Source organism: Tympanuchus pallidicinctus, unplaced genomic scaffold (assembly GCF_026119805.1).
Source record: "Tympanuchus pallidicinctus isolate F22 unplaced genomic scaffold, pur_lepc_1.0 scaffold3, whole genome shotgun sequence".
In the NCBI taxonomy this organism is placed as follows: Eukaryota; Metazoa; Chordata; class Aves; order Galliformes; family Phasianidae; genus Tympanuchus; species Tympanuchus pallidicinctus.
The window spans coordinates 17,107,738-17,179,826 of record NW_026294747.1 but is presented as its reverse complement, the minus strand read 5'-3'; the positions used below and the strand labels follow the sequence as shown (position 1 = coordinate 17,179,826).

Sequence of the window (72,089 nt, the reverse complement as noted above, 5' to 3'; positions counted from 1 at the left end):
CAGTTCCATGAGACAGCACGACTCTGACAACTCACCACTAAAGAATGGGGTGGCCCTGCTGCTCTTTACCACTGCAAACTACACACTCTTGCTCTCACCTAATGCTGACTCCAGCACTTGTTCCACTCCAGAAGTGGCTAATTCACTAGTGGTATAAAAAGAAAGAAATACTAACAAGAGTAGCTTTGCACTATTTCTAGAGAATTGTTCTCAGAGAAATGCCCAACAAGCACCAGAGCCACTGCAGCAGGAGCAGGAAGAGTGTGTGGCTGAGAAAGCACCACTTTCTGGTGGCAATGAGCTGTCGAACTGTCTGCAGGAACAAGCACCAAACTCTGCAGATGGACAGGCTTTCCTATACACCCCTAAAATAAAATTGCAACTACTACTCTTCCTGTCAGCCCCAAAATTGCTGGGGACTCCTAACCAGCTATTTTAGTGTAGTACTTGGGGTCTGCTAACAGCACATTGGACACTCAAAAGTTTGAATCTGTGTCACTATAGCACAGGAAAATACTGATTATCAGAATGAACAACCTAATTCTCTTCAGCTTTGTATGTATTTTCAGCCAGAATAAATATACTACACTTACATTTTCCTGATCCAGACTTCTCACTTTAAGATAACGGAAAACCAGGAATTCATGGTTTGTACCCCAACTATTTCACAATGAATAAAGAGAGCATTATAACAGTATTTGCTCACCCAAGAACCACAAATATCCCCTACTTCTTGTTTTAAAGAATACAATTACACAATTTTGCTAAAATCCATTGCTTGTTAAGGGTTACATGCACGGTCCTTATCTGAATATTTTTCCACCAATTCTTCCAGGCAAAGTTTCACACTTAGGCTTTAGAACTGGTAAGCATATCATTAACACCATACTAATTATTACGTTGTTACTGTCACATTGCATGTATAGTCATTAACTAAATGCATAATGTTTTAGAGCTGTTAACTAAGCATTGGATATCCTTTCCTGAACACAGGTCTGTTTCGTGTAACATTTTAAGAATAAAATGGAAGAACATTGCTAGATCATGTAGGAACAGAAGCGCAAGAAAGTGCCTGCACATTACTAGCATCGATCTACAAAGAGAACTATTTAAGACTGTGTGAGAAGTGGCTGCACTATTGAGAAAGTAACAAGTGAAAACGGTGCCTTGTTGAGATTCATGCTTGGCTAGTTTCTCCTTGTAATCAAACCCCACAGCAGATGGGTCCTGCCTTTCTGTCTGTACACCAAATTTCCCTCCGAAACCACTCTTATAGTCTGAAAAAGCCACATGTAATACATTAAAATGAAAGGAGGAAAATAACAAAGTTTAGTCAGAGACACTCAAAGATCACTTTTTGCAATATTTCTCAATTACCAATAATTTCGAATGGTTAAAAAATGGTTAAAAAATTCTCAATGCGCTTTTGTACAAGTAAATTCAGAAGTTTCCACTTGAGACTAGAAAGAGATCAATGCAATTTATCACACACTGGAACAACATTCTGCAGTCACAGAAAAACAGCAATTCTAAACATTTTTCATACATACTGCATAATGCACTTGCATTTGATCAACATTCTGAACACAGACACACACGGTATATTTACCAAAACAAAACAAGATACAAGAGGATTAGCAGTTAAGGATGAAATGAGCTTCCTTCATCACCACGGTTAACACCTGAACGCTACGCATCTGACTGTTTAAAGATGCGTTCAAATAGCGTCCACAGACACTAGCCATCAGATATCCCTGATATCACAGCACTGTTTAAAGGAAGAAGCAATGTTCCTGCTGTTGCAGCAGCTGGAGGAAATTCTCACCCAAGAGCTATGATCATTTTCTACTGCTGCCTTAAAACAGCCATTTTAATGAATGATACAAAACGAGGGCACAAAGCCAGGGATTCGGGTAATAATCCTCTAGCAACAAATCTAGAGCACCCAACAGAATAATATTTTGAGGATCACTTTTAATTTAAGAAATTTTAGCTTAATTAATCTAATTTCTTCAAGTTAAAGACTAGTGACAGGCAGGGAAGCAATGTTTGTTCTGGAACTTTTCATCTGGGTACCAACCTTTCATGGGAATAGGTATCTCACAAACAGCGAGATAAAACAGTGCTAAATATTAGATTTCCGTTGCATGGAAATTGGGGTATAGAGAACCCAAACCAAAAAGGCAGATTATTTGTGAAAGCCCTCATGGAAAGTACAAAGAAATTGTTAATTTGTGGCTTGTGCAAATCGACTAATGAAGTAAACAAAAAAATCCAGGCTACCTGCAGACTTGTTAGGCTTCTCCAGTGAGAACTTAGCTAAGTCCAAATTTTCAGGGACTCAGAAGCAGATGTGTTTAACCTGCTTTGCAGACACCAGTACAACCAATACACAGCAACAGTTCAAACACAGAAAAAGGAGATTTGTGTTAGCACTGTAAGACTGCAGCTAAAGATACCAGGGGAGGAGGATTCACACAGGGAAGAGAAAAGTGGACATCAGGGAAGATGAAAAGAGCGGCTAAGAATCTTGAACTGATATACCTTTCTGGGATTCATGCAGCTGCACTTTCTCCTGGTGATCCCAGCCAAGTGCACATTTGTCTTGTCTGTCTGTCTGCACACCAAACTTGCCTCCAAACCCCTTCACATAATCTGTATGCATGAAGTTTCAGAAAACATTAATACAGCTCATGATTGTAAGCAGTACTTAGAAAAAAATGGCAGATAGATATGTCACTGGGTAAGTTGCCCTACTGATGATGATTTGATTTAATGATGATAATGTTTTCATTATTTTCCCCTGATAAAGCGAATGACACCCATTTGGTAACTCTAGGACTACAGTGCAAGGAGGCACCAAAAATCCAGTGTAGATTACAGCATATAGAGTCAATAATATTCAGAAGCTTAGAGAATTTGATGTACTTTCTATCTAAAACCATAAAATACACACATAGATAAAGCAGATATATATATAAAGAAGGATTTGACACTGCCTCTGAATACCATAGATCTGTATGGTTACACACTTATTTCAATAATATCCATGTGGATATAAGATCCTTTGGAAAAGAGATTGTGAAACTCAGGGACAGTTTCCAATGCCTTCTTCTACATCTAAAGGAAATAGAAATCTACATACACAAAAGGCAAACACACATTTACCATCAACAACAAAAATTATGTCTTCCTAATTTGGAAAGGTTGATTGTTTTGAACCAGTATTTTTAAATAAGATAATAAAAACCTTTCTGGGATTCATGTTTTTCCGTTTTGCCTTGATATTCAAAGCCAACAGCACTTTTGTCCACTTTGTCCTTGTCAACACCATATTTACCACCAAAGCCCTTGGAATAATCTAGAGATAAGAGTGAAGAGTTTTGTTTGTAAGTGTTCAACAACAAAATGTTACCTTGAAAAATTGTGACAATCAGATGAGCTAACATTAAATTACATATTAAAAGAAGTACTGACAGCCCCTGTTAAATTTTGATTCAGGACACTGAAGTCATAAATTTTTCAGAACATGTCCTCTCAGATGGAAAATAAAATGTCACCATTTCAACTACAAGGTGATAGCAGCAGTACTGTTATTGGACTCCTTGACAAAATTCTGAAGACACTTATAGGGAAGTGAACTTCAAGAACCATGTCAACAACAGCCTGTCTACTTTTAAACAAACACCGCCTTCTTCTTCTCAGTATTTCCAGAGTGCAAATATTTCTTTGAGATAAACAAAAAATGGATGGCAAAAATGTCAATTTTTCAATAAAAGACTTGATTTTTGGATCAGGTATGCCTAGAAATGTGATTAGCAACCCAGTATCAATTCCAAACACTGCTGACTTTGATAAATGTTTCATTACACCAATAGCTGATACTTTTAGAAACACTCTGCTGTGATTAAACTGCTCACGCTCCCAGTATATTAACTCATAGCTTTTCAAGTTGCAAAAAACTGTTGACAAACCTATGTGCCCTGCCTCCAATGTAACGTCAGAAGGCTCATCACTTAAGACAAGTTAGAAACTAAGTTTTAGGCTTCTTTATTAGAGGCTGAAGTTTTCAGCAATATAAATTGTATAAAGTACGCTATGAGTAGAACAGATGGAGGAAAACAAATTTACAACACTGCCTGTCATTACTGCCTACCATATCAGAATATGAATCCATGCTCACCTTTTTGTGACTCATGCTTCTCAGTTTTACCCTGGTAATCAAACCCCACTGCACTCTTGTCCACCCTGTCAGCTTGCACTCCATATTTTCCACCAAAACCACTTGAGTAGTCTGCGTTGAGAGGAAAGAACAAGAAAAATGAAACAAAGAAGCTTCCACTGCAAGCATATTCTAGAAATTAATGGGAAGAAAAAAAAAAAAAGCCTGTTATCTTAGTAGTGAAAGTAGTTTCCTATACTCTTTGGTATAGGAAATTAAATTTAAAATTAAGCACAGAAAATAAGGAATGCAGCAGTCCTGTAGTTTACAAGACTTCCTCTTAAACCAGGATTCAATAAAATGAAGAACAATTCCTACTTTAAAATGTTCCAGAACCTTACTTTGACAAGAAAAGTAAGACTTGCAATGACACACTATTTTCTTTAATTAAAATCTCACAAACTCATGAAATTGCCTTAAAACGAATTCTTTCATCTTCTCTTCCCCTCAAATCTCTCAATATTTGATTAATTGACAGTGATATATCGAGGCCTCACTAAACGAGGTCCTTCACCAACAATAAAAGAATGAACACCTATTCAAATAATTTTAAAAACATGTACTACAGAGGCAATCACCTCACCACTTTACCTTTTTGGGAGGCATGCTTCTCAGTTTTCCCCTGGTATTCAAACCCAACAGCTGACTGGAAGAGAAATAAAAATGCACAACAAAATGTTAGACATTTGTAGAAAAACTACTTGCACTTCAGTGGACAAACAGCATGGAAAGCTCCTGTGTCTTTCCAAACTATTCTGACCTTTTGAATTGGGTACACACATTTTAAATATACAGGCCATATTCATTTACACAACAATCCATACACACTTCTGTTTTTGTCATTCATTGCCAAAATAAAATTTTCCTAGCCAAATACTGTTGCCTTGCCAGGTTCACCAATTTAGTACAGCAGAAGTTCCATGTAATAGAAATGCAGCATTTCCACACAAGGGCTGTTATGCTCTCTTGGCAGGACATACCAGGGATCTTGCACAGTAGTTCACATTGCAATGCAAGACAAAGCTTCCCCAAGGCCTTCCATCTCTACAAGTCACACTGATATTACCCTCACCAAAAGAGCACATACCAGCTAAAAGTCATGCAACATCTCTTTTCAACTTTACTCCCATGCTATTTCCCATACTTTTATTTTGCTTTAGACAGAAATTTGTCTTCCTAACAGTCCCTGATAGCTTACTGCTAAACTTCAAACACAACAGGGAGAACAGACATGGCAGTTTTTCAGCTGTGTAGATGAACTGATCAACTCAACTACTGTGAGTAGCTGTAGTACCAGGAGAAACTGCTTACCTGGTCAACTCTGTCAGTTTGTACTCCAAACTTGCCTCCAAATCCTTTCACAGAATCCACTTGTGAGCAGTGCTTAGAAAGCTTTGACTGGTACTCGTGTCCAACAGCTGACTAAAAGAAAGTGAAAAGTTCAGAAACACGCAGCAGTTCTGTACAGTTCTGTATGTAGGAGAAAATGTGGCACCAGGTGATCTGAGGTGACAAACATGCACCTCTTCCTGCTGAAATCACCATCCTTGTAAATCATCTGGTCACTGAGGAGCCTTTAGGAGACTTTCACCATGCTACCTAAACAGCACAATCAAGGGAAGTTCCAAGAGTTTGACAGCAATGACTGTATTTTATGGACGCTGTTTTACACTCCGCATTTTTACCTCAAACCACAGGCACGAAAAAAAAAGAAAGATACAGGCAAAATCTTGATGGTGTCATCCAAAATTTAAACTAGGGATTAGTTGCAGACAAAATACCAATGTTTCAGCCCCACAGCCTCCATCTTTGACTAGAAAGCAAGCTGAACACAGCAAATGCGGGAGCAGTCATGTTATGCTGCCACTGGTTTCAGGTAGGGCAGGAGGATATGTAATTACACACCTGAAAGTGCATCCTCCCCTGCTCACAGATAACACTTTCTAGTGTTACCTTAACCTAGAGCTTGGGTGCTCTCCTAGCTCCTGGAATCAGTGCTAAAGCCATGCACCTTGGGGGTGCTACATCCCACAGCAAGGTGCTCTCTTCCAGGTCCAGTGCCAAAGCTGAGCATCAGCCAGAGCAACCTGCAATTTCCCACTTAAATCTGACACCTGAGGCTGCTGCTAACATGTGTACAACCACCATGTCTAATGGGGGGAGGGAGAGAGAAAGAGGATTTTACACTGTTTGACAAATTGAGGTAGGTAAGGTTAACAATGTTTTCTTTACATGACACCAGAAAAGAGAGTTCCTTACAGCACTTCATTAAATATACAGCATCATAACATATACCTTTATAAAAAAATAAATAGAAAAAAAATTTTATTCAAAATTTGTATTTCAGAGTAAATTGCACTCTTAATTCCCCAGTACTCTGCTATCTTTTAAATCAGTGATGGAAGCCTGGCATATGGAGTTATATAGCTTTGCATTTTAGGACTGTGTCATGGTTTTGTACACCAACAGAAAGCCTTCCCTCGATGGGAACATCTCAGTGATGAAGTTTTATAACTACAGATGCAAGTAAGAAAGCATTCATTAAAATCTAAATTACAAATGCCTCCCACCAATACCACTTATATGGACACAACCATCAGGTTTTTCCTGATGGTTAATTCTGGCATATGGGAAACAGTGTTGCTTTAGTTTCTTTTTTTTTTTTTTCTTTTTTTTTTTTTTTCTTTTTCTCCCATCAACATGGGAGAAGGATAAACTGCTGACACAAGATTGCTATGCAGTTGCAGAATAGGCCTCAGGATTGAATCTAGGATCAGTTCCTTTCCCACATTCACTGGTTAGGTTACCTATTTCAAAGGCAAAGGCCCACTGAGAATTATACAGCAATTTACTCAGAAATATGGCAAGAATTTAAGGCTGCCTAATTACTAGAAACACAAAAAACAAATTAAGTAGGAAAATAAAATCATTCACATTCAGGAAATAGTTTGGTTCTTATTTTAACCAAGTGTGCGAAAGAAACTAGCCAGGATTCTGTGACTGTCTAAGTATCACACAGCTAATAGAATTACCTTAAAAATTACCATAACTTTTGTTAATAGAGTGCAGCTTAGCCATCATATCCTTATGTAAAACACTGCCATCTGACTGAAGTACAATGATTCTTTAAATACCTGTATTACTTGTCAGTGTTCACACATTATCACTGTTTCAGAGAGCTACCCTCTAATTTAAAAGAAGCAGCACACTCTTTTCTTCATTCTCGGGCAACCTCAACATGCCTAGAGGAGCAGGCACGCCACTGAAATTAAAATAATGCTAGATTTATTCATGCATGAAGTACTTTCTTAATTTAGAAATACACATTTAGAAACTTGAATCTTGACTCCAAAAAATCCACACAGGATATAAGAACGCAGACTTGCTCTAATGGCAGGATTGGTATTGCTCACACGTGTGGATCTACCTACATCCTAGAACTCCCCCCTCGTCATTCACAGATTCCTAATTTGCTACTGAAATTGGTGTTCCTGGTACTTCAAATGCTTCAGTTCACCTTTTTCTTGACTAAAGTAGAAAAGACCAGATGTTCTGCCAGACTTGAGTGGTAGTGGTCACATGCAGCCTTGTCACAGCTCCACAAAGGTGATGTCCTCAAAATGAGCCACTGCTGTTTATAGCTTATACCACCATCTGAGCTTCTATATCAATGATTCTGGCAAAGCAGGAACAACAGCCTTTGCCTTCAACTCATGTACGTGGCTGTGCTGACCACTGGCAAGGCGAGGCAAGGCTTATATCATCATCCAGGTGACCACGCAGACTTACTTTATCCATGCGATCTTGTTCAACGCCAAATTTCCCTCCATAGCCATGGGAAGCTTTTGGTCCCGTTTCAAGCTCCTTCTCTTTGATGGTCTGGTGTTCTTGGAATACATTCTCTCTCAGTTGATGAATACTTTAAAGACAGACAATTAAGCAGCAAGATTTACGAAGAAAGGTTCAGAAGATAATTTCAAAAAGATGCAAAATAATAAGCAGGTAGTTTAGAAGCCAGGCAATTTACATTTTTGGAGCCCTACCCATTTTTCAATTCACAGAGCACCTCATATTCTGAGAATCAGAATTTATTTCAGTGTAGAACACTGAAAAGAAGTGTTGGTTTTAACACTGTCACGTAGGACAGTATTTTGCTATTTGAAAAATCTTTCAATCCATTGCCATGAATTCATAAGTGCCTCAAATACATCTTCTTCTTACATCCTAATTTAAATTCTTCCTAACACTTTTTACTTACATGGCAACTTTTCAGAATAGGGAACATCTCTTACACAGTCCCTATGGTAACAGTACTCTGATTCCAAACAAGCATTTTGGACACAATTGTAATACCAAATAAGGATGCAAGGAGACATTCACCTTCCCCAGGTGTTCTCTTGCAATGCAGGAACTGAAACTGTGGTAGCACAGACTATGTACAGGAAGGACAAATCCAGATGGCAATCTGTACCATAAAGCACTTTCCACCTGAGACTGAAGTGTCCCCAGCACAACTCAGCCAGCAGGTGTCAGCGCTGCTCTGCACAGAAGGCAGAGCACAGCTGATCCCAAAAGCAAGGGATCACCACACTAACCACATTCATTCTCAGCTTAAAAACACGGGGCTGGATACCCAAGAAGCAGAAAAGCAAAACAGAATCGAGGACCGTAATCATGTATTTCCTAAATCTCAGATATCCTAAAATTGCTCTTAAGTCTTAGGCACTTTTCATAATGAGTACGAGATTCAGAAGAGGGACTGTTTGTTTCATATTGCTTTTGTGATGCATTCATTTTTTGAGTTTGTCACATGAGTCCATTTGTTAATTTGCCACAATTTTTTCAAATTGACTGCAGATTTCTAAACAAAGCCTGAGAACCAAGAGACTAAATCTACTCTTATGTGTCAAACGCAGCTGCTCAGATCACCCAATACAAATCCCTGGCAGTATTGGCTCTCTCACCCAAAAATAACAAAGAAACTTCCCAGACACAAAGAAGCAGGCAAAACAACACTGCCAGTTAAAAAGCAAGATTTAAGAGTTCTTACTTCATAGCTCTGATCTTAATTTCAGATTTGAAGGTGCTGACGTAGATGAAAAATTAGCAATGTGACAAATAATCAGTCTTCTACAGACAGTCTTGTTTTAATTATGAGGAGAACATGAAATGATTAGGAGTTGCCTGGGATTGTGGCTATTAATAGATTTGAAAAAGAGCTGCTTTACTTGATGTGCTCTTGATGGCCGGATCCTTTCACAGTTTTAGCCCCCCAGCGCTGCTCTTTCTCACTCACATCATTCTGTGAAGGACACACAAAAAGCGTTAACAACCCAAAGATGTTACCAGTTATTCACAGCAAAACCTGCCAGAAGTCGGCAAGATCCAAGAATCAGAAAACCAACTACTTCTGCTTTCGCTTCTGCAAGCACTGGGCATTTCCCATTGCAGAAAGCACTTTGTATCCCAAAAAGCTGCTGCTTCAAATCACACAAGTGATTGATTTAAATCACTTCCCTGCAGACTTCCCTGCAGCATCCAAGCAAAACAAGATAGCTTTGTTCATCCCACACAGAAAATCCTAATTCTCTGCTCTTCCAGGAAGATGCTCCTACCAGTTTGTCTTGCTTAGATATACCCAGCCCCCCCCCCCCGCTGCAGAATTTCAGCACGTTACACCACACAGTCGCAGTGAATAGATGAGATCTGAAAGCCGTACCACAAAGTCGGGATCTGTCTCCCAGTCATCTGCTCCATCATCCTGGCTGATGGCAATGGCGTGGCCTGCGGTAGCCTTCCACATCTGCAACACCACCAGAAGCAGCACCGTCACGCTCCCGTTACACAGAAACTCACTTTACCTTATGTGTATGCTGACAGAAGCACAACCCAAAATTCCAAGCAAAGGACACAAACATCAGCTATCTCTGCAGTCGTTGGCTCTCAGACTGTTTGGACCACCATATCCTTAGTTTTTGCTACTGGCACTGCAGAAAGATTAGCAGCAATCAAAGATGAAATTTTATAGAGACCAAGGAAGCCTCTCCTTGCCCAAATTAACACGTGGCTTTTCTTCACTTAGTGGTAGCACCCTTTGTACCTCTTCACTAAAGTCTTCTGTTCAGGCAGCTTTCCTGTTCCATGTCTACTCCTGAGGAGTGCTGCTAATTCCGGACCCTGTGCACATGCTTAGGGCTTAGCAATAGCTGTTTTCCACCAGTGCTCCACGTGCTGCCTCAGACATGCAATGGGTTTCAAGAAATCCAAACAACTACAAGAATTTGCACACAATCTAGACACTGATCCACTTGCCTGCAACAACAGGGTATGCAAGTTGCTGCATTTCTCAGATAATCCCCCGTGAAATGTGCAAAAGTCAGCGCCCCGGCAGACTTGCGGGAGGAGTAGAGGGCAAATGCTGGTGCGATGATAACAGGAAGCAAAAGGCAAGCAATAACATCCCCAAAAAAATGTTCAGAGCATGTTAGGTATCACCCTTTCTGGAAATACTATACCCAGTAGAGTATCAGGTTGGGCACTTTAATTAACACTTCTGAACATGACTAGGGAGCACAGTGTGTCACCTGCTTGGTGCCAGTGGCTGTATTTTACAAAGCTTATTCAAGAAAAATTATATTTCTTATATATACATATATTATATATATTTCTGAAGAGCCAACCAAAGACAACAACAAAACGCTCTCTGTTCTGCCAGCTTTTTCATGTTCATGAGTCAGAGGAAGGACTTTTCTTCATACTTGTGCCACTAGAGTACAGTTCTTGAACATTCCATCATCCTATTTACCTTCACTTTTTAAATTAGGAATAGTTTATGAAGGTTACTAACGTGGACTATTTCTTTTGCACAAATGTAACTCAGACAGTAGAATGGAAATTCCATTTTAAATGTGTAACTAGTAATTTGCAGTGAAGTTTATACTACAGCAATAAAACCCTGCTTGCTCTGCAATCTAACAGAATGAACCAGCAGATCAGCACGTCAGAAATGCCAGGATTTGGAATAAGAATGATCGAGAAATAATCAAACCTACAACAGCAAAGCACAGACTGCTCCTGGAGGGGCATAAGAAGAGAGCAGAGCACACCCTGACAAAGCAGCAGTATGTTTGCTATCCCTTTTGTTCAGGTCTCTCACCTCCAAATTCCTATGTCAACTGAGAAGTACCATTTGATGAACCACTTAATATCTAAAAACCTTGTAAGACCAAGTAATTATAATAAAAACCTCCATGGCAGCTTCCTTCCCCAGGTGCATAGTTCAAGGCGCTTGCTTGACTTTTTGTCTTTTGCAATTCAGTTACGTTTGGCAGCAGGAGGGCTAGATCTTCAGATCAGGATTTCTCTTCCTCTTCCTCTCCAGATGCTCACAGATGATAGCCGAGGAGGAGAGGACTTCAAACACACACACACCCTCACCGAGCCCAGCACCACCAGGTTTAGCCCTGCACAGAGGCACAAACGCCTGCCCCGGCCCAGCCCCGCACAATGCACGGCCAGCTACGAGCCGGTGGGATCAGGCTCGGCTTGCACAGCAGCCCATTGCTCCAGCATCTCTTCCAAGGCAGGATGTGGACGAACATGATCTGCCTGTGAGTCAGCGACTCACATGGGCAAATTACTGAAGGAAAACCAGAATATTATATTTCCGGCGTATCGAGGCTAGAAATAAGTTCGGAACCCATCTGGCCAGCTCCGTCCTTCGTCCTGCCGTGACCAATGGAAGCCGCCGGACCCCCCAGCACCGTCCGAGCAGCGGCCATCGGCAGGGCCGCGCCGGCACCGGGACAGCAGGGCGGGCAGAGCCCACCGCCGCGCCCGTCCGCGGGCACCCAGGGCCCGCACCGCCCCTCGGGGCCTTTCAGAGGATGCCCGGGCCGGCAGCCCCGTCCCGCCCCATCGGCAGCCCACCCCCCGCCCCGCCGGGCCGCACGTCGCGCCGCCGAGCCCGCACCCAGCGCTCCCTGTGCAGCCGAGGGCCCCGGGCTCCCCCGCCGCACAGTCCGGCGCCCCCCGCCCCGCGCTTACCCTGCTGGCCGCCGGCTGCCGCGGCCGTGGCTCCCGCGGTGCTTCCCGGGCGGACGGCGGCGGCGATTTCCGCTTCTCCCGAGCTCCCACTTCCTCTTTCCGCACGGCGGGGCGGCTCCAGGTGGGAGATGGCCGCCCGCGCCGCCCCGCCCCGCCGGCCGGGGCGCTTCCTTAGCCCAGGATCCTGGCAGAGCGGTGCAAACCAAACGAGAGCGGGCTGCGGCTTCGAAAAGGCCCTGTCAGGAATTTTAAGATCACGTTCAAAATTCATTTAGTTATAACAGTGCCTCTTGAGGGGCTTCCCTTAGCAGGGGGTGAGAGGCCCGCCCGTGGTTGTTCACAGGGTGTCTGCATCGAATAGGTGCATGAAAACAAAACCCCCACCCTCATGTTTGAGGTCTGAAAGCAGGACACTGCCTTCCTGATGGTTAAATATTTGCCCATGACTTATTACCTTTTGGGGAGGGGGAAACAGGAGGAATGACGTATCTAGTGGGAGAAAAATACACATATGTAACACACACAATGTGAAACAATCCAGGCAAACAGAGTTTTGCAAAGTATTGGAGGCAGGAGCGTGACTTACCAGCTCCTCCAGTCACGTGAAGGCAGTCTGCTCAGCGTCAGCCTCAATTCTTACATGAAACAGAACTTACTCTATATTCAGAGTTAAAAACTGGGCTGAACTCACTCTCAGATACACGCAGGAATATCAACCCAGCACTTTTATCCATTCCTATAAGAATGTTCTATAAGGGTAGGTGCTGCTATTTAAGTTAGGCTCCAATTGCTGCCCTTTGCAAACAAGCACCATTAGTAAAATTTATAACGTCTTTATTTGAGGTTAGCCAGTACACCAAAACCATAACCTTGAAAAATGAAATACGTTATCCGTTTGAAGGCAAAGTAGTTACTGTGTTCAACAAAAACATCATCCCTCAACTAACTCTTCAAATTTAACACTGCACCTGAAAATTATCTCTGCTTCCTTCCAGACTGCTTAGTTCCAGCACATCCCATAGCAGTCCCTGGTGTTTTGAAGGCAAGATCCATTTTAAAGGCCAGCCAAATTCATTAGGACTTCAAGCAGGCATGAGCCAAGCAAAAACTCAGCTTTGAATCATCTCATTTCTGTCATGAAAAATTAGTGCTCGCCATCAGACATTGCAAAACCCACCTAGTCTTCCAATTTTATAGTGGTTAGAAAAAATAGAGATGAAGTTATACTATCTGTTTTGATATTTACCTGCCTTCTAAATGTGAAAAAAAAATTGAAAGTTTAAAGTCCTCAGATAATTCAATCATCTTTATTGCAAATAAAAAAGGGTTCTCACATTTTAAAACACATTTTCATAGCACTTCACAATTGAAGCCTTTAAAGACATTTGGCATTTACAGGAGAAAAAAAATTAAAAAAAAAAAAAATCACTGAATCAAGATTTAAAGATTACTCCATGTGCCTTTTACACATGCAGTTGCAATATCCTTCTTTGTGGGGAGTTATTAAAACAAAATAGTGTTTTTCTCAACTTCCCTGGGATAGGGACAGCTTTGCCATGTAATTCAAAGGAAACCAACACACAGTTTTGCAATTTTGTTGAAAGCTTTTTCTATTTCACTTTTATTCTAGCTCTCATGTTGATTCCATTGTTCCGTAACAGTCAGGGTTCACAGCCTTAAAGTAATAACCACATTTTCCCATTTTACCAGTCTATTCTGCATTTTCACTTTTGAGAAGCAACAGTACATGACTTTGAACACGCCTACCATCATATCAGCAACCAGAGACACACACGCTATTTTTTCTACCTGCTTAGCTAAACAGTGAGACGAGATTTCCTTCTGCAGTTTCACCTCAAGTTTTTTTTCCAGAAAGATAGCTTTTCAGAAAATATAAACGTCTGCCACTTATCAGATAGCAACACAAACGGACAGTCATTATTACTAAACGACGTTTAAAGCATTGATCACAGTATTTCCATTCCAGGCATTCCACATCCTGCTCTGGATCTAGAGGACATGACAAAATATGCTTCAATTGCTCAGCAAGTTTATTTGTCTCTTCCCTTTTACACAAGAAATGGTTTACAACATATCTTAATTGAAATAAGCAGCCCTATTATGACCCAGGTTTTCATCGGTTCCCTGGACTCCTATGCTTCCCCCCAAATATCACTACTGTCAATTTCATTTTATTAACAAAGCAATAATTGCTGCTATATGTAACAGCACTTCAATTTTCATCACACTGACCAAAATACAGTGAAGTTATATTAGAGTTTCACTGGAGGGAGGAGGGCATTGTGGGGTGAAAAAAAGAAGTAAATCATAGCTCTAAGTAATGTCAAAGTACTGAAGTACTGTCCAAAAAAGTCTCAACACAAACTTGAACAATTCCCAAGAGAAAGTCACTTCTAACGTAATGTTTTCCTGCTGGAGAAGAATCTTCATGTGAAACAAGATGTACAGGGCAGCAAAGAATCATTAAGATGCTTTATTGACAAATATCCACTCACCGCAAAAAGTATCTGCCTGCATACAATTAGATTTTAGCTTTTCAATAGTGTTTTATTGGCAGTGGAAAATGCATCAGTACTTTATTGAAAGAAAGCAATAAATAATACTGTGATAAAAATAGTTCAAAAGTAGACTGTACATATTGTTACATAATCTGAAAATACACAAAAGATTAATAGAAAAACAGAACAGTAACAATGAATTTGTTTTACAAGCAAGTTAAAAGTGGAAAACATAATAAGAAAAAAAGACATGCTATATATATATTGTTGCATAATAAATAATGCACCATCTGAACAGAATCTTGCTGGCTTTTTAATATGCCATTTACAAGTGTTGGGATACATTTTTCTACTCATACAGTCCAAAATGGCTACAACCATTCAAACTAAAGTCCAGACAACTCTTTAGAACAAGTTTACAAAACACAAAATATGATTTAAGTAAGAAAAGTAAGGCCTTGATTAGGAGTTGCACTGCTTTAGTTCTCAGCACACTGTACCTTCATTTTCACTAGTCATTTGACGTGAGACTGCAGTGTTTCATGACTGGTCCATTAAAATTAGTTTTACCAGCATCTTTCCACAAGTGTTTTCAGTCAAAAAAAAAAAAATAAAAAATCAGCACAAAAGCACTCTCTGTGGCCTGTGGATTACAACCAGGAATTATTATGAAGTCTATCTTCCTCAGTTAAGAAAAACAGTTCTTGGTTTATGGCTTGGTTCTCAGTCACTGGTGAAGATATGCTATACAAATACAGCAGAGACAGAGTTGTGACCGAGTCAATCACTTCTAAAATGTGTCCCATAGTGTTCTAGTTCTTCCCAGCTTTTCAAACGAGTTATATTTTAAATAAAGACAAATTCCCACTGCTTGACAATTCCTTTGTGGAAAGGTACACTTCTGAAAAGAAGAACAATTATGTACCATACCTTCAACAAACAACATACGCTTGTCTGAAAAAAAGCTGGACTTGTTTTCAGATCTAGCTAACATTTCCAAAAGACAAAATATATACTGCTTGGTGTCATGATACTTTTACAAAGGTATTAAAATTCTTTTCACCTTCAGTTTCATTATTAAAAAACAATGATAATTACAGTAACTGCATAATTTACAAAAACCTTACATTATTTATAGGGACATATACATACAAGCATTACAGTACATTCAGTTGGAAAGACTAAAATTAGATTAAAAATCAGCAATGATTCATTGTAGACTGAATAGAAACAGAAAAAAGTAAGTAACTATATAAATGAGAAGTCACATAAATATAAGAAACATTTAGATTCTAAAATATTTTCTCTATAGTACTCATGAATTTATTTGCTAATTAAAAACTCTGTAATAAAATATCTCAAAGTGTCCATTTAAGAAGTATTAACAGGTTACGCTTTCCAAATGTTCAAAATGCTGCATATCACCGGTAGAAATAGTGTGGGTAAACTGCAAAATGAAGAAATCATTGGATTAGAATGAAATGCTGTTAAAAAAAAACAACAAACACAAACCATTTGCTAAGTTCCTCAGAAACAACTCAGTAGTGTAGCAGTCATGCACCAAATTATTGCCATGCCACAACATATACCATTTCATTGCATATTATTAATTTCAGATGCAAAGTAAAGCACGAGGTCAAGTACTTCCTAGATTTTTCATTCTAGGTCGTTTGCATCATAATCCTCCACACTGAGAATTTTCTAGTGTGTATATGGGTGAAGACCCTAAACTTTGATGTCTTAAAACTAAGAACATTAAGAAAACCCCTGAGATTATATACACTGACAGATCCACATAGTTTTAGTTGCTGAGAACTCTTTAGAGCTAAACCTGTATGTGTGAAAAGGTTCAGGATTTGAAGAAAAGGCAGCCACTATACATGAGTTGATACGAATTTTACTGGTGGAAAGAAAGAAGCTGTACACAGAAGAGATAGAGATGGGCAATTTATTCCAATAGATAACTGCTAGTGACAGAATATTTTTTCATTGGATTTCCTCTATACCCAACAGTCAAAAATGTTAGTTTCCAAACTTGTTTGCAAAACAAGATTGTTTGATGAGAAAATACAGCAGAAGCTGCTGAAGAAAAAAATCAAGCCAAATCCTCATGACAGAACTGAATTCTAGTCTATTCACTAGCTGAAAGACACCCATTTTTTGTTTAAATATCCTTTGTTATCAAGCTGCTTCACTGTCACCACAGTTCCACAATTACCCAAACCTTGGACTGCAGGTAACTAAATCCAAACAGACAAACTGAACAATCACAATGGTATGGAGTATGGAACTTGAGATCAATGTAGTTACCCCACAAAAATTCAATATGGAAGATATTGCAGTATATTTGACCAAGCAAAGACTGAAAGAATCTGAATCACAATACTGCAAAATGAGTTTTCTTTCCACTATATCCCTAATTTAGTTCCCTTCCTCCCCACTTTCACTAGCTGCTTCACTTCACCTTTGACTTCAGCGCTTTCTACAGTCACTTGCATACTTAATCCTTTCTGAGGTGATTTAAAAAAAAAAAAAAAGAGGAATATCACAATGTACAAAAGAAAATACTGAAACTCAGTTGTCTTTGTAAGAAATAAGCTTAATATTTTGAACAATCTACTCTGCAAGTTGAAAAACCTTTAAAATTCGTTCTATTAAAACACCTGACACTTTACTCATAAATAGCTGCTTTACCATTACACCTATCAACTTTACTCACCAGAAGAAGGCTTTAACAGGAGTAGGTCCTTACTGTAGCAGAATCCAATCTTTGTGTTCCTGATACACTGCCTATTTCAAGAAGCATGGGAAAACATGCAGAACACAGCATGCATGTTAGTTTTCAAAAACCATCACAGCAGTGTGATTATAGCTGCTACACTCACAAGTTACAAGTTAGAAAATCTAAATTTACTGTGTATACTTTATATATTTTTCACTTCTAGTTTCTGTGGCTATTGAAAAGAATCCTAAAAAAGACCTGCATGCCAACTGGCACACGAACTGCCAATGGTGTGTATATATATATATTCTAATACAGTAAGAAGAGGTGTTTTAATGTAAGAAAGTTTTATTTATACATAGTTTTTCATATGAATTCTGGAAGATGTTTTGTGCTAGTGAAAAATCTTTAATGTAAACCAACTCACATTTTAAGTAGTAAAGGCAGTAACATCAGGTGTAAAGGGTGGTTCTTTGACTTTGACTCCCATATACTCCTCAGAACTTGAGACAACTCTGACAGACTACGAGGAAACTCACATCCTATCTATTCCAATTAAACATATTTTCAATCTATTTTTTACTTGTTTTGTAAGAAAAATTGAGAATTTATTCTCACGGTATTAGAGACTGGTTTTAAACTGACAATATAATTACTCTGACAGATCTCACTTCTGTTGTTTCTTTTCTGACAGATCTCACTTGTTGTTTCTTTTCCTTTTCATACAGTGTTTTTGCTCCCTCTTTCTTTTTCCCTTTACAGAGAAGGGAGACATCCATCCATATAAATCATTCTAATAAATAATTCTAAAGTAGTGGTTACAAATACGCTCAATAGTTAAATGACTACTGGGGGGGAGGAATGTACTTTTTTCTCAAGTCGTAATATTCTCAAAAATATCTGAGAGATATAACATTCCCTGAATGCATTTTACTGCATTTCAGATGTGGGACCAATTAAATTGGTCTAATTGCTACTAATTCAAAACCATGCGTCACATTACAAGACTTCTAACTAAATGCCCTTTTACTTTCCCAGTTTAATAAAATTTCCTGAATATAATTATCTTTGTTATTCCAATGAAGTAAAAAGAACCTCCTTATCTAGCACAGTTCCTGAAATTACAAAGCACTCTGTGGTTAAACAGTGTTACAAATACAATCATGCACAAGGCAGATGCTTTTACGGAGCAAAAAAACTAATTTGAACTTCATTTCCCTATAATCTCAAGCAAGAAAGTGCATCATGCTTAAAATAATCCAAAGTAAATACCATCAATCTGCATCTTCTTTGGCTGCATAGAGGGTGAAGACATTGAGGTTGTAACTCTGAAATTTGCAGGAAGAGTCTCTGCTGATCCAGCAGCTAAACCTCTTATGTCCTTTGGTCTAAACTTCTTTCTCCATGAAGGTGCTCGCCTAAAGCTCTTATCATCATCCTGTTAAATTGATAAACATTAGCAGTTCAAAAATTCAGGATTGTTACCAACATTAAAAGGATTACTGACAATTTAGGTAAATACATCATCATTGAACGACCTAATTTTCAACAGCTCAATTGCAATGGGTCACTGTTTTCAACAATATGCGCTCGTTTACTGGAGTGTAGGCTCTTCATTTAAGTAATTATGCAAATTCATGTGTTTGGCACATCTAGGAAACCCTTGTAGTTCAAATGTTTTCACTTCCCGATTTATAGTAATTTGCATTGTACCGTCTAAGAATGAGTGATATGAAATGGAACATCTCATAAAAGCTACTTAAGAACATTTCAGCTTAAGCTGAACAGCTGTTTATAACTTTAAATTTTGTTTTACAGGAGTGATGATACAACTACAGCACGTTCTCATGCTACAAATTGAGGTAATCAGAGTGAGGAGAAAAAAGTTGAACAGCAGTAGTAAATACTGCCGTTCAGAGCAGCGGTTAATTGCCTCAGTAATTACAACTTAAAGATTCCCAAAGGATTCTTTCTGCATTCATATATCTGCATCTTTCAGAAGTATCACACTGTAATTAGATGCAACCGTTTAAATCACCCTGCCCAAAAATGCCTCTCTCAATGAATGTCAATGTACATCCACTGTGAATCTACACTTGTCAATTTCACCTTTAGAAACAATTCTATCTTTTGATTGCTGTTTTATATATTACATTTTATAATTAAAATTAGGAGACACGTGTCTTCATTATTTGGAAAGAACTTCATAATCAAATACTTTTGCTGCTCATTGTAACCAGAACAGAGTAGAACACCCCTCCTTCAAAGCTCCATCTCCCGCAGTGAGAAATCACTACTGAAAAATAACTCAGAAAACTATCAAGCTGTTTTCTGTAGAGATGATTAAAAGCTTAGTGTAGATACATACTAGGCTATCAGGATGTGCCATAGAAGGGCTACAACAAGTCTAGTTTTGTATCTTTATTTTCTGTCACCCAAAACTGCAAACGATGCTTGAGGTGAGGCTGCACCAACACAATTTCTCATACATAGCTTGTTAGAGCTTTGTACTACTTACATTGGAATAATGCATGTACACTGTAAATCACAGACTGTCTAATAAGAATCACTTGGATGAGCAAACATTTCTGGTCATTGTTCCACACTAGTATTAACAGATAGTAACTCAAGGATAACTTGAGTAACTTGGGATAAAGGTTTGAACTGTACTGTACAGACCTTCTCAGTTATACTTGATCGACCTGCAACATCAGTAACTGTTTTCCCCACACTTTACACAGGAAAGAATGATTCAATGACAAGTGTGCTGCTAGTAGGCTTAACTATGCAAGCTACGGATAAACTTGCAGAATCACCTCATGCTTTCACATTCAAAGTTATCTTACATAAAAACTGCCATATCCAAGAATTCACAACAAATTTACAAGTCCTTTTTTTGGTCACAATTTTGTCAGTAAATTGACAAGGGTCAAGCTACATTCTTTGACTTGGCAGTTCTGATATAATTCCTAGAAACACAGAACTCAAAAGCTCAAGAAACTTACTTCATCAAGTCTTCTGTCAGTGCCCATAATGAGAAGGTTATTAAATTCCCTCTCCAGAACAGCACGAGCCTAAAATTTAGAGTATGAAATAAAAAAAATGATTGTTAAAATTTCAGGAGCCTGTATTTCTTTTAAAACAAATTGTTGAAGATCTTCTAACCAGAGTATTAAACATTCTTAACACTTGAAAAGCAAGAGTGGTTAAGCTTTCTAAGTTGTAACACGAGCAACAAAAAATGATACGTTTTACACTAATATTAAGATGGAATATGAGCAAAAGTTACAAACAGCATTCTTTTTTCAAGCAGATTTAACAACTAGAACTGTAACTAAGTAGAAAATAATTAAAGCATAGCTCCGTTTTCTCTTTTTACAGGAAAAACGATTAAGAACACCTTTCCATTTCCAATAGCCAGGAATACAAAAACATGTGCTTACCTAAAAAAAAAAAAATAAATAATAATTGTTTCCATTTTTATCCTTTCTAAAGGGGAAAAAAAATACCCATCAACCATAATGTAAATCTTGCTTACCTGTGTGTTCTGCGTCGGTATTTGTAATAAGAGAGCTAATGCATTGTAATCAAACGTTTCATCTAAGGCCACAAGTGCACCGTGAACTCCACTCTCTACAAGGTTATTCGCATATTCTTTGAGGCCAATGGACAATACCCAACGGATCATTCTATCGTTGCTCCACACAAGGACATCTATGCAGGAAAGAATTTGATTTATATAGTGAGACTTTTCTGAACAACAAAAAAAAATACAGTCCTTTCTTGTTCTGCATGTTGGTGTAGGGATTGATATTCATGTATGCAGAACTCATTGTGATTGATGCTAAGCAGTAGCCCTAAAGGAATTCTGTTATTTAATATTTAGGATACAAATTAATCTCCCCCTGCTTTTTTTGAGTGCACGAGATGGTCTGAATTGACAACAACACTTCATGTTTGGACTGCAATGGATTGTTTCCAGTCAGCAGTTTTTGCTACATCCATCAACACTGGATCTTGCACAAACTCCTCTCTCTGCCTACAGAGGAGATTAGTCACATTATTTATGAGAAAAGTACAGTTGGGCAATAGTGTTCATGCAGGTAGGAATCAACATGGATCTTGTATTTTAAACTATCATTTTCAAGTGGCTTAACCTTACTTTCAACAGACTAAATATTTATTTTCTTTTGTACTACTCAGAAGTCCAATAGCAGTTTAATGCATTTCCTATTGAAACTGAACAGAAAAGCTTTATTATAATGTTTTATAATCTTATTTACCTTTAAGTTCTGACAGCATTCAATTTAGTAGCATACACTTTTGTATACACGCTACTATAATTTTCTGCAATTCTAAGTGGAAAGGAAATGTATTTGAATTTTGCTGAAGGACATTCACACTGTAAGAGTTCAAAGATCAACATACTGTTAATATACTGCCATTTTTTTCGAAGAAAAACTCCATAAATTAGTACTTGTACAGCACTAATATCAAAACAATAATTATGTTCTTAATAGGTTTCTGGTGGTTTGTAGTTTTGTGCTGTTGTTAATTGTTTTTACACTACACAGAAGTATTTATACCAATCAAACCAAAACATTTTTGAGGCAGAATGGTGCAAGCAGCATGGATTCAGACTGAGGACAAAACTTCAGTCATTAACCTTTAACTTAACTATTGGTCACCAACCTTTAATTTCAGATTGGCTTTCCTCTCTTTTTCTTTCAAGTTCTTTTCGATCATAGTTCAGTCTTCTTAGGCACATAATTCCACACTGAAAACTGTTTCTGTTTAGAAAGGAAAAAAAGTTATTTAGAGGTAAACAAAATACTTGCTGTAGATGTTTGGTGTCCAGCTTAACCCATTTACCTGTGAAAACTGTCCACCATTTTAAGTTGGCCACGTAGATCTTTTTTAGTTAAGTGATCCAGCATTCGAGCATCAACAAGACATTCCATGAAATAGCTGCGATACTGAGGGAGCCCCAGACTAGGGAGCCATTCATTGCCAATCCACTCGTGGTTCATATCACCATATGCTAATGTCTGTTTTTAAGAAGTAAAACATAAGCTTATTAAAATGAGAAATACAGAGAAAAGCTTTTTTAGACAACATATTTTAAAGATAGTGATAAAACAATGCTTATAGCGCTAAAAATTCCGTAAACACATCAAAAACATTAAACAGTACATGTAGGTTTTTGAAGAAGCTATCTTCATGAAGTAAAGCAAGCCCAGACAGTCAGATCACTAAGTAAAACTGCCCTAATATATATCATCTTAAAGAGTATGAAAAAAAATTATGCAACAACATTTAAAAACTAAGGCGTAACTGCTTTAGTAGCAAGACTCCCAGAACTTCATTTTGTTGAGCTGAAAATGCAGCGTTTCTTGAAAAGCGAAGGTGCTGAAAATATTGTCTCTTGAAAATTTAGCAGAAAAAGTAATTTTCTTAAAAAATTACTTAGCACAAAAATACATGATGGTTGAAAAATAACTGTAGTTGTTTGGCTTTTTTCTAATATGCCTAGCAGTTTTCAGAAGCAGGTCCCAATTATATAAGCAGAAATTAAAAAGTTCCCTATAGAAGAACCAATGACTCTAATTGCTAGCCCTCATTATAATGCTAGACTCCATTTAGACTCCACCTTCACACAGATCTGCAGATCACCAAACATTTTTTGTAGAACACTTCAGAAAACAATTTGAAACTAGGTATCTAAACATTCCTCAAGCAACAAAAAACAGCAGCTCTCTTTTTTCAAAAGAGAAGGCAGATAACTTATTTTTACTGCAGAAGTTAAGTTTTATTTCTTCTCTAGAGGAAACATCTTCTAGAAAGAAGTAAGGTGACACAAATGTATTTCTTCAAGCCATCACTGGGTAACAAAATTGAAAAAGCACATTATTTTTGTAATAGGGATACAAGCCATGCTTACTAACAGACAATCTGCAAACGAGCACCTGAGAAAAAGTTAATGGGACTTGAACAGGTTTAAACTGGAAGGGGACCACATGAGAAGAGACTGTACCATCCAAAGATATAAGTCACGGGCAAATCCTTAGTTCTGTTTATATGCCTGTATAAAAAAACCTGAACTTTCTCAATGCCTGAAAATACAATTAGGATCTGTCAAACTTGAAGGGAAAACAATTAATCAAGGGGGATTACATAATTAGTGCACAGAAATCTTCTTAGTTGTCTAGGCTTACTATGCAGTACACCTGTGATGGTGGCTAGGTTGAGCAAGAACTTTCTGTACGCAACAGATATTCTTACTGGACTGGTGCCCCAAAGAGCCATTTCCCCATTAAAAAATTCAAGGCTTTACATCATTACATTTTAATTTGATCTAGTTTGTTAAACACAAAGAGAATACCATAATGCTCAATAAGAATAAGTAACTTCATTTTGGATATTCAAAAGCTTGAGGACAAATGTTTTTGAAAGCTAATGATAAGAAAGCCTTTGGAATATTTTTCCCTTACCATTCCTATTTAGAAGTGCCACATATATAATTTTTTGTGATACACTATGTAATAAAAAATATTTTACAAATTTTGCCATGATGAACCACCACATCTTGTGAGCTGTATAAAAACATTAACGCTTTTAAACAGCCTAAACCTAAGTGTATCCTGTAACTCTGTACTATGTAAACATGTAGTTTCCCTCTTTCCCAGTCCCCATTCTACACCAAGAGTCACTCCATGAAATGGCAATCAAAGAAAATCAGATTCTTTCGTGCTCATTATGACAACACATTGCATGTAGTCTATAATATTACATAAAGTTTCCAACCTGAGCCCAGCTTCCCTCCTCATCTTCCTGTTACGTGGTTAGAAAAGCAAAAGAACACATATATTAGTACTTAAGTTTAGTAATGAGACAAAAGTTAAAGATGCACTGCAAACTCTAAGTCTACTGCATACAAAGGAAATTCTACATAGTGCATGCATCATGCATTGTGAGAAATACACAAGACACTCATTGTCCCATAAGAATTTGGAAAACCATCTACTGATCAACTTTTCTGGAAGAGAAATAGAGAAATTTCTGCACAAACAGATCAATTTTATCTCTTAGTTAAATCAAGTCAGCTTTTTTTTTTTTTTTTTAAACAGATTCTAGAAAGTTTGTTGCTTGTGTGTTTTTTTTAATTTTTTTTTTTTTTTTTAAACAGTCTTATCAATGTTGATTTTTTTCCCATCTGGAAAAAAAAACACATCAATAATCAAATTGCAAGGTTAATGATTAGAAAAAGCCACAATGCAGAATTGTAATGCATTAATTTTTAAAAGGATAGAAAGAAGACCAAAGGGCCTTTGGTTCAGTAGTTCAAAAAGTGGGAAAAGCACTCTAACGAACAGAAGTGGCAACACCATAAACTAACCGTTTGTTGTGTGGCTGTAAGATTTTCCATTTCTTCATGTGTTACCCAGACATTTCCCGTGGTCTAACATGACCCCACAGTGAACCAATCACATCCAATGAAAGGAAAGCAGTAACAAAGAGGAAAGGTTGCAGAACATATAAGCAATCGGTACATATAAGGAGCAGGCATGGGCAAAAGCAATGGTTTCTAAAAGTTTTAAGTATAGGTCAATCTATCTAACATGACAGCATAGAATAAAAGGCCATTAACACAGATCACTTTTTCTTCAAAGATATTACACAACTGAACGTGACAAATAACTTTCATTGATGTAATTAGTGTACCAACATTTGACTGTGCTCTAATCCAAAACATGTATTTGTAGTCTTGTACATAACCTCAGAAATCCCAAAAATAACTTCAGACTGTAGAGTACACAGACTTGAGAGATGGAATTCAACTTCCAGTGTTTAAATTTAACACAATGTATAAGGTACAAGTGGACCCCTAATTCCACACAGTATGAATTACTAATCCAAATGAAAAGCCCTGCATACATGGATTTAGAAAACCTCTATTTTACTACAAACTATTTTACAAATTTCTCTACAAACATGTGAACATCATCTGTATTGTTTTGTTTCTGAGGTTAAAAGGAGAGACAAATAAGTATTCTAAGTATTTTTAATTGTATAATTACACTAATAGAAACTAGACTTAAGGAAAGCACCACATTCTTAATTTCCAGAAAAGGAGGAAAAGTTGTTCTCCCTGTGATTTGATGTTTCTAGAAATTCTTACTTGAAGCTCAAATCCTTTCACTTACATAATTATGAAAGAAGATTTAGAAATTCTAATGGTTCTGAAAGACATCTAGTGTTGGATCACTTTCCTTACCGTCCTTGAAGTGGGAGGGGCAGACGGACTTGTTAGTGACATGATCTCCTGAATGGCCAGTCTCAGCTTCAGTCTGTGCAGGGGATTACTAATTCCAATTTCACGCTGTATTTCCGTATCAGACAAAGCTGACATAATAGCACCACTTTTCACATTTGCTCGGCACGCAGCCACATACCACGCTGGCATCCCTACCCACAGCTGAAACAAAAAAAAAACCCAGTAGTAACCAAATCTGGAAAGCACTCCTGGCCCCAAAATCTTAAGTTCCTTAAAAATAAGCATGTTCATTATTAACCTATTTTGGAGGGACTGCTTACCTCCAACCATACAACTACTGTAGGTCCATCCCATTGTGCAAAAGGTAAACCTTGTCTTCTGGCTTCCTCAAGCAACTCATGCCTATGATAATAAAAACAGTTCTTAATAACAAGAACTAGTGTAAACAGTAACTTTAACACTGCAATCAAATTACTATCTTCTTGCAAACAGCCATTTTTCTCCACTTCCCAGCCTAAGAGGCACAACGATATAACCAGTAAGGCAGTCACAAGAAATCGACAAGGACTACATAGAGAAATAAGCTAAGCTGCATAGGGAATCTCTGTATGGCAGTGATGCTGGGTCTTGCCTTTAAGAAAACTACAGAAAAACCTGTCTCAAACCACTACTGACACTCAGGCCAAAGCTGCCACCACAAGGTGGAGATGTCTGACTTATCTCTGACAGTTAGATCCTGGATTGCTGCAGTTTTCTAGAACCTCCCAGTAATTCATCCCAGCTAAACACACTACTAAGGAATGAAATAAATCGGAGGAGGAGCCATCATGTAGCTGGTTACAAGCAGCCATTCTAGTATACCTATTTTAAAATCCGATAGTGCTGAAACAGCGTTCAGCAATTAGCAGCTCAATAATTAGATTACACTTACAAAAAAGAGAAGACTTTAAAAGCTAATACTGATTTGTACACTTCCAAAATATTCATATCTCTAAAGTAAAAACAGATCATGGTTTCCTCCTAGCATAGAACATACACTACATTGATCTCACAAATCATCAGCCCTAAATACATTGCATTGCTTTGCCTTACTCGGTATTTTTCCGCTTTTAATTTTTAAATAAAGATTCTATAAAACATTGCTTGGTAAGAAGATATTAAAATGCTTAATGCTGTATTTGCCAGAAAGGAATACAATGTTTTTCCAAAGCAGTTAAATTTTGAAACTGGTGGTTCTGTTGTCCTTTTGGTTAAGTACAGTAACTCGCTCATGCAGTGAGGGAGGTGCACTGGTGACAAAGGAGCACAGATATGCTCAGAGAATCCCAAAGATGACCTCAGGCAGGCATGTGAGCACTGCCTCCCCTCCTCCTACTGGCTCACAAAGCTTTCTGGGGCATGCAGTTCAGAGAATTGCTGTAGTCATTTCAATAGCCTCCCTGCATGCTTTAGGTTCACTGTGAAAGAGTAATTGATTTAGAGGTGAGCAGTACAGGGAAAGCACTGAAAGAGTAAGGTGAAGTTATGATGCAGTCATATTACTGCATGCAGAAAATAGTTGTGTTGATGGAAGGAAATGTGATGGAAGTAAATGTGGAAAAATAAGCAAAACAATGTTTATTGGAAGTTTAAATAATTCGAGTAATGGATCCAAAAAGTAATGCTTCCATGAAGCAGAATGTTATATGCAGAGTTTGTTCATATACAGTAAGAGATACAAACTCACTTAGATGGGAAATTATTCAACTGAAATTTCAAGACATCTCTTGGGAAGAATTAAGAAGTAGCTGCTGTTGGCATTTGTAAGAGATGCATCAACATTTTGCCTACAGCAGGGAATGTCACTTTTCCAAAAATGATCTTCCAGCTTCACCAGAAAATCACTGTGCTCCAGCAATGAATGATCAAGCTACATAAATAGCACAACTGACATATCAATTTAGTGGCACATCATCCAATTAGACTTTTTTTTTTTTTTTTAAAGTGGTGCAAAATCCATCCTCATATTATCTTTGTCTACTGCAGTGACATTTTCAGTGTTAACAGATGGTAGATACATAGTCACTACTTTGTAACTTGAAACACCAGATCTCAAAGGAGCAGTTGACTACTGGAATTTAAGTAACAAAATCAAGGGATGGGCATCTAAAATTGGTTGAGTGTTACTTAGAATGGGAGACAAATTGAGGAAAGCTAGTTGTTACATATATTCAAAAGGAGTCTAATGTCAGCCATAGAGAAATTGTGGTCATATAGGAAGAAAACCAATATAAAAAATGCAGGTGCTAGGTGTAATAGTGAACAAAGTGGCCCTTCGAAAACCATCTGAAGTAACTGTATTTACAATGGCTCCCAGCAGGCAAGCATGCTCTGACCCACAAGGAAATAAAGCAGCATGCAAATTCCATGCAACAGCACTGTCACTAGATGGGAACATAAATCTAGAACTCGTAGCCAAATGGCATTGCTGTAATCCAAGTTTCTTGGTCCAAATCAAAGGTAACAGATTTGGAAGAAGCTAAGAAAACACTAAGGAAAATACTAAGGAAAAAAAGTAAAGGCGCTGAAGAGAGCAATAATGGTAGAAATGACAAAGAGTTCTATGGTGTAAAAACCGAAAGGTAACAGTAGAAAAATGAAATGAAAATACACTAACTTCAGGCAATACACAAATTACACAAAATACACAATAGTGTAATTTTCATATGTAGAATTAATAGGTATGTAAACTTCGTGCATGACTTTTTTTTTATAAAGTAAAGATACCTTAAACTGAAAGTAGCCTTCCTTCTTAGTTAATACAGCATTAAGCTTGTAATGGTGAACTGGAAGCACTAAGACAGTGGTGGCAAACAGCATCAGCAGTACAGCTCACAAAGATGAACAGCACGAACATCATATTAAAAGCAACTCACATTTAGTAAGCAAAGAGCATACTTTAAACAAATATATCTACCCTCAAATTGAATCACCATGACTATCAACTATTCCCCAAGCAACTTTCAAAACCCAAATTACAAACTTTCAAAGACTTAATATTTCCATTGTAAACGAAAAAAACACACCATGCAAATTAAGACAAAACACACAGCTAGCATTAAGACAACATGGGATATATTTCAGCAACACACTTCCACAACAATTTCTTCTGAATCTAATCTCTCTCTTCTCAGAATTAGACTTCTTTCAAAAAAAGTTAGCACTTTTCAGACTAAAAAATCCAAGCAAGATTCATCATAATTTCACAATAATCCTAGTAAATCAAACTTACCCCGATTTTGCACTACCACAAATGGTAAACAAAAAGAAAATGAAACAAAGAAAAATATAAAACCAAGATTAAACTGAAAACAAAGGTATACAAAAATAGACAAATAATGCATACAATTTAATTCTGTCACTATGTTTTGTTAGAAAAGACACTGATTACTGCTCTCACCCCTTTCGTGTACATGCTGCTCTCAGCACTATGTACCATTTGTCACAAGATTCTTCATCAACACAAATGAAGGTACTACACTGTGAATATGTTTCTTTGTATAGCTAGCAAGTTAATTTCCAACTCTCACATACAGAAGCTTTCACATCAAGCAACCAACAACACGGCATCCACTAGGTATATTTATATATTGGTTATTAACACATTCTGCCCTTCAAAAATTTACTAAGAAACTTTATGATCTACTTGCAACTGTACTTATTGTAATATTAAGACAGCATAGACTGCTCTACTCTAGAATTCAATTTGTCACTACTGTTGATAAATATCTATACTGTTCCAAGAATAGGCCTACCACTATTTGTACGTGGCCAGATTAAAACAATTTAGGCAAGCAAGATGTGGTACAACTTTAAAGCTCTGCAGAAAAAGCAAAATATCACCCTACAGTAAAGTGCAATTGCCTTCACTGTAGAAGTTTGAAGAAAAACAGCTGAGCCTACTGTTATGCAAACAAAACCACATTCCATTCTGACTTTTCAAACCAGCATGCTGCTGGTTTTCATTAGTAAAGTGACCAGGCATTATTTTTATTTGCTAATAGAACTTAAGTACTGCAAGAAATCTCTCTTGTAAAGAGAAATTTATCACGTTGCCATTCAAACATACATTACTTAATCTTCAGAAGGCAAGTCAAAAAGTCAAAACATTTCTGATCTCAGACAGCTTTTTTAGCTGAGAGTAATGGCAGCTGACACAATAAAAGCACCAGAACTATAAAGTATAAACTAAGCTTTGGGGGAAAAAAAGTGTAAAGAATGCCTGATCCTACTGATACAATTCAGGTGTTTCCTGTATTACCATATAAACATCAAATCAAAATTCCTAACAGTATCTGTTCTCGCCTACACCTTGCTGTATCTTTTCTAAGTCAAGGAATAACAGAACATGCAGTAGGTAGTCGGTGAATTTCAAAGGTTTGCTTGGACACTTTGGAAAAAATTCTCATCAGTAGGAAAAAATAACCACATATCATAGGTGCCTGAAAGGAAGTAGAGTCAGAGTTCATTAAATAGAGGAAATAAGGAGTATAAGGTGAAAACAGATTTGAATTGCTGTAATATGAAGTGAAAAATATCAAGATAATGTGAGGGGAAAAAAAAAACAACCAACACAATTAGCAACCACAACACAAAAGGAAACTGGTTCTGAGCCACTTGTTACAAAAGACAAGCCAATACATACAAGAATGCCCTGTAGTGAACTTTTCATGCTTTCATACTGCACTCTAACAACAAGCAATTGTCAAAGCACTTTAGAAAGTCTTCCAAATGAACTGAATTCAAAGCAGGAATTAAATAAAATACTGTAGGACAGTTTGATAAGAGTCTGCTTTTAAGCAACAAGTGTTCACCAACTAATCCTTTCCAAACTTACCAAGACTACACTATCACTAATGATCTGGAAAAACAAGGAAAAAAGAAATTAACAGAGGCTTAAGAGTCACAGCACCATACTGGGGAAAAATACCCGAAAACACAAAACTGAAAACAAAGTGTTTTTGAACAAAGCAGTACCTTGTAGAATTAATAGACAATTAAAAATATTTGATAACTTACTTTTTCTGCATTTTTCTGTTTTTTTCTGCCTGACCTCCAAGTTTGCTAAGGCCTAATGCATCCTGAGAGGAACTATCTGCCTCTGCCATGCCAACTGCAAAGAAAGAAAAGAAAAAAAAACAAAAACAAACAGTCTTGTTATTTTCTCAGTTTTGGTCACATGGTTATAGTTAAAAATCACTATTGTTTCCTCATGCAAAAATATTTAATTCTTTGTAATGTTACTGACACTGTTTTTAACCAGGAAATTTCTTTCCGCTTAAATGGCAGATAAAAAGTTTTTCCCCTGTCAAGCCCATAAAAGACAAACCAGATAAAATCTTTTGTACGATTATCTTACAGATGTGCTTGAGCTTAGAGTTTCTTTAAGCATTTATCATAATCATACTTTATAGTCTTATACCACCTTCAGTTATCAACAATCCTTTGGTGACACAGCATATTCAGACCTACAACAAACCCCAAAAATGTATAAAGGAATACTGCTACTAGAAGAGCAGTACAGAAATTGCAGCAACTGTGGTGAACAGTGGAGTGAGGACAGCAAGAAGAAAACTGTACAAATGCTCTTCTACATATTTTTCTGTATTTAAGTCTTAATGGCAAAACACTTACAGAGAAGAGCTTTACTGGTCATAGGACATCTCACCCATAGATGACATCTAAGCATTTGAACCAGGAAGTGATATGGATGCTTTGTTGGAAATTCCAAGAAGTGACTGTACAAAACCAACTGGAATATTTGTGAAGTAAATCATGACATGCTAACCAGCCCTGTTAAGTATTTCACATTGATTAAAAAGACTCAGTTGACCTTTAGCAGTCAATACAGCTGGTTATTTGGATAATGGAGCTAACTATCAATTTTAGCTGCACAGCTTCATTTAACTTCATTTGGTTTTACTATATTGCTGGTTGAACACCTATAAAAAGTTACAAAATGTAAAGGAAGGGTCAACTCTTAAGTGTACAGAACAGCGTATTTCAAAGCATCTCCTTCATTGGAGAATTATGTCAAGACCAACATGGGAAATATAAAAGATCTGTAATCCCCTTCTGAGGGTGGCTACAGCCACTGCATCCTTGCTCTGGTTTTCACTGCTCTCCCTGCAGATTGTCTGTCCCAACTTCATCAACAGCTACTTTCTGCTGACTGGATGGCACTGCTGAAGCCTGTAATCAACTTTTCATCACACGTGCCTACAGCTGTAGCTTTATACACACCATCACCCCAACAGATTATTCTTCTTCATGTCCTCTTTGGTGAAACCACATCAAATAATTGTAATAAACCATGTCAAAACAATTCCTTTTACAAAAAAGAGCTTTTATGAAACAAATACAAACGAGATGACTTGCCATATAATATTTTGTCCTGGTGGATCACTTATGTATGCAAATGGCCAGAATCTTTACCATGTTAAACAAAAACTTTTTTGGATTTCATATACTCCACAATATTAGTTGTGTTGCTAGCATTGTATATAGCTTTCATAATAACGTAAAGGTCAACCACACTCAAATGTGTAGAGAGCAATGCATTTTATGCAGGAATCACAGGAATAAATATGCTTTCCTAGAAGAAAAAGGCATGCTAAAAGATAGCAATACCTGACTCACTGAGCTTGCACATAAAAAGACCTGCCAAAAGATTCAGTGTCTAATTTGATAACACATGTACACAAGCAACTACATACTCTGTCAAATACACATATACTGACGTGCATCCTAAAATTCAGCCTTTCGCTGAAAAAAAATAAAGAAGGCAAACCAACCTTGTCCTAATGCTTCCTTGCTTGTTTGTCCGGGTCGTCCCTTTTCTTTCTTGCCAAACAAGCGGCCAATAGAGGATTTAATCCCCTTCTTTTTGGGGGCTTTGTGAAGGGAATCTTGGCTACTATTGCTGCTACTAGGATTACTTGCTTGACCATCCTGTGAGCCGGTTGAACTTTCACAAAAACAAAACAAAGGAAAAAAGGAGTCAAACAAACTGGTTTACCTACACGTTCACTGTCACTACATAGTGAAAGACAACTTCTGATTTCCATGAAAGTTCACAAAAGATCAGTGGCTTACTAGTAACATTTCATTTCAGATTTGATGAATATCACAAGAAACTGATATACCAAAATAAACAGAGAAAAACATTAAACATTAAACACAGAAAAACAAGGGAAAGAATAGAAGGGGTAGGATATTTAGATATTATATAAAGGAACTTATTTATTGAAGAATTAAGGTGTTTAAAGTGCAATTCAGGAAAGCCAAAGCTGACAATGCATTTCCTTTCAAATGAAGCTGACAATGGAAGTTTGAAATGCTTGAAAATACTTGAGATGCTTGAAAAAAAGCACACCAACCGAAATTATTTTTTCAACTTTCTTATTTATAGATAAATTGCAATCTGTGAAAGAGGATGTGAAGCACACACCTAATGCAGACTTGATGCCAAAAGATCATTCACAAAAACATTTCCAATCATTAAAATCTGTACTGTTTATTCAACACTCACTCATTTATGTGGTCTTATTCTTTTATTTCTTGAGACACTGATATCTAGATTAAAATCTAAAACTGCAAAGCTGCTCAGCCTATAAGAATTTTACTCTGATGATGTGAAATAGCACTAACATTACTAGTAGGCCTGATTTATTCATAGCTACTTACTTTCTTACGTCCCTGATATCTTCGTGGCTCACCGTATGCAAAGCTCCTTTTTGGACTCTGTCCAAACGCAAAGATCGAGGTGAAGAAGGTGGGGATGTCTCACATTTTATTGTCGCTTTATCATCACGTACCTCTTCTCTAGAAGCTGGAGACTAATGGAGAACAAATGAAATTTGAGGGTTTTGTTGGAATACACTAAAATATGAAAGCAATATTAACAACACAAAATACATTAGAAGGAAATTCAATAATTTCCAAGTTAAAGAGTTACTCTTGCACTTAGTATTCTGCAATTGCCTGGTTCTCATTCAAACTTCTGAATTATTTTCTTTTTTAACCTTGACTGACAAACCACTACATTTCAGACTTAGCTAGTGAAATGAGCAAGCAGACAACTTTTGTTCATTCACAGATCTAACAACTAAAGTAATGTAATCAGCTCCATGAAACCAACATAGCTGGCTTCGGTTTACGCAGACTGCAAATGCTAATAAAAGTTTCTGGGAAAAGAAGTTCTTGCTGTCATGTTTAGATAAGCATCAGCAAAACTACCAATTCTATAAAGTCAGTTTCTATGTACCTGTAGCCTTGGCTAATCTTCTGTTTGAAGAACAGAAACTACAATTTGTGTATGCATTAATAGATCCCTGAAATTAAATATTCTTTCATTAAGATTGCAAAACAGCAACTACAAACAACACAGCTGTACCACGTAGCAGCAAAAGAAAACAAAACCTTCAAAAACAAATGACCAAACCAACACTTTCTGCTAAAAGCCATTTTACATTTAATGTCAAAAAAAACTTATAATCTTTATCATACAGTTAACCAGCAAATTCTCTCATATGCTTCTGGTATCCATTAACAAGTTGAGAGAAGAGTAAGCGAATGAAGGGGCACAGCAGTAAATAAACTAAAGATTTTACCTTTCTACGGTGTTTCCTTAAATCACTAGGCTGAAAGAGGCGTGCAAAAAAAAATTTGGAAAAGCCATATTTATTGTAAACTGTAGCATAAACTGAAATGACTTCCACAGACAAAATACAGCAGGGAGAATTTAAAACAACTACAGCAACAGCACAGAGAAACATAAGAGAATGAAGCATTCTTCAATCACAGCAGTATTTAAAAACGTATGCCTGAAGACAGAAAAGGAAGGAAAATAATCAAGATTTATACTTGATTGCCTACAGAAGTACTCTAGATATTTCAATATAGTGGTACTGTACGCGAAACTAGCACACAAGATGTGCACTTTCTCTTTAGCAAGAGAAACAGTGGAGCATTTTGGGGCATGAGTTGTTTCCTTTACAACAGGATTTCCAGTTTTATGTCAAGGGCTCTTCTCCCTTTGAAGAACATGACCTACACGTAGCAACAGCAGGCACAGAGCTTAACAACTCGCCAGTATTATTTCATTCCCAACACCTTAGCAGTTGTGCTAAATAGCATAAAAAGCAGTCGAACTTTAATAACTGTGGAAGAGCACCCACAGCTCACTTCGACACAATAACAACGCTCTTTTCACAAAGTTTAATGTGATGATAAGCTTGTGTCATGGTTCTATGTTTTTTGTTTGTTTGTTTTTATTTTTGCATTTCAGTATTCCACATCAAAACATCATGTAGCGTACGGGGTATTAAAGTGTTAATGCCCAATCCCAGCTACCTATCCCTGTACATGACAGAAGTCACGGGATCTGGCCCTTCCGAGTGGGGGGGCGCTCTCTTGCTGCCTTGCAGTGGGTGCTGGAGGTGCTTTCCTAGCCGTTCCAAACTTTTCAGGTTTGAATCAGTCCTGGGAACTCTCTCTCTCTCATCTTGTCTGATTTATTAATCTCAATTTCTATTAAATTGTATTATATTTTGTTATCCTGTATTCCGATATTATAGTAAAAAGTTTTCCTCCATAGATTGTTGCCACTGTTCTTTTCCTCCCTTCCTTCCTTCCCATTTTTTGTGGGACTGGGGTGGGAGGGCAGAGGCCTGTCGCCCGTCACAGACATAGATGGATCTATTCAACTCCACAACAGCTTGATTCAGATTCTACTGTCAGTCTCACCTAATCCTCCACCCGCTCCAGAACCCACTGTATTTCACTTCTTAGGTACTTCTCAATTCCGCTACCACTCAGATCAAGATAGCAACCTTGAGTTGTGTGAACAACTTAACAGGTTATTCAGGTTAATATTGACAAATACTAAACTTAGATTATTTGTCACCATTGTATTTGGCAATTCATTATTTCAGAAGACTGTAAACCAAAAATAAAGTCATAAAAATAGCGAGCAGCCTTCATATATTTTCTGCTGTTTTGTTGTCGGTGGTGTTTTTAAAATCAATACCAACTTCTAAATATCTTCTTATTAGAATGGACTACACAAACTACACAAAATTAAGAAGTTTTGTTGTTGTACTATGACTGTACAGTTGAGTATAAAACAACTTCTGAGAGAAATAACATCAGATTCATATCCAATTTTCTGGCTTTTTCCTCTATTAAATTTGATACAACAAAAATCTGAAAAAGTCTGCAATATGAAAAATATTCATGCAAATTGTTGAAGAGAGCTATATAAGCTTCAGAATTAAGTAGATACCTTTTAAACTAGATGAGGAGTTTTCAGCTGAATGTACTGCCCAACACTACTTTAGTTATCTAATTAAGCTAATGCTTCCATCATACTCAAACTACTGCAGCTGTCAAAAATTATAAGAACTCATTCCGTCTCATAATTCCCAGTAGCTTTTCTAAAAGTTTCTAGAAACATTTTGTTCAATAATTCTAGAAGCACAGCTTATTATTGTGAGAGTAAGGATATAAAGCAATCCACCTCTTGAAATATGTTAATTTATGCAAAATAAAGATGTGCTTGACACTGGATATATGATCTGAGCCATTATAATTTGCTTTTTTTTGTTTGTTTTTTGTTTTTTTTTTTTTGAATACAAAAATGGCAAACAATTCTTTTTTATGGAAAAAACCTTGCATTACGTACAAAATTATTACACGTTCCTTACAAAAAGCTGGAAAAATAGGTGGCAGAAATGCTTATTTTTAAACTCGTATCAGAGAGCTAGATTAGATATGACAATCTGTTGCAGCCTGCCTGCTGTTGCAGTGTTGGATAGCATTCCTTGTCCATTGAATCTTACAGTCATGATACAAGTGCAATAATCCAAGACAAAGTGTAGTAACCATGACGTTGCACATACAACTATTATGCAAAGGTTCCAAATCTGGAGACAAAGCAATGTATATAGACAGAAATATTTGTTTAATTCTGACATATTTCTCAGTGAAACATGTTCCATCTGTTAAGGAGATAGATTTGTCTAAAATTTATATAAACAAGAAGATGGAAAACTGATCTTCCTTTTACAGGTAGACTTACTGCATGAAACACCTCCTAGAAGGATTAATTTTCCTAAGCAGTTGTAGAAAGGTCAAAAGAATGGATCCATCCTTCCCTACTCACTGCAAAGACCAAGCTGCTACTACACCAGCTACTAAGTCTAACATATTTACCTACATGTTTAATAGGCTAAGAAAAGACACTAGCACTCAATATTACCACAGCGACATCTTACAAACTTCAAGATTAATATAAGACATGCAAATTATGCTTTATTTGAATATTTAGCTAAAAAACAAAACAAAAAAACAACAACAAAAAAAAACATTAAAACTAAAGCTTAAAACAGACAGTAACTTGTTGCTGGAGTGAGGGTTAAAAAGAAAACATTTATTTCTTCCAGAGAGAGTAATGAAGAAAAATCACAGCAAAAGGAATACTTCAGTATGAAATGCTGACCAGTACAATGAATTCTGAATATTCTGTTGGTTTGTTTGTTTTCTTTACAAGGAGAGTGGTTAGGCCCTGGAACGGGCTGCCCAGGGAGGTTGTGGATGCCCCGTCCTTGGACGTGTTCAAGGCCAGGTTGGACGGGGTCCTGGGCAACCTGATCTGAATGTGTACGTTTGGTGGCCCTGCTAGGCAGGGGGGTTGGAACTACATGATCCTTGAGGTACCTTCCAACCCGGATGATTCTGTGATTCTGTGAGAGTTGGGCCATGCAGGACAGTGGCACTTACACAAATGGGACATCATTACCCCTTGCTGTGGCTGTAGGGGAAGAGGACACTGCAAGGCTTCCACTGCGCAGAGAACACAGAGCTGTCAGCTGTGGTTCAGGGGATGTTTCCTTCACAGGTTACAGAAGCCCACTTTTGCCAAGGAGAAGTAATAATAATTCTCAGAGAGGTGAGATCGCTTCTCTTTGAAAGGGTAGATAACAGCAGGGCAAAGGGAAATGGTTTTAAGTTGAAGGAGGGAAGATTTAGGCTGGATGTCAGGGGGAAATTCTTTACAGAGAGAGTGGTGAGGTGCTGGAACAGGCTGCCCAGAGAGGCTGTGGATGCTCCATCCCTGGAGGTGTTCAAGGCCAGGTTGGATGGTGCCCTGGGCAGCCTGGTCTGGTATTAAATGGGGAGGTTGGTGGCCCTGCATGTGGCAGGGGGTTGGAGCTTCATGACCCTTGAGGTCCCTTCCAACCCTGGCCATGCTGTGATTCTGTTTGGTAATCATTAAGATTTTACCTCACTCTTTTTACAGAAGTTGAAAGGAAGCAGTAGAAAAAACCAGAGAAAGGACAAACAGAGGTAAGCAAGAAGCAGAGGAAGGGGAGAATCAAATGTATTTCCCTACAGGAAAAGAACAGTTCCCTGGAAAAATAAAGTTAGTGGATACTTACCAGTGTCATGATACCTAGTCTGTCCACTTCCCTAGCTGGGCTATGCGGAATCCGCCTTGGGGTGGAGCGGCCACTGCCAGGTGGGGAAGAACCAGCAAGGGAACCACTTGCATAGGGAGGAGGAATGGAGCTCATGGACCTGAATCGGCCATGGGCATCCAAGCTCCCACTACCCACTCTGCTTTCAATTTCCTCTGCACGCTGTTCAGTGTTTTCCTTTTCTTCCTGTATAAGCCTGAAAGAAAAAAGGGTTCCAAAGGAACATGGCATTCAAACAAGTACCGTATAAACAGAATGGCCCCACTCAAGCATTCTGAAAAGCAGCAGCACTTGACAGACAAAACAACTGTACTGAAAATTTGGTAATCCAACCTGAAAAGAGGTTGTAAACACTACAACTATTACCACCATGCAGAGGTTTCTGTCCAAGTAGCAATACAATCCCTTCCACAAATGAGACTGAAGACCTGAAAGGAATACTTAAAGCACAGGCAATCTAGTTTTTTTGTTTGTTCATCAATTCCCACTCTCCCAGTCTCCCAAAGGAAAGTGAATGAGCAAACAACTCTGTGAGTAACCATATAAAAAGGATTTCTTGTGTTACACATTACTTTTCAGTAAAAATGTAACAGCAGATATGCCATACCTAATCTCTTTGTTAATTGCATCCAGCTGTTCCTGAAGCATCATGGCCAAAGTCTGAGCATCAGCCTGACCACTTGGTGACAGCAGATCAACTGAACTGAATATAGTCTCCCTGTCATCCTCACCATCAGACACATCGACATCGCTTTCAAATGCTTGTGCCACGTTTGCCAATACACTTGCTTGCTGGGCTCGCTCCCAGTCCTGCTCATTCAGAGTTTGAACCTGTTACAGGAGAATTAAAGAAAGACTCAGATGGGAAATGTGATATTTCTACTATTTTTCAAGATGTTTAAATAATTTTTTTTAAAAGTCCACTTACATGCTGAATGCATCCATCAAGATAACAACGTTTAGAGAGATGTAAAACAAAAACCTATGACGTAGAAAACTTTACCTCTTATAGGTAAGTACAGTTTAAAACAGCCAGACCCAATAGATAAAACACCATTATCTTAGCTATACGCATTCTCAACAGATTTTTGCTAACAATGAAAACACATTCAAATCAGCTTTTTGTAAAAGTAGAACTTGCAAGACTGGGTTGCAGGACAAGAAGTGTTAGATTAGTGAACGAAAGTTGAAATCCAAAGTGTAGAGACACAAAGGAAGGACTCTTTCATATTATATTGCACAGATTTTTCATATTTAAAGGAAATTGGACTTTACAGCCCAAAATTGCAGACTGGAATGGACTGGAATGGAATTATACAGCCTAGTAGCCTTGTATTAGTGAAGCAGAATATCTAAACACATCTTAAAATGTATTTTCATATACAAGATCCAGTCCCTTTATTGTTGTGTAATCCTATTCCACCAACTCCTTGCAACTTATTAACATCACCTAATCTGCTTTGTTGCCATCACTTCCTTTCAGAGTTCTATTACCTTTGAAGGCTCATCTCTGAGAGCTGCCAAACGCCCTTTCTGAGGACGCCTCAGCACAGAAGAGGTGCCATAAGAGTCTGCATGACTGTCAGCCACAGATGAAGATGCCATCGGGTATCTGAAATCTGGCCGGCTAAGACAGGAAGAAATACTATCATTAGCAAGATGGGGAGAGGAGTGAAACAAGCTAAGAAACCCACTCAAATGCTCAAATGATTTCCATTGTACCCTCAGTGACTTTTTTTTTTCTTTTTTTTTTTTTTTTTCCTTTTCTTTTTTTTTTTTTTCCTTTTTTGAAGTGGTGTAATAGCTGCTTTATCTGCTCTATAAAGTATGTTGTATAGCTACAACTGAAGCGTTTTCCTTTACAATAGGTAAAGTTTTTTGTTTCCTCTTTTTTTCTTTTTTTTTCTTCAGGAAATCAGAAAAAAAAAAATCATTGAACTACAATTAAGTGCTTGTACCTATGATGAAGTGATGTGGCTCTGAGTCTCACTTGGTCATTTTCAGCCCTTAGCGCGTCAATACTTAATATAAGTTTATCCTGTAAAAACAGACACAACGTGTAACAATGTGCATTAAAAAATTCAGCATCAGATCCTAATATATAAGCAAATATTTAGCCCACTGATCTCATTTCTATGAAACTCAAATACAGTTTTAAAACACAGCTTTGAACAACATAAAACCAAAATGATTTTTGCTACAAAGCACAGCACCATCGCAAAAGGTCATCCGAAGATAATTCTTGGCTCTCTACACTGTGACTTTGTATACATACTCTAAAAGCAGCTACTGAACAAAATTTACACATTACTAACCTTAGGAAAAAAAATGGCAATATTTAATACGAACCAAGATTTGTCAAGTTGTGAAAAACAAGTCCTAAAAGCATCCACTTTTAACTCTACTCATAAATGCTGTAAAAGATTGAATTTAACAAAGCAATCCAATGAATGAGAGAACAATGAAAGCCCGTGGAAAGTGGCTGATGATTAACATCTGTGCCTTGTGTGAAAACTAGTGGCCTACATAAAAATTTGAAGCACATCCTACAAAATATTCTGAATATGTTCTTCATTTTGTTACAAAATCACAGCCTCCAATATTTTGGCCTAGCTACTTACTAGAACGATCTGGGGAGATGCAGTACACTTGTGATTTAATAAGTATTATTTCAGAACAGTGTGATCATAAAATGAATCATCACTGCTTAAGGAAGCAAAAAAAAAAAAAAATGAAAGGCCCCACCACTATTATTCAAGAAGTGAATTTGCCAGTTACAGAGCCAGTCACTGCTGCAAAGGAATAACCAAGTCTAATAAATCTCTCTCTCATAATTTTAAGACAATTTTATCAAACAAGCATCTTATGATATCCACTGCTTTAAGTATACACCTCAGGGAAAATACCCACTGTTAAAGTATTTCTCTTTTCTTTTTACTCTTCATAGTTTTATGTATAAACAGCAAAATAAAAAATACTATGCAAACTTTAAACTTCAGCAAATTGCGAATATATCCATCCACTTTGCATATTCAGAACTGTGTTACGTCTGAGGAAAAAAATAAAATATCTATAAAAACTTAACAAAATTGAAGCAAACCATATTACAAAATAAAAAAAAAATTCAGCCCTCAAAATTGTTATTTTTGGACTAAATAGCATTAATAATGTTGAGCTTTATGGGGCAAGACAAATCTGCTTCTGCTATGCAGCAACACAGCAATTATTTGCCAACATAACATTTCAGAAATGCATATTATACCTTCTCATGCTGAAGTTCCTCTATTTGTTTTTTTGCATTTTCAATTTCTCGCAGAAGTGAATTCTAAAACAAAATGTATCACAAGTTATTTATAAAAGCTTACCACTCCTAAACCATAACCAATAGGAGTTACTAACAAACTTTGGTCATACTGTACAGATGCATCTTAATTTAGCAGATAGTTTACTTCTTTATCTACTATGTTTAGCAGGTACTTTACTTTTGAGATCACATCTCAAAAAATCTTTTACATATACAGCCCTGTAAATGATGGATTTACTAACAGCAGAAACTTTTATATGTATATGTATATACAAAATGCAAATACTTTACTTGATCAAAAAACAAATAGTAATTATGCAGCTAAAGAACTTTAAATCTGTTCAGTCTTTGGTTACTAAGGTATTACTGGCTTTTGAATTTTGCTTTTGAATTTTCATTTTGCTTTCACTTTTCTGATCAACAAAATTACTATAACGCAAGAGCTGTTTTCTTCACAATTATGTTGCAACTTTTAAACAGCTCCAATAAAGGTACTTACAACTACTATAATCTGTTTGCTCAAAACAGTTCCCAAATTCAAATTAAGAATCATCTGAGAGCTACAACAATCAAAAAGATTTAACTAACGTGACCACAGCAAATGATTTTAAACAGAAGTCAAAAGATTCCCCCTTCTAATAGTAAATTTATAACCACCTCATGTATTCTTTGCTTTCCAAAGTTGCCAAGAAGTTCTGCTAAGCACATTTCCTTGAGATGAGTAATACAATTATTTGCATTTTAAACCTGTAATAAGATTTCGTAAGTGAACAAACAAATCATTCTGGGAAAAGAGCTTCAGTGATCAGAAGGAAAGTACTGAAGTTTTATATGCACCTTTCTTTCCAATTTATTGGAAGAATGAGCTGGAAGCCATTCCAGGGAGAATTTTTTTCTAGAAGCTGTTACTGACAGTAAGGAACAACTAAATCTCTCTCATTATTCATGAACGTAGTTCAAATTTGAGGGGAAAATAAGTGCTTTAGGTTAACTCCAATGCATCTTTCCCAATGTTGGCCATAAAAAGAAAAAATGCCATCAGCTGCTTCTCAGAAATTGAATTTATGAACACTGTCAGAGCAACCTTAACAGTAAGGCCTATAACAAGAGAGTCAGAAGTACTGGGAGCAGCTGGTGATCTTGAAAATAGCAATCTTAAAACCTAGAAGGCAAAAGTCTACGGCCTTAGATATCAGATAACTGACCTCCCAGTCCATGACAGGTGAGTTGGAAATAGATGATCTTTAAGGTCCTTTCCAACTCAAATCATTCTATGTTCATACAGGAAGCATTCTTCACCATTAACCCGAAGGACCAGAACCTTTGTACTACAGTACTTGATTTTTCTTACCCCCCAGATTGCAAAAGCAGGAAAAAGAGAAAACTAAATCTCTAATGATCTGAGGTGTGGGCAGTTCTACGACTCTCAAAAGACCAAAAGCTTAGGGATTAGAACTGACTTAACATGAACCCACGAGAAAGTAAACACCCATTGAAGTCTGAATACATCACTATAAGCCACTCAGCTTTTACTGAGGCATTTCCCCAGCCTCCAGTACAAGAAACTAATTGCTTACTAATCCAAGACAAAGCAATTCCAATTCAAAGTACTACTGGTAAAAGGCACTGATTTTTTTTTTTTCTTTTTTTTTTTTGTCACAGAATAAGATAATTCTTAAAAGACAGGCATGAAAGAAAAATCCTTGAGGACCTAGCTCCAAAAGCAGAAAGGAATCAAAGGTAAATATGTAGTAAAAGAGGAATTAAATATAGGAGAAGGCTCTGACACGTGCACCAACAACACAAGGAATAGTTCCATTATGTTTGTATAACCTGTTCATCTGGGGGAGAAGACACAAGCTTGTCTCAACCTACAAGAATTCTGTAATGATTTAGAGTAACCAACACAGACAAAAGTGGGAAACAAAAAGAATCTGAACTGAAGAGGTCACATTTCAAGTCCTAATTCTTCAGACTTCCTGTATTACACTGGACAAGCCTACTTACGCAGTCCACATCAGTCAACTCAAAAAAAAAAAATAAAGCATCCTAAAAGATGTGATCTCAATGCATGTTTAAGGTCTATCCTCCCCCCCTCCCCTCCTCCCCCCCCCAAAAAAAAAGAAATTTTAAGAATATACTTCTCATTACAAAATACAGAAATCGCTACAGAATGTTGAACATCTAATGAATAAACACGCTAGGAACGTGACTTAAGGTTACCTTATCTTCCAAGGCAGCCATCCGCTCCTTGAGATGAAGCTGAAGCCTTTCATTAGATTCAGAGAGTAGCTTATCCACAGTTTCTGACAAGCGTTTATTATGCTCTTCGTTCATCTTCTCTCTCTGTCTAGCCTAAGATAAATAACAAAAATTAAGATTCTTACGACAAAGTTACTGAAATAACTTGGAACAACGTCTTGCTGGTTGTAAAGCGGTATGCTTTCTTAATCTGTATTTTTCTTTAATAGAAATGGTTTTTCCAAAGGGATAAGAAATACTGCGTGTATCCCCAAGACTCTGTAAGGGAGTATAAGGGACACAAGACTTAAATGAGCATTTGAGATCAGAAGTTTGAAAGTCTGAGCTTACACTTTAAAACAAACCAGATTTCAAAAGCAATTAATTATTTATCATCTAAAAATCATTTTTTGCACTCTCAGTTACTTCAGCAAGATTTCTGATCAGATTTCTTCATCAGAAAGTATACTCAGAATGTATAACTAACAACAAGGTAATTCCAAACTTATTTCAAATTGATCAGAGACTTTCAGCTTTTCCTTGAGACTGAAAGTTAGCCATAGAAAGTGGCCCAGATCACCCAGCGAGGAGCCAACCTAAACTCCGATTTATTTTAGAGATGAAACAAAATCAGCTTTGCTGAATGGTAGAAAACCATGAAGAGAATCAGATTTTCAGCTTTGTTTCAGTGCCAAAAATGTGTATCGTACCCTTTGTAGTTCTTGATTCTTTTCTTCTAACTGTGCTTCCATCTGTCTCAGTCGCTCTTCTATATTGCCATGCCTCTCCTCAGCCTGTCAATTTAAAAAACAAAATCAAAATTTTTTATTAAAAAAAAACAAAAACTTTCAAAGGCATAAAAACATTGAAGCATGACAGTATATCTAACATGCTTTGTGTAACTGCCATTTATGATAATATACAATGCAGAACTGAAGCCTTTCTCTCACTAAGAGTATCTAGTGTGAGAGTTTGCATGTTACGTAACAAGACAAAGCCTCTCACCACTAGATCCTGTGAATCAACTCTTACTTGCAAATGATTTTTGTAACAGATTTTCATTCAAAATTCCCAAAAGCCAACAAAAAAAAAACCAACTAAACGCATTCTCAACTTCTCACTAGCCTAGACACTATGATTTTTTGTTGTTGGTCATGACAAAGCAGAAAGCAGCAAGCAGAAATGAAGACTAATACACAAATTCTACCTTCCTAAGTTTGGTGGTAAGTTCCAACACTTTAGCATCTTTAGCAGCAGAGTTCCCAGGAGACAAAAGGTCAGACTACACAGCCAGTAAGGGATGGAAGAGATAACAGGGAAAGAAAAGAAACTAAGACTTTAAAGAGACACATATACAAAAAGGTTCATTTATACTCAACACATATTACTTCAGATTCCACTACTCTACTTGCAATCCTCCAAAAGTCTTTATACTGCTGACTACCCATTACTTCTCTCATCCTACGTCTCACTCTGTTAACAGTAGAAGAAAAATGTTTTTCCCCTTCAGAAATTGCTACTTATTTTAATACCTATTATTGAAAGAATTGTAATAAAACCTAACAAAGTAGCAGTTCAAAAAGGCATCCCCATAATGCAACAGAGCAACAAGAAAAACTAATCAAATTCCAGAGAGAAATTAAAGACACAGGACAAATCAGAGTGCATTTCAAGAGAAGAGCAGAAATAATCTCTGAACTGGTTGGGGAAAAACTAAAACAGATCAACAAAAACAACAGTAAGAACAGATTTTTTCTTAGTGGGACAATAATAGAGAAAAAGATCTCGAAGACGTTGGCCAGTTATCTTACCTTTGAAAGTGCTGCAACTCTCTGTGCCAGCTCAGCTTCCACCTCTGGTAAAGTTTCAGCTTTTCTCAAAGTCTGCTGCAGCTTCTGCTCAGCTAGTTCCAGCCTTTCTTGCAATTGCCTGTTCTTATCTTCACTCTATACAGGATTATGATCAGCAATTTTGAGTGTTAAAATGAGAATTGATTTTGATCAAACACAAAGGTGAAGAGACAGTTTACTGACTTTACTAGAACTAAGGACAACAAGCTATCCAAAACTGGTCTCATGAACAAAGAGGTGGCATCTTCCCTTTCAACATATGAAAGCCTTTTTTTTTTTTTTTATTGCAAATATTTTTGAGGATTCCAAAAGCAATTCTATCACTGAACAAATATAGTAATGGTATGGGAATTATATAGAAAATATTGTAAACTTTCAATGTCAAGGCTCTGCTAAAAGTGAGTTATACTAAGGATAAATTCATTTGTCTTTAAAATAACACTATGCATGTTACCAGAAAATTTATTTTAAAATATAAGTGTGTACAAAACTTATTAAAAAAAATTACAAACAGTAACTAAGTGTTGCCTGGCTTCCTCCAGTTAGAAAGTGATTGGCTAAATAAAGGACAAAATCCCTCCTCTGGTATGATCAAGTCACTGAAATGCTTAAAAAGCTCTTCTCCAGTATACTCTGATCTTCGTTTTCAGGATAAAGCTCTGTACAATGCACACCCTACCAAAAAATAAATATCAACAACAGTGCATTACAAATATTTGTTTTCCTAAAAGCAAAGTGAAGTGCTTTGGAATAGTACAAATATTATTTCCATTAGTACTATGCTGAGCAAAATGTACTGAGCAATTTACAACCTGTCGATGCATGGAGTCTTTAGTGGCTATTTCGTTTTCAAGTTTATCATTGAGGTCATGCACAGATGTAGCTTCACGTTGTGCAGCGAGGTAGCGTTTTTCAAGAGTTGTAATTCTCTCTTCCATGTCCTCCTTCTGGGCCATAGTCTATCCAAAAGGCAAGACAGAATGTAGTCTTTTAATGCTGGGGATGATTATTTACTGATCAAACAACAGAGCACACAACTTGAGCATAATTTGTAACTTTAGCTAATAAGTTCAATAACTTGTTTTTAGTGGTTTGTTTAAAACCGCTGATCTTTACTTAATGGATGGTCAGAGTGTTCTGAGAACTAATCAAAGGTCCCTTTCAGTTTAATAAGGATACATCCTCTTCCAGACTACACTGTAAGTCATATTAATTTGAAGGTTAGTGATGGATGGTTAACAGGAACTGTCCACCACATCACTCAGTGATACTATAACCGCATACAACTTTAACAACAACAACAAATGAACACGAATACAGTCAGCATCTATGACAAGGTAAGTATCTTTCATGCTTCAAGTCCATAAAGCTAGATCTCTAGTTTAATAAATTTACTTGAAGTGCCTATTTAATAATAGGCAAGTTCAGAAAACAAATTTTCTTAAGGAATTGATTTATTATTTTTTTTAATAAAAGGACCATCATGCTGTAAACAGTTATGCCTTATCTTTAGACCAAAGAGCATCAAGGATTAACTAAGCACCAGTGACAAATATTATAAAGCAATTACACTCGTGACTACCCAAATTTTGACAGTTTATTCCTCACCTCTCGTACATCTCTCTGCAATTTTGTGTTCATCTCTTCAGACTTTATTAAGTCTTTTCTAGCTGTGTCAAGATCTTCTTCTAGCTCCGTTACTCTACTAGATAAAGCAGTAAGGCGTTCTTTCATTTGTGTCTGTTCCTTGTTTTGCTTATCTATGATGTCTTGGAGTTCAATCACTTTAGCAAGATTTTCATCATGGCACAGAGAACCATCAGAAGATCGCTATTAAGGAGAGAGAAGTATTTACACATGACACACAAATTTGAAAAATGAATTGTTAGTTAGCAGTAAATATCTCACCCCTGAAATAATTCTATTATGAATTAGATTGCAAAAAGCAAAACAGGCTTTTTGATCACATCTTCACTCAAAATCTTTTGTTATGGTTTACAATTAAAATATTCTGGTTAATCTTAAAAATAAATAAATAAATAAAATCAAGCAGCTTAAAGCAAATAGCTCTACCTTCCCATTTGTAGTTGGTGTATTTTCTTGTTCATGATTTATATCCAGCATCCCATCTGGAAGCGTTTTTTTCTGATTATTTTGCTCTTTCAGAATCATTAACTAAAAGAAAAGAAAAGCTTATATAAGTTTCAAGTTTAATTTCCATCTCAATAGCAATATAAGGAGCAGCTGTAAAAGCAAAGGAGCAAAACAAACTTACTGCAAGGTATGTATAAGAAAATATGTCACAAGCACTCAAAAAATATGCCACTGCACCCCAACAGTTGTTCTTCTAAAACCACAGAAACTATGCTGATTTTTTTAAGGCTTGATTTTTTTCCTCTCTCCTCTTCTGGTCTTTCACAGAACGTTACGGAATTAAAAAATACAGTTATCTCCACTTGGCAAAAATTAAAAGTGTAAAATTGAAAGAAAATCTTTAGTAACCGAATAAACGACAAGTATTGATTAAACACTCACATCCCACACCTGAGGAATACTTCAAAGAGAAACCTACCTCTTTATGCGTAGTACCTAGTTCTTCTTCCAACAAACTACATCTTTCAAGTGCTACTCGTAACCTCTCCCTTACCTGAAAGAGTCATTTCAGTGTTATCAAATTATTTGAAATTAAGAAATCAACTTCACACACTGCCACACTACCACACACTTTCAGGTTATAAACAATGCTTCATTTTCACTCTGTTCAGAGATCAGCTTAATCTCAAGTCAGTAGTAATTACAACAGACAATACAAAAATAACTAGATAAACAATGAATGTCAAAATTTAGCTTTTTCTTTTTGTCATTATCAAATTACATCTCAGCATGACCTGTACCTATAGGCAAGAACTAAACATATCCAGAATTTACCCACCCTTTTGTAAGGCACAAAGCATGCATGTTTTTGCTTATTCGCTACAAGGAAGAAGGAATATACATCTCCTGAAAATAACCTGCAAGACTTTGTATACAAGTCCACAAAAGCTGTTCAATAAACTATGAGCTGGCAGCAAAATTCACAGCAAGTTCCACCATTAGCATTGCCTGCTGCTAACATCAGGTACAGCTGAAGGGTGGAGCTCCTTTAAATCAGCTTTATTTAATAGCACAGCATAAGCAGATTTCTTTCCTCTTGTTCTCTCTAGCCCACTTGTTGTATTACACAATTAAAAGGCTAAATCCTCATATTATACAGGTAAGTAAACATATGTGTTCCTCCAACAAATACATAAACCAAGCATGTTCGGATGCAACATTAGCACAGAATGACAGAATGCTGGAATAAACTACAGCACCTTGCTGCAGTACAACACCTTTTCTTGGGAGTGTGGTTACTAACGCAGTTTTAGCACAGCCACCATTTTAATATAACAACTTAAGTATATACAACTGCATGGTTCACACTAAGAAGAGATAGGATTTTTAAAACATTAACCAGCATAGTTATTACCTTTTCATCAAGGGCTTTGTGGTGTTCAAATAAAGATTTTAGTGCTTTGAGAACTTCTACTTCACTAGAAACTCCTGCTGGAGATTGAGCTTGTCTCTTCACAACAGTCATTCTGAGAGATCGCTCATGCCTGGAGACAAGACACTCCAAATGTTCCAGTAATAGCTAAAACAAAAAGCAGCAATGTTTATTCCCATTCTGCAGAGTTACAGAGAACTGCACCTCCTAAAACACCAAATTCTGACTTTTAAATTTCAAACAAATATTATATCAAGTCCAAGGACATGTATTAACATTTCATTCCTTTCACCCATACTAGAAGTGATATCAGAGCTAATGAATTCCCTATACTCTACATGGTTTTAAAATCAGGTTTCTACTTAACTGAGCCTTTCCTGTTCTTCCACCAATCTGAAGAAGTGTCAGAAGGACACACAAACAAAATAATCTTAACTGTTCTGCCGTGTAGCTGTGTAATCTGATGGCAAAGACTACTACAGCTTGCCCACTCTAGTCTTATCTAGAGTACTGTACATTTTCAAAACTGTAACTAGAAGAGAGCTGAATGACAGATAGTACTGTGATCTTAAATGCCTTTTCCTGATTCTGCACGGCAATATCTGGAGCCATACATAAGCTTCCAGCCCTTCTTAACAGACATTCACATCTGCAGGATGACTTATATGCAAATAGCAAGGTAAAAAAGCATTTAGCTTTTCAAACTCAATATTCAGTGTTTTTCCTCCACGTAGTTGGACGCTTCAGAAATGGTGACCTTGGACAAAAGAGAAGGAACTAACCCTAGTATTATTTCTTTCTGCTTTCAGTTCAGCAATTTCTTCTTCTCTTTCAAGCAGCTGTTCCCTGCATACATTTAGCTCTTTCGTAAGCGCTGCAAATTCCTGAAACAAACCAGACAAACGTAGATACATTAAATACTGGGATGTAGCAAGAGTGGATTCGTACAAACACTTGACGTAATTTCTTAAAGAATTTATTTCAGATGTCGAAAACCAATACAATTGTACAGTCACGATAAGCAGGCTTAAGTTTCAATGCTTAAAACAGTTATAAAGTAACAATAAAAGACACTGGAACAGTAGTTTGAAAACTTGCTTCTGTCTTTCCAGGTATCTGAGTCATGGTAACCCTGGTAAGCAAAGAGAAAAACTTGTTTCTATTGCACTTTATATATTGTTTCTAAGGCTTGGCGTTTCTGATACAAAGGTATTCTATTGAGCAACTGAAATAGCTACTACATCCTAAACTGCTCCATTCTCTAGCAACAGTGTCACAAGAAATATAACAGGCACTGGATCAACTCAAAGAACACACTCCGTGTGGATACAATGTAAAATACAACCACACAAGACTGTCATCGAGCAAATGCTGAGAATTATCTTCCCTTCCAACTCAGTTTGGCCAAATGTCAGGTATAACCTGAATCACATTGAAAACAATTATTAGTAGTAAGTCTAAACATAAACAAGGTCATACTTTAGAGGACAGCGTTGTAGAAAACAGGGTTGAAAGATCACTTTTGTTATCAATGCCACTTAGGCACTAATGAGAAAATAAATGCACATCAGTCACCTCAATGACTGGTGAACATTACTGAAGTACCCCTGCAAGAAAAGATAGAAATGCCAATAAACTGATTAGTCTTCACTAATTCTCTACTTTCTATGAAAGAGAAAGACCAAACACGCCTGTTAGCACATAAGTACAGCTGCACTGCTAAGACAAGGGAGGTAAGGCTAAGAATATACCATGTAAACACACTGTGCATAAAAGCTGCTTCTCTAATTTTTCTAAACTCTGCAAGATACATTGCTCAATTGACAGCAGCTGCCTATCAAGTAGAGGCTTAAGATGGTGCTGTTTCGTAGTAAAATTCAAAGTGACAAAAAGCCATGCTTAAAACAAAAGGACACATCAACTAGTACAACTACTACTACACCCACAAAATCTAACTTGAAGCTAACTAACTTGAAGCAGTCAAAAAATATGTATTAATTTAATTAAGCAAAAAATTTACAAAGCCTTAATCTAAAACACATACAACAAAAGAGAAGAAATTCAGTAGCATGATATATTGCCTAGAGTGAACTCCTTTAGGATTACTAACACAGTAGGCATTAAGAAGTTGCTATGACCAAAAGACAGCACCACCACAGATGCAGAATCCTTCATCATAACAACTCCTCCTAAATAAAAATTTATCATGCCTATTCCAGTCAAAATTTGTGAGTGAATTGTGACTATTTCACCTTTATACCTCTAAAGTAATTTTCACCATCCTTAAAAAAATCAACTTAGGATTTTCAAGAAAAAAAAAATGCTGAAAACACACATACTAGGGCATCCAGGTCAGTAAATTCGTAGCTAATGACAGCTTTAAACATGCAAAGCAAAACATAAAAGATTCTTGAGCGCAAAGTAAACCAAGAAAGGGAAACTCCTCCCCAAGCGTTACAGGAGCTGGAGGAAAAATTCACTCTGCTTTAAGCTCTGCCTACAGAATTCTTCTTCCTGTTGGAATTTGTACTGCGCCCCCAGTAACCCCATGGGACTTTCTATGACTCCCAGACAAATGACAGCATGCATTTCTTTTGCTCCAGATACAAGTGCAGGTAAACCCAGCTGAGATTCTGAAGGTGTAGCTCTTCACAGGTCCATCTTGTTATTTTTGTATATTAGGCAATTGACTGTTTTCAGGTAGTACTGAACTACTACAAGTACTAAGACTCAACATATTTCCAAAGGAGCTTGACACAAACATCTCCCTTCAAGTGCCAACATCAAAATCCAGAAGCATGGACACTAAGTAAGGACCTTCAGGCTGACACGGAGCTCCGCCTTCAGGCTGAGCTCTATATTCCTCCCGACTATCTCAAGTCTAGAGAATAGAACAAAGAAAGCAGTAAGGACTATCAGACACTGTTTTGCCATCTGTCCTCAACTTAGTAACACTGTATGGCATTAATAAAAATGTTACTGAAAACAACTGCTGATGAGCTCTGTCTACAGAAAAACAGAGTATATTTCAAAGGAAGCTGATTTACCCTTTAAATAATAATTACAGACAGTTCTGTTCCATTGCATTCTCCTGTGCAAATATAAACTGTAGCACAAATATATCATAATTCTGACGTGAACCATCGCACTGTCAGGTGACCCAAGAATAACAATGCACATGAGAATTTATACTGCTGCTCCAGAAACAGACTGACACGTATTTCTAGCATTGCGTAATACATTCATTGCTGTTTGTTTTTGCAAAATGTATTTGCTTTGAGTCCCATAAGCAGCTTCAGAAAGAACACTCAAGTGTCCTCAGTTTCAGTTGATGCTGCCAAAAGACATGTTCTTTCTAGTTTAGATCACTCTCTTCAACGGCAGACAGTTTGCGATTTCCTCAAGCAGTTCAAAAGGAAACTATTCACAACTTCATTACCTAAAAACACATTCTGAGTTGTCTCATCTTCTCCAGCATTAAATCAGTGTACAGAAACAAATACAGGAAACAAGACAATTCATAAGAAGCTTTTTTACTTGTCCAAATACTGTATTACTTTGTAAGTAAAGATAAACTTGAAAGCTTCAGAATTGAAGTTCTGCTCTGCTTTCCAGTTGCAATCAAAACAATAAACAGTCTACTCCAAAAACTAACAGGAGTGGGGACTCAAAATAAGCACAACAGAGCACTTACTACAAGAAACAGTGTGCCAAATATACCAAATAAATATCCTCTGTTGTTTAGAACGCACTGGCCATGTAGTAAACTGAAATGCTTACTCAAGAAAGTAACTTTCCAAACCAAATATGACACTCTTACTGTCAGAAAAGAAAACTCAACAAAAAACTAAATTCAGTGGAAGTAACTTTGTTGTTGTTCAGTAATTCATTTTCTGGGTTTTGTCCACATATCCTCCACAGGTTTTTAAAACAATGGCATTTCTTCGTGAAGAAGAGTCTGTATTCTGGGCACAAGGTGAAAAGGAAAAGCTGCCAGCAAGACAGACGTGTGGAGCAAGATCTGGAACTTTTTTCTAAGACTCCTGCTGTGTTTGTAAGTAAAAGCAGTGGAGAATCTCATGTCTCAGCCCCGGCCTGGTGGGAGCACATCTGAGCCACAGCACAGAAAATACCAGCAAACAGCATTTGGGCAGGCATGACCCATGCCTAAAGAACGTAAGGACAAACACAGTGCCTGAGCGACCATCCTTCCAAAGCCACAGCTTTTGGGGGTGATGCAAAGTGTTCTTTTTCTATTTGGGTGTTTCTGTTCAAAGGTTTTCACTCCAGCAATTCATTCTCTGGTGACAGCAGCATCTCCGTGTGTGATGCCGTCGACCTTCCAGCGCACTTAGCTGAGAGGCAGCAAAAGCCCCTGCTGCATCGTATTCTTGTGCATTTCCCTCATTTCTCAGGACGAAGGGAAATGGCCTTAAGTCGCGCCAGGGTAAGTTTAGACTGGATATCAGGAAAAACTTCTTTACAGAAAGGGTTGTGAAGTACTGGAATAGGTTGCCCAGGGAGGTGGTTGAGTCACCATCCCTGGATGTGTTTAAAAACTGTTTGGATGTGGTGCTCAGGGACATGATTTAGCGAGGATTGTTAGGGCAGTTCGGTGAGGTCATGGCTGGACTTGATGATCTTTAAGGTCTTTTCCAACCTGAGCAACTCTACTGTATAAGAACTGAAGTAGCACCAGCTGATCTAGCTGTCAAGCCTGTAGAATTGTGATGTCTGATCTGATACTTGGCTACTTAAAAGACGATGGTGGTCCAGGAACATAACAGCTTTCAGGTAACAGATTTTCTTCACGTTTATTACGAGTATACTTTACAGGTTCCATGGATAGTAAACTGCAACCCACTAAATGCTACATGATAGGAAAGATGACACTAAAATTTAAAGAAACAGGTAATCCCTGTGAATCCGACAACAGAAGCTATACAGCAGGGACGCTCTTTCTATGGTAACTGCAGAGTACAGTAGGGTTGCTTGGGATTTGCTCAAACAAAAGAAATTTTTGCACAAAATACAAGTGCCTCTCTTAAGCAAATAAGAATTCAAGATTAAAGGTATGACTAGAAAACTTATTTTAAGGGTAAGAAGAAAAACTTTTAGCTTATCAAGAAAATATTATATATTAAAAACTATCTCCTGGCAATACAAGGATGAAGTTGCATCTTTAGGAACATCTCCACCCCAACTACGTGAGCAACATTTACCTGTTTAATCCTTAAATAGCATTCTGTTCTACTGTTAACATTCTGTTCTGTAATCTGCACATCAAGCAACCCACACAATTATCCAATATGCTGAGAATATAAGAACAGAGGAAAAAAAAAAACAAAAAAAACACCAAACAGGCCATCAGGGATGAGAAACCAAGGTAAATATGAGACAAGTTTCCATGGTGTTACTCATATTACATGTAATCCATGCTTATTCTAAATAGTGTGCGCACAGAAATGAGAAGCATCATAAATAAAACAAACAAATCAAACCTAAATACCTACACTTAACAGGATATTTAATAGTCAGCTCATTTTAAACCCAAGGGTTGTAGGTAGCAGCAGTAGTCAATACCCCAACATACCAGGTTTTAAAAGTACACATTCAATAAAACTTAACTGTTTAACAGAATCTGGAGGGGTCAAGTAACAGCAAGCAAGTTTTGTAGCTACTGACTCACACCAGTTTAGCTTTTTCAGCTGTCAGGATTATTAAATAATTCAAGAGCAGAGCTACAACTCAAAAGCACTTGCATGTTTTGATCATTAAATCCTGCCTTCCAAGAAAACACAGAAATCCAGGAGAAACAATAACCAATGTAAGCAGTGCTTTGTCTATCCAGTCTATCCAGCCCAATAAATCAGATTACTTTGAACCTTTCCAATATCTATGGCATGCCAGAAAGGGTAAAACAAAAATTAATCTAGAGTGTAAAAAAAATTAAAATTAAAAAATTTGTTTTTTGCTTTTCACCTAATGAAATTACTTTTCAGCAAGCACTGAACATAGATATGGTTATGTTGGACTCTTGAGTCTGAATTAAAATGTCTTTCACACTCAAACTGCCTTAGAAACATAGGTGAAGGTTTCTTTAATTGTAGCAACTTTCTCACATTCCAACCACTGACAATGAGACAGTTTAAAATGTTTAGTGTAATTTTGATCAGTCTACATTTTCATTGAATCAAAAGCCATTTTTCCCCTCTCTACCAAAAACTGTGCCACTACTTGAAAACACTAAAACAAGCACTGCACCCAGCTAATGAGTAGTTATTAAAAAACTTAATACATATTAAAGTTTAGCATCTTTTATCATTCCAGTTCTCTTTCAGTAGAATATTCTTGAACTTCACTTCTTGGATTGACCTTTCTGGGCTTTGTCATTAATGATGCTCCACTCCAAACATCCAATTATGTTTTAAAATGTTTACAGTTGTATAATTTTACTGCTCTGGAATGAAACACACTGCTCCCAGTCCACTTCAGAGCTGGAAGCTCTAGCGTTTGACAGAAAGCAATGTGCAAAAGAACTCTAACTCACAGTCAGTAAGTAGCAAACAGATGCCCAAGAACAAAACAGAAAAGTTCAGCGCAAAGCCAAATCTCTACAGCAATAAACAGGTTTCCAGTTACTGTCTTGACTGACCTGCTCTCCTTTACATGCAGCGTTCACTGAGCCTTAACTACAAAGCACTAAATCTGGATTTAGTTGCTAAGAACTTTCAGGAAGTGCTGCATATTGAAGTACAAGGAAACATAAATGAGGATGAACAATATTTGGTAGTTTTGCAACACAAATGCAGAATTAACAGGGAAAAAAAAAAAAAAAAAAAAAAGGGGGAAGGAAACACATCAGTTCCATGTTCTCATCTAAAGCTCCTCTTTCCCTTAATAATATTTCTGACAGACATTTCCTATTGGAGCATGGAAGCGTAGAAGTACTGAAATCCAAACATGGCAGAATCTTTGACCTCTTGAAACATCAGAGGTTCTCCTTTCACCACACTAATTAATACCCAAAGTTCACACACGCTCTTTGGAAAGAGAGCCTGTAAGCTCAAGCACACAAACTGCAGGTTGAAGGCAGGCAAACAGGAACCACCTACACTCAACTCATTAAATGCAGCCAACAGAAGCCATTTAAATATGCAAAATTATTACCATCTATGCTATCAAGTTTAATTTTCTCTAAATCATGCAAACCATCACTGTTATGCATATAAGGCTAAAGCAAAGCCCAGTTCAAAAACATATCTTGGTGCATCACTGGAAAGCCAACAATCACCGATTATACACATCATTTTACAGTGCAAAGTAGAACTGTAAGTAAGCCCTGGCAGCATTCTATTTTCTTCAGTGTTAAATGCACCCCTTTAAGTCTGCAAAATTCAGCAAGAAGAACATAACAGTGTTTAGCTTAGGTCTAATTTTGCAGTTTGCTATGATCCTTCCTGTACAACAACCAGCCTTGATATCACTGACAGATTAAGAATCTACGTTTTCTTCAAACTACTCTTTCATCTCTTCATCAATTTTAACAAATCACTGGCAGCATCTGTGGCCAAAGTATATGTGTTCAAAGTGTGGTGGATCACAGAGCCTACTTTCAGTTAACTCAGAGCAGGGAACACCTACTTTCAACTCAATCTTTTTAACAGAGATTTTTAAACTACTTTTACAACTATAGATGTGTATCTAAGATTCCATACTGAATCAGCAAACAACTATACCAAAACAATTCCACCCCATCCCCAAAGGCTTTTTCCAAATACTCAATACTTGTGGGGGGAATTCTGTCACTTGGGACTCAGCAGCATTCACTAAGAATTAACAAGAAAAAAAAAACTGAAGGCTAATTACAAACTCAAGTTGTAAGTTCTTCTCTTGTCTTGCAAAGTAGTTGCAAAACGCTGCTACTGAAACTACATTGTAAATCTTCAGAGTAAAGAAGTAAACAGCCAACATGCAGCAAGCACAGAGTATACAGAAGCTGTCCTCAAAAACTTAATATCTATTCACACACAAAGGTAGTGAGTCTATGGCCCATCCAGTTCCAATCTGCTGCCATGGGCAAGACTGCCACCCATCAGATGGGGCTGCTCAGGGCCTCATCCAACCTGGCCATGAGGCCCTTCAGAGATGGTGCATCCACAGCTGCTCTGGGCATCTGAGCCAGGGCCTCACTGCCCTCACAGTAAATGTACAAGATCAGGTGAATATTCATCAGGAAAGCTTCAGTCATCATGAAGGAGCAAGGCTTTTAAGCTCAGGGTGTGTTTGCCTACTTTGTACAAGCTGGTCAGTAGTCCTTTCCAATACTGTGCAAGCATCAATACTCATATTCCAAAATTATAATAGTTCACAAAAACACTTTGAAAAATATTTGGGAGATATCTGGAACAAATATGCCTTTCAGTTACAGTCTGAACTAGTGAATTTGAAGGGCCTCGCAGTGTGAATGATCATTTTCCTGCACCTCTGGTTTAGTCTATTTTCATTAGTAACTAATACAGTGAGTAGTAGGACAACTTCTTAGTTGTAGCTTTAGGCATCTCCATTTTTGGAGTCCATGTCAGTAAAAAACTTACCCACACCCATATCCACCATGGCAAATGGAGAATACAAGTTGTACTTAATTAAGAGGAAGAATCTTGCTTTACCAGTTCGACAAGATACAGGGCAAAACCAGTCTTCATATTTAATATGACATATAAGAGATTTCATTTAAGCTTTTCCTCTCCACAAAGAAGTTGGTCAAGATCTCCTGGGATGCTGCAGATGATTTCACAATGCACAGCACTCCTCAAAACTGTACAATCGCCGCAAAGTATCCGAGAACATTGAACAGAAGTTCAACACTGTTAGTGGGACTCTCCATTATGGAGACTGACTCCTACTAAACCTGTAACAAGTTTGTTGTAAACAACGCTGAGCTGTCAGTTTCCTTAGGCAAGAAAAAGATACCAACCCCAAGCATGCTGCACTCACAAGGAACACAACTCTTGCTCAGCTGACATTATATACTAAATTCCTTTGAGTTAAGAATTAAATATCATTTAATCCATAATCCTGAATTTCAGCATTTGAATCTTCACAGAAATAACAATTCACTTTTTTTTCCCAGAAATAGGCCCAGAATAAGATTCTTCATGCATGATTATTTCAGAGATGGCATCTCTCTGCTTGCAAAAACTGTAAGCAGCAGCTGAGGCTCTGCCCTGCCTTATTCCAGCCATTAATCTTGGCTCTAGTTGCCAGGTTTAGCTCTGGCCAGTAGTTGTAGAGTGTGTTTTTCACACTGTGTTAGAAGGGAGTGCTTGGGAATATCTGAATAAGGCTGGCCGAGCCACTCTCATTAAACAAGCATCAACACGAATTTCCCTTCGATGCTCTGATATATATTTATATACACACACAAATGAACTTTTCTTTTGCCAACTGATGAAAGTTCAGTTTTATAGTTTCAAACTTGTTTAAGCAAGTAATACTCCACGAAGACAGACAGATGCCTTCAGCACATAATTCAGCTCAACTGGCAGGCCCTTTACATTTTGTTTTTCTACTTCTTTGTATTCAATCACTCAGTTTACAAGCTAAGTGAATTTACTAGCTGAAGCTAAATACTCAAATCTGCAACATTGGGAATGAAAGCAATTAGATCATTCTATTAAAAAGTTTCCTTTTACGAACAAAAACTACTCTAAAACCTGTTCAAAGAGTATAATCTCATGTCTCAAAGTAGACATGTCTAATATTTAAAAACAAAAGCTTAACCCAGTAACAGATTGTCAACATTTGTTTTACGCTTACCTTAATGCTTTGTTGCTTGCTTGTTTTGACTGCACAAAGACATTCAAAACAAACAGTTCCATCAAATGTCATAACAATCACCTGAACCCAAAAAACATACTACCTCACAGAACGCATCCAAGGATACTGATCAACACTCAACAGCAAGGAACAAAAAAAAGGAGAAAAGAGGCACCTTAACATGCTGTGACCAGCAACAGATGCTGCAGCAAAACATGGATTGGTGAGGAGCCTGGCCTTCAAAGAGGAATAAGCTCCTGTTCCACAATGGGTTACAAATGAGGGAAAGATGATGCAGCCAGGAAACCATGAGGCCTTGTACTCTTTTGAGAGATAATACAAGCTTGGCCCATTTCTCCTCTACTACCTCCCAGGACAATTCTTTATAACCATTACACAGCATACAGAAAGTGTTACGCAGTCTCTGGAGACTACAGTTACAAGGAATCAGTTACACCAATTTAATTTATCAACATAAATCTACAGCCAGAGGAAAGGGCAGTTTCTTTGCTGCACGGCACTGAAAGCTAAAACCCTAAAAAGCTTTTTAATTCCCATTTTACAAGACCTAATCCCGCATTTCTTGAAACAAAGGCTCAGATTTAAGACAACAGTATTGTTGAACCACACCCTCTAATGACATTCCAAAAACTCTAGCTGCATGTTCTAAAAGAACTAGATGCACCTGCCCCATGTTCTTCGACACAAAGCTAACAAAGAATGCTACTGATCTTCAGAGCCCTACCCCCAACAACTGTACCAAAGTGCACAAAAAATATATTACTCTACAAAAACACTCACAGCAGTATCCCAAGGCATCCTTGAAATTATCTAAGCCAAACTTTAGTCATTCACCCAAAACTAACACAGCAAATACAGCCCTGGAGAGAGATACTAAATTTAAATGTTCCCCTAAAACATGCAGACACACATGAAGACCCCCAACCACATTTACCCATATATATGAGGTCTCAAAGACTGCCCTTCATGCACGCTCTGGTCTTCCAACCCTGGTCTCTAAGGTGAAGATTCATTCTCTGTATCCACACAGTTTAGATTATCTGAAAAATTCCTAATGCCAGAGGAAACTATTCACACAAAAGAATCCAAATTAAGTCTTTAAATGACCTTTGAATTACATCAAAACTCTATTAATGTGTTTCCAACTTACAATGCAAGAGGTAGCCCATGTCTTAAACCCCAGTAGAAGCAAGAGACTGAAGTGTGAGATGTCAGTCAGGACTTTTAATATGACATAATAGAGCCTTAAAGGATAATAAATTAGTAAGAATGCAGGTTCCCCTTGGGAGCAGTAAATCCACAAATCTTATTCATTCACAAACTACAGTGAACAGCACAGCTGTAGCAGAATTCAGATGTAAAAAAATACCACACTTCAAGTATTAGATATCCCATTTACGGGTAGAAGGGCAGAGAAAATGAGCTTAAACTATGACACTTGGCAACAGCAGATATGGCTACATGACTTTTGTGATGGGCATTTGAGAATCCACAAGTCAAACTCACAATTTAATCCTCACCATTGATCGAGTCAGATGTTCTTCCGAAAGAACACTGCAGAATTCCTTTTCTGCTCAATTTTGTTTCTGAAAACAGCTTAACATTTGCAGCTGGATTTTTTTTTTTTTTTTTAATTAAGCAGTTTGTGTTCAGCATTCAATAAAACAAACAAGCAACTCCACTTTCAGATCTTTCTCCCCCTTCCCAGTGGCTTATTATAGGATCCCACTTTAAATCCATACGTAGGTTTTAAAAGCCAGATCAAATTGGTTCTGTTTACTGAGATAACCAGTACCATTAAAATAACAGGAATTTACAATCCTCTGTACTGAATGAACCCTCTGCACATTAAAGAAAGTTTTACTGTTTACACAGAGGATTTGGGTAGCCTGAATTCCTTTTCAAGTCAGTCAAAATAAATACTATTTCTCATTACAGGAAGTTGTCAGCATTGAGAAGACAATGATTAAACTTCACTAGTGCCAGGATTCAGCTGCATTTGTAGTTACACCTTTCAGCCACACAGCCAGCTAAAGTCTGTACAAACTGACACAAAAAATTCTTTGTTTCGACTGCACCTCCTGAAAAATTTTGTCTTGGTTTTAAACTGTGAAAATTCATCAGCAATCTATGCTTGTATAATGAGATCCTTATACTGCGTGCTGGTCAGTGAATCTGAGGTACAAAACAGGCTGCCCAGAGAGATTGTGGATGCCCCATCCCCGGAGATGTTCAAAGCCAGATTGGAGAGGGCCCTGGGCAGCCTGGTCTAGTATTAAATGGGGAGGTTGGTGGCTCTGAATGTGGGAGGGGGGTTGGAGATCCCTGATCCTTGAGGTCCCTTCCAAACCAGGCCATTCTGTGCGATTCGGTGTGAGGTAAGGAAAAACAAACATTTCTTTCTAGAGTAAAAAGTTTGTTAGCACATCTTCTTGTCATGTTGTCATGCACATCTTCTACTCACTTTCATCAGATGTTCTATCCTGTAGCTCTTTTCAAGAAAAAAGTTGTTTCCAAATGCAATGTTTCTCTACAAGACATTTAAATTGCACAAGACTGAACTTAGCATCGATTTACAAAGGGGAAACAAGATCATTAAAAAACAAGCAGAAATTTCTAGATGAGTAGACGACAAATGGAATTGGGTAACAAACTATACCACACGCTAGCAACAGAGGGTAAGGTATGGCACAGCACGAGCACACCCAACAGTTGCTCTGCTACAGAAAAGAATTAAAGGCTGCGGAAAATGGAAAACACTTCGGGCTTTTTTCCAAGAGGACTTTTTCCCCTGTTTCTTCTTAACAAAACTAGACAGAGAGACATTCTATTGAAATTTTCAAGCTTTTTGCCACATGGCATTTGTTTAAAATCTGTCCTGAAGATATGTGACAATGCCTAATACTGGGAGCATAAGGACCTTTTCATCACGGCACCTTGAAGCACTTTGCAGACATTCTAAAGCCAAATACTATTTCTAAACATCCATAAAACAGAAGAACTACAGGAAAAGATATCTTGACTGTTCTTATTCGTTTGCTCCCAAGAAAGTCCCAGTGTATTTCAAACACAACCAAAATTATATTCCAGTTAAAATTTTCACTACCACCCTCAAAAACCATTTCCTGAGCAGACACGAGCATAAACACGAGCATAGTTCAAGGCTAGCCACTGTAGAATAGCAGAAGAGAAGATTAAGTCATAAAGCTTCTCTTCTTGAAAACATTACAGCTTTAGCCACTTTAAGAACAGGCCCCAGAGCCTTGGTACAACAGCCAGAAGGAGCCAACTTGCAGTAGAGCTTACAATGAAACCCAAGATAAAGTCCAAAACAGACAGAGGTCAGGGGCAAAAGACTGGTCACATTAGTTTATGAAGGATCTGAAGGAAAATAACATCAAAATCAACCAGAGCAGAACTTTTAAGGATTATTGTAATCACAGTCTCCCCTCCAGTTCTGAATAAATGAACAGAAGAACAAGCTCCTCGAATGACCTACAGATACATACTCATCTCACTATTAAAATTATCCAGAACTTACAAAATGTAGCAACAGATTTAGCAGTTAGATGGTTTGCATCTTCAGATGTGTGAGACTAAACGATACTAGGTGTTGTCATGTATTAGAAAATGTTTCTAATAATTTCTTGTATGTATGAATCTCCCAACAGTTTGTATGCATTTCTGTGAAAAAAATGTCTAATAAGGGAAAAACTCCACTCAATAGCAAAAATTTCTCAGCCTGGAGAATGCAAAAACATTTTTCCTGGCAAGCACCTCAACACATTTCCTCACTTGCATCTGGAGACTACATAGACAAACTGAGGGGAAAAAAAAGCACTTAGAAAGCTATGAACACTCAGATTACCCAAAACACAGAATCTAAATATTTCTCCTCTATCTAATTGTGGATTGAGATTCATACATACAAGAAATTATTAGAAACACTTTCTAATACTAACAGTGTCATTTAGTCTCACACATCTGAAGATGCAAACCATCTTAACTGCTAAAGCAGCCTACGTAAAGACACCTGACATACACCTCTAAAGGAAGAAAACACAAGTGCAAAATTAAGAGGAAGAGAGATGTATGTTAACTGAGTTCTTGGATGAAGGGCTAAGCTGAGAATTACAACATTACTGATGGACAGCTAGTAAGTTCTCTCCAAAGATTTAAGTTCTCTGAGAGCACTTAACTATATGTGATCTACATACTGACCTCAGTTCTTATGCTATGTTCTGGAAGATATTTTCTTATTTTTAATCTGGTGTTATCGCATCATGCACACTGAATACTTACCAAGCATAACTGAGTAAAAGTCAGATGTGGAGTGTTTATTATCTGCAGTCTTTTGATGATTACTCTATAAGCACCTGACGTTAAGTTTCCACAAGGCCATTAACTTAAAATGCAAGCATACAAACAAAGCTATAGTCTTAACTTCAAATCCTACAGCGTCAATAAACGTAACATTCACATCTCCCAAATACGTATCAGAATGGAGAAACTTAACATAGATTGCTCTGTGGTTTTAATCACTAAGAACTCCTAAGAGTAAAAAACCAAAACAAAAGAAAAAACAACAAAAAAAACCAAACATGCTTATTTGTTATTATCTTAAAAGAAAGCCAAGGGCTTCTTTTTCTTTTTTAATACTCTAGAGAGAAACTGGAAATAAGTAGCCACACTAAGCCCCCAAGTCTTGGAGCTATCATCTTAAAAGAAGTTTTGAGGTATACACTTAAAAAGCAGAGAAAAAGCAGGAGGGCTAGCAGATGAAAAATTCTCTATTTTCAGAATACCAAAGCAAACACTACTTGTTGTACAGGTGGCTACATGAAAATTAGCATAAGTGAACATATATATGCAAAGTTTACCTTGTCCTAAATACACTACATGTTTTATGAACTGCTTGCTTTGGTTACAGCTCTTCTCACTCAAGCTTATACGTGGTCTGTTGGTCAGCCTGCAAGTTTGATGACAGCACATCATAAGTTAATAGACCCATTTTCAGATATTTGCACACTGACTGAAGAGTGAGAAAAATAATCACTGCCTCATTTTTCAGAGCTACATCCATAAATCACCAATAAAAACAAACAAAAAAGCATTTTTACTTAGTCACCAGTACATCCTTCTGCTCATCAACCAAAGAAAAAAAAAAACAAAAAACAGTAGCTTTCGACTATTAATTTTATTAAAGGGATTGATAGAACATCATAAGAGCATAGTTTCAGTGAACTTGCACAAATACATTTAAATGAAAAACTGAGAAGCCAGAACAAACGCTAGGGGTCTGGTCCTGAACATATGCCTTTTGGACACAAGCTGTCTCTTTCTGTGCCTTGTAATGAAAAAACATTAGGGAAGCTGAGATTTATTGTTATAGTCAGTGAAGAATTCTAAACGTTAACCCATACCTCCATCTGACTTAAGCTACATGGATGAAGACGATCCAGTAGTTTACTAACAGCAACTGCCAAGCAAAACTCAGCAGCTGAACATAAACAGGAATAAAATTACACTTGTCTGAAAAAGCAACTGAAAGACTCACGTTCATCTCTGCTGTCACAGTGCTGGGTGAGAAATGGAGGCTATGCCTGTGTGACACACAGCTGCACAACTGAAACCTTTTAGATCTCTATCAATCCTGAGTAGACTGCTGAGACTAATGGCTTTTACTCAGAAGCCAGAATTGCATCTTGCTGAAGTAACAACAGGCTACGTCACCTCAAGGCTGAGTAGTTGTGAATACCGTAAATGAAGCTGCACTTAAAACGCTCAGGAAATTTCAGCTACTGCAAAGTTTGGCAAACCCTTCAATTAATGTACTTTCCGCAGCCATGTTCTTCATATCTACGCACAATTCAAGACCTCAGTTCTCCGTCTATGACATCCTGTATTATTTAAAACTCGCCTGGAGGAAATCCAAATAACACCATTAATAAAACGACAGCTAAATCCATAAATTCACCATTACTAAACAACACCAGGGCAGTCTTCAGACTAAAAGTTTAGATATTTCTTGCATGCGAGACAATCCGTTTCTCAGACTAAGAAAAATCATTATATAGAGACAGATCTGAATTTAACTGAGCATAAGTATAAATAGATTTACTTTTTTTTTTTTAATAGAAGCATGTAGCAGTGATAAAACATTTACTATTAAATAGAACGCAACTAAAGATGACCTAGTGGGGATTTGCTTTAAATTAAGATAAGGCAGGCATCCTAGTAAAGCTGAAGCCAAACCAAAACTGCAGGCAGCTTTTTCCATATTTAATTCCATGTTACAGTAAGCATTCTTACTTTTATACACACACACACAGAGCCTCCAACAGAAAATTCGCATCTGTCCCTAATCTATGCCCCCTTACATACAGAATTTCTGAATGCAGAACAGAACCACATGACAAACAAAAGAAGTACCTTTCATTTACAAGCTGCTTTGCACAGCTCATGTTATGATACATTTCAGACTAAAAAGTAATCACTGTAAGATGAAGGTGGATCTCAGTAAGAGTATTGCTTTATCACAACAGCACAGCATTTGTTCATTAGCGCTCAAAGTTCTGCAACATATATAATTATCCTGACAATGCTGTGAATTCATCCACTGTACATTTACCTGTGCTAGCTATGAGTCCATAAATTAAATGGCAGTCTTCTCTATCCAAAACAAGCCCAATGCTGGCATTTACAGAAACATCCACACACAATTCTACCAACAAACTGAAGCCCAGTCTGTCACATCTCAACACCACAACTGGCAGGCACCTGGAACTTATCAACCTTACATTCAAAACATTAGTCTGAAACGCACAACAGTCCTATGCATTTCTCAGATTAATTTACAAGTTTTAAGCATGCTTATCTTAAAATATGTAGAAAACACACTGGAAGTACAAAAAGGGCAAGGAAATAACAGAGTCAGCTATTCATCTGACCATAATTATATCATAACTGAATGCGTTTACACTGAAAAGACAAGTTATTTAACTTCTCAGAGTAAAAAGTGCATTTTCATTATTTCTGTGAAGAATACAAGGAAGAACAAAAATGGTTTTGAATTCTTGCCTGGCAATTTGATTTCATCCAATTCATATTCCAAGGTCAGAGTAAATTTTAACCAAGGTAAGAGATAATGCCCAGGAAAAAAAAACATTGCTAAATTAAACAGAAACCAGTTACTTTATCAAGGCAATGCTGACAAATTTTGCTTTAAACTGTTCATACAAGAAAGGCTTGTCAATTTTAGAAGTGAACGTAACAAAGCACACCCATAACGAATGCTCTTCTCTTTGTGAACTGGAGAACCACAACAAAAGTCTTCCTACTCTAAATAGCTGCTCTGATTTTATGAGAATTGCAACAGATGCCCATCATACAACAAGCTCATTAGAAGAGTCTCTTTCTCCAACGTTTTAGAGAAGGGAAAAATCACTGCAGCAGAATGAACTGTAATTATTTTTATAACTTACAAAGATGTTCAAGTACACAAGTACTTGCCATTTCGTAGCTACCTACACAGAGATACAGGCTCCTTTACTATACTACAGAAACTCAATGAACGCAGGGAATTCAGAGCAGCAACGTCAATAGAGATAGAGTGCCTTCATACCAAAACCAGAAAAGTTCTGGTGCAGAAGCAATCTGCCATCCTACCCCTTACACACAAGAAGTTTCCATCAATCATCAGAATGGTCTAACTGGTCGATTCAGCTAAAAACATAAACGATAAAGTGCACCTACAAACAAGTCAATTCAACACTCCTGAGGATAAAGTGCCCCAGAATCAACTACAAAGACTAGCTGCACGTACACACTAGGCCAGGGGAGAAATAATACATTGTTAGATGTTGACTCGGTGATTCACACCATCATACTGCTGTTTGCACAACCACTCAAACTGATCCTCACATCTTTCTACTTAACTGAAAACATCTACTCTGATTAAAAATACTTAAAAGAAAAAAATAGCACCACCAAGTAGCCCTTTTTTTTTTTCCCTGAAAAAAAAAAAAAAAAAAAAAAATGTAATGCATCTGTCAGTAAAGTTATCCTGCTTCTACCCCTACTTGAAATCCACAGTTGAACAATGGGTTGTTTGAGACAGCAGTTCAAAAGAATGTTCAGCTTGAAATAATTAACAAAAAAGTTTGACTAGTTCCAAATACCGGAGCCAGCAGAAAGTTTTTCTACTGAACACTTAACAGAATTTAAATTAGAATTTTGTCAGAAATTTACTAATCCGAAGTAACCAATTGCCATACTAACAACAAGGGTTTGTCAAACACAGAAGACTCTTCTGATGCGCAGCAAGAATGAGTTACTTTGTGAATGCAACTTTTGAAAGCAGCACCAATTCTCACTTTCCACTACCATCTGAGCTTAAGCATGACTCAAGACAGGAGCAGTACAGTTTCACACCATGACAACGTTATTTTCCAACAGAAAATCTACAAAACTCCATTCTTGCATTGTATTTATATAATGTTGCAATTGAACCACAAGACTTGCTTCCCCACTGAACTCATGTGAAAGCATACAAGTGTGACACACATGAAACTGGGAACTGTTGAGCTGCCTGAATCTTTCATAAAAGTTTAGAAAAAAATCTTTACACGCTGGTAGCTCACAAGATTTAAGAAGGAAGATGAGAATGAAAAAGGTAAGCCATAATGCAGCTTAGAGAGCTTTGGTGATTCCGCTCAGCCACAAATTCAAGTGTAACAGTTTACAGATCATACAATTGGTTAATGGCACCTGTTAATGCACCTGGAAGAGCAGCTAAAGAGAAGCCACAATTATTACAATAAAAAGCAACAGAAAAACAAAGAATGATTTTTGCCTGCAGTACATGATTTAACACAGGAAGCAGCAAAGGTTGGAAAATTCTCCTTTCTGATTTCCATCATAACACTGTAATCCAACTACATTCACATTTATTACTTCTTAGTTTCTGTCCCCGATTAATTTCCAGTATTATTTAACGTATCAACAGTCATACAGTGGAAATAGGAGAGTTTGAAACCACTGCTTTAAACAGTATGAACAGTAACCACAGTATTTAGGAACATATAAATACTTGTAATAATTTACATGTTTTCTTGTAATAAGACATGCAAGCCCAACATCACCATGACAAACTGACAAACTCAGGACAACAACCAAGCAGGCTAGAAAGTACAAGGCTGTCAATAGTTAACTGACAACTGAAAGTGGTCTCTGCTTTGCCTACAATCAAAAGCTTTCCAGCATGTTCAAAGTTCAGTTGGTTTTGATTTTATTTATTAAGACTGGAATGGAGTAACTAAGAACAGAGAAGATCTGTAGACATCTATGAACTCTCTTAACTGCACACTACTGCTCTATACAATATGTTAAGTACTACAGCCTATATGTGGGCAGATTGCATCCTCCAGAAGTCAATTTTAATTCAAGTCTGTAACAGTATCAGAACAGCCTGTGTCATTCCCCCAAATGGTCTATACATATTTCTTAGGCACACAGATGAATTAGGCAGTAAGAAACACTAATACAATGGTGACAGAAAAAAGTCCACCAGGTTCTATTAAACAAAGCAATGCAGAAACAACCTCATACTCCTGAGCCAAAGAAGTGCCAGAAACAGGGAAGGCATGCTAGAGGGAAGGGGCTGATGTTCTCTACTCGCCTTGCTTTTCTGTCTTTCTCAAAGTGAACAAGCACCAACAAATACTTCAGGAAAGTATTAAGTTGGATTGATCTTTCCCTACGATAAGCTGTTCAGTAAATTAAATATACAAGACAACAATAAAAACAACAAAGATAAGTTATCAGAAAACAGCTTCCTTTCAAAACGTCCATACCTGTGGAAGTGCAGTATTGAGCTGTCTCTGCAAGGAATCTCTTTCATGACCAACTTCATGCAGCTTGCCCTGGGTCAATGCTAGCGTCTCCTGAGTTTCTCTTAGTGTTTCCAGAAGGCGATCCCTTTCTTCCAACATGGATACCATTAACTGCTCAAAATGGGAATCAGCATCTGACTGTAATGGGGAACCTGAACCATGGCCTCCATTTCCCCCAGAGGGAATCTCTGCCTCGCTGATGGTTGGCATCACCTCACACATCATCTTGAAACAAAACAAGACAAAACAAAGACAGTACATTTAAGTCAAACAAATCTAAACAGGATAAGCAAAGGGACTTTGGATACTATCCATAGTATCAGCTTAGGTCTCTCAATGATAGCATCAGCAACAGTTGCCAACACCTTAGTGTTTGCCACTATTTCATTAAGATTGTGGGTGAAAAGGTAGACAATCAATTTAATCAAGGCATCACTCCATAATGAGAATCCTGTGACATCTTGCAAAACCAGATTTTTTACAGCTGCTTTTTAAGCTATGATCTCATTTTAATGGACTTATATTTTTGTTAAGAGCAAACTGCCACTGAGATCTTTAAAAAACAAAGATAAGGCATGCAACAAGCCACCAAAAATTATATACTTAAACCAGTTACTGATTACACTGCATATTTTGAGAATCATTATATGCTTCTTCCAAGTCTTCAAACATATAAAGATAATATCTAAAATAGTACTCTGAACTTATGCTGCTGTCTTGCAGAAACTCACTGCTAATGTGATGCATATAAACTAGAGGCAAATCCACATAGTCCAAATTCAGAACATAATAACATAAAAAAAGATAAAAAGAAAAATGGATTACAAAGTAGTAGCAGCTGTCATTGCGAATAAACGTAAATGAGGTTTACCTTTAAAAAAGGTAAATGAACATAAAGGTAAAAGTAATTGAAAATAATTCAAGGCAGAGTATGAATACAATTAATTAGGCAAATGTAAGTACTTTACTACAGTCAAACTGAAAGGACTTTTAGGAGACCTAACAGATCACGAATGGCTATGATAACAAGCGTTTTAAAAACTTGGAAAAACATACAAATATTTACAAACGATTAATTGCACTCTTTCACTGAACCACTTAAGGCTTCTGAAGTTCTTTAGACAGCCTCTTTCAACATCAGAGATCTGTAACACTTACAAAATGGTTCGCTCAGTTATCAGTTGTTCTCAGCATTAAGCTCCACGTTCATTTTAATGAAAAACTAAACTTATTCAGAGGCTTTTAACGAGGTTATACTTCTGAGTCTGCTGAAAGCTTCTGAATACCCTTAAGTGCTCTGCAACATCTTGGTGTATGATTACCGCAAGCCCTATACTTTCAACACTACTACATTATTTACCTTGCTCAATAAAATAAAAAGGCTTGGAAAACGGGCTCCAGGTTTCCAGCAGTACCGGTTCTTCTGTTTTTAGTAGTTTTTTCTTATCCTCCAAAATCTTGTGGATTGCAAAGCATCCATTCAGCTTCAGTCCAACATCTGCTTAGCTGAAACACCCCGTGTATGTGAAAACAAATAAAACTGCCCAATAAAGAGCAGCTCCAATAAAAAGCAGCAGCAACTCCAGCTAACTAGCCAAGTCCCCAGCACAGAAGAATGTGAGAATTAACCTCCAGTCTATTGTTGGCCCATAGGTCCTGCAACAGCTGGGATGGAGGAATCATGTGCAGAGAGAAAAACAACGTAGTCCAACGCTCTGGTGCAAAAGCTTCAACAGTTCATGGCTCGGAAATCCCACTCAGGTCACAATCGCATTATTAAACAGAATACGGGCAGCATGGGAAAACGGCTCGAGTTTTATCGCGAGGGATTTGGAAAAGCCTCCTTCCTTTTCTCTTCTGCGAATTCCAACAGGAGGCTCACCTTTCAGTTTCCTGGGTCTCCGTCCAAACATTTATAATCCCAGCAGCGAGGAGCCGATATCGGGTCGGAAAACGCGGGGAAGGGAGACCCGTCACTGCAAAGCCTTCTTCAGCCCTCAGCCTTCCACCCGACGCGAAGCCGAAAGCTGAGGCAGCTCCCGGCCGGCTCGGGCCCCGAGGAGGAACGGGGGAATGCGACCGTGAGGGCCTCGCCGCTCCTCTCCCCAGCAGCAGCCGGCCAAACAAAGATGCCGAGCGAACAGACGGAGCCTTCTGCCCCGCGCCGGGCCGCGCCTCTCTCCCCGCTGAAGGTCCTCAACCCCGAGCCCGCCCACGGAGGCTCCGGTGCCGCGAGATCCAAACGAGCCCCCCTCTCCAGGCCCTACCGAGCGGTCCCTCCGAGCCGGGCCCGGCTCCGCCCGCCACCGCCGCCACCGCCGCCTCCACGTCCGTGGCGGCCGATAAGCGGCCGGCCGAGGCCGGGCAGGGTGCCTCCACGACCCGCGGCGCGGTCCGGAGGAGCAGTGAAGGTCCTGCACTCTCAGAAAGCCCGGATCGCTGCCGGCCGGCCCGCAGCTCTGCGCCGCGCCAGCCCCGAGCGCCGCCGCCGCCTCCGCGCCGCCGCCACCCGCGTCTCCCGGCGCCCTCTGCGGCTCGTGCATAAATCAATGTGGGGCCCACAATGCACCGCGACAGGTCGGCGCGCGGCCCGCCTTCCTCTCCGCCCCCGGCTGTGGCCTCGCTGCAGCGGGTCGGGTCCGGCTCGGCTTCCAGCCCTTCTCTCCCGGGTCCCGGAGTTCGAGTCCTGTTTCCCCGCGCGCCCTTCCCTACCCCTGCAAGCGACGCTCCCGCCGCTCACGGCTACCCGCCCGAAAGGAGGGCTGCCCCGTCTTGGCGGCAGCGCCCTGGGACGGGAGGCGTGCTCGCGGAACAACGGGGAGGACCGGAGTCGCTGCCAGCGCCCCGAGTGGCCCCGTCACCGCAGCGACGGCCGGAGCGGCGTTCCCTCAGAGGCCCGGCGTGTCGCGGCACGGCCCTGCTAGGCGGGTCTGCCCGCTGCTTTGCAGCAGGCTGCCGGCACGGCCTCGGAGTCGGCGTCTCGGCCTGCTCCCTGCCCTCAGTCCGCCCCCTCGCCTCGGCCTGCTGTTTGCGACCTGCGCGCTTTCAGCGAGCCTTAAACATTTGCGAGGTGGAGCGGCGTGTTTAGGTCTTTAACCTCGTAGAGCTGTGAGGCAGTGATTTTCTCCTGTGA

At 37.9% G+C, this 72,089-nt stretch overlaps 2 protein-coding genes across 12 annotated transcripts in view; both read right to left on the bottom strand.

Moving 5' to 3' along the window:
• Positions 1–12,400, bottom strand: part of CTTN (cortactin) — a 25,722-nt gene extending 13,322 nt beyond the window's left edge. The window contains exons 1-10 of one of the 5 annotated variants that reach the window (XM_052693134.1): positions 12,269–12,400; positions 9,942–10,025; positions 9,451–9,524; positions 8,012–8,141; positions 5,534–5,644; positions 4,814–4,868; positions 4,184–4,294; positions 3,251–3,361; positions 2,545–2,655; positions 1,167–1,277 (exon numbers count right to left, since the gene is read on the bottom strand). In XM_052693134.1, the coding sequence (XP_052549094.1) occupies positions 1,167–1,277; positions 2,545–2,655; positions 3,251–3,361; positions 4,184–4,294; positions 4,814–4,868; positions 5,534–5,644; positions 8,012–8,141; positions 9,451–9,524; positions 9,942–10,025 (898 nt within the window). In that variant the 5' untranslated portion in view covers positions 12,269–12,400. The remainder of the gene's footprint in view (positions 1–1,166; positions 1,278–2,544; positions 2,656–3,250; positions 3,362–4,183; positions 4,295–4,813; positions 4,869–5,533; positions 5,645–8,011; positions 8,142–9,450; positions 9,525–9,941; positions 10,026–12,268) is intronic. The other 4 variants (XM_052693136.1, XM_052693135.1, XM_052693138.1 and 1 more) reach the window with 4 other exon arrangements.
• Positions 12,401–14,732: 2,332 nt separating this feature from the next.
• PPFIA1 (PTPRF interacting protein alpha 1) lies at positions 14,733–71,431 on the bottom strand. 7 transcript variants are annotated; one of them, XM_052693125.1, is made up of 31 exons: positions 70,317–71,431; positions 68,918–69,181; positions 50,006–50,107; positions 49,206–49,370; positions 48,270–48,344; positions 47,771–47,872; positions 47,306–47,527; positions 46,510–46,656; positions 45,659–45,793; positions 44,558–44,641; positions 43,830–43,961; positions 41,565–41,627; positions 40,261–40,340; positions 39,797–39,929; positions 38,910–39,133; positions 38,264–38,498; positions 34,436–34,465; positions 33,510–33,661; positions 32,618–32,790; positions 30,843–30,936; positions 26,105–26,186; positions 25,785–25,985; positions 24,906–24,968; positions 24,314–24,340; positions 22,382–22,557; positions 22,202–22,299; positions 21,048–21,223; positions 20,515–20,583; positions 18,782–18,947; positions 17,507–17,577; positions 14,733–16,234 (listed from the first exon to the last, which is right to left on the bottom strand). In XM_052693125.1, exons 2-30 carry the CDS (start codon positions 69,179–69,181, stop codon positions 17,519–17,521), a joined length of 3,729 nt encoding a protein of 1,242 aa, XP_052549085.1. In that variant the 5' UTR covers positions 70,317–71,431; the 3' UTR covers positions 14,733–16,234; positions 17,507–17,518. The 7 variants fall into 7 exon arrangements, with proteins under 7 accessions (XP_052549085.1, XP_052549079.1, XP_052549081.1 ...); XM_052693119.1 differs by lacking the exon at positions 34,436–34,465; XM_052693121.1 differs by lacking the exons at positions 17,507–17,577; positions 34,436–34,465.
• Positions 71,432–72,089: the final 658 nt, after the last annotated feature.

What these genes read in the sequence shown, in the direction of transcription:
- PPFIA1 (XM_052693125.1), bottom strand. Translation starts at nt 69,181, where the DNA reads ATGATGTGTGAGGTGATGCCAACCATCAGCGAGGCAGAGATTCCCTCT. An exon ending in TAGGTACTACGCATAAAGAG is followed by an intron (nt 47,873 to 48,269) that starts GTAGGTTTCTCT and finishes CTTTTCTTTTAG; the next exon opens with TTAATGATTCTGAAAGAGCA. An exon ending in GCCACATCACTTCATCATAG is followed by an intron (nt 39,930 to 40,260) that starts GTACAAGCACTT and finishes TTCCTGTCTTAG; the next exon opens with CCGGCCAGATTTCAGATACC.